The sequence below is a fragment of the Cervus canadensis genome, chromosome X (assembly GCF_019320065.1).
Source record: "Cervus canadensis isolate Bull #8, Minnesota chromosome X, ASM1932006v1, whole genome shotgun sequence".
In the NCBI taxonomy this organism is placed as follows: domain Eukaryota; kingdom Metazoa; phylum Chordata; class Mammalia; order Artiodactyla; family Cervidae; genus Cervus; species Cervus canadensis.
Genome location: NC_057419.1, coordinates 95,402,217 through 95,474,305, shown reverse-complemented (window position 1 = coordinate 95,474,305; position 72,089 = coordinate 95,402,217). Strand labels below are relative to the sequence as shown.

At 38.9% G+C, this 72,089-nt stretch overlaps 2 protein-coding genes and 1 pseudogene across 3 annotated transcripts in view; 2 read left to right on the top strand and 1 right to left on the bottom strand.

Moving 5' to 3' along the window:
* Positions 1-35,660: 35,660 nt before the first annotated feature.
* Positions 35,661-41,028, bottom strand: SERPINA7 (serpin family A member 7). Of its 2 annotated transcripts, none has more exons than XM_043458778.1 (5): positions 40,980-41,028; positions 38,647-39,282; positions 37,323-37,596; positions 36,468-36,615; positions 35,661-35,937 (listed from the first exon to the last, which is right to left on the bottom strand). In XM_043458778.1, the coding sequence occupies exons 1-5, from the start codon at positions 40,984-40,986 to the stop codon at positions 35,740-35,742; spliced, it is 1,263 nt and encodes a 420-aa protein (XP_043314713.1). In that variant the 5' UTR covers positions 40,987-41,028; the 3' UTR covers positions 35,661-35,739. The 2 variants fall into 2 exon arrangements, with proteins under 2 accessions (XP_043314713.1, XP_043314714.1); XM_043458779.1 differs by lacking the exon at positions 40,980-41,028 and adding an exon at positions 40,420-40,660.
* A 15,355-nt stretch (positions 41,029-56,383) lies between these two features.
* The window catches only part of LOC122434420 (acidic leucine-rich nuclear phosphoprotein 32 family member E-like), a 17,679-nt gene continuing 1,973 nt past the window's right edge, over positions 56,384-72,089 (top strand). Inside the window, exons 1-2 of the mRNA XM_043457768.1 lie at positions 56,384-56,436; positions 71,298-71,492. Coding sequence (XP_043313703.1) covers positions 56,434-56,436; positions 71,298-71,492 — 198 coding nt within the window. The 5' untranslated portion in view covers positions 56,384-56,433. The remainder of the gene's footprint in view (positions 56,437-71,297; positions 71,493-72,089) is intronic.
* On the top strand, positions 66,680-66,813 carry LOC122436241 (annotated as a pseudogene).

Below are 72,089 nucleotides of genomic sequence, written 5' to 3'. Positions count from 1 at the left end.
TTCTTAAGCATATATATGGAATTTAGAAAGGTGATAACGATAACCCTATATGCAAAACAGAAAAAGAGACACAGAAATACAGAACAGACTTTTGAACTTTGTGGGAGAATGTGAGGGTGGGATATTTCAAAAGAACAGCATGTATACTATCTATGGTGAAACAGATCACCAGCCCAGGTGGGATGCATGAGACAAGTGCTCCGGCCCGGTGCACTGGGAAGACCCAGAGGAATCGGGTGGAGAGGGAGGTGGGAGGGGGGATAGGGATTGGGAATACATGTAAATCCATGGCTGATTCATATCAATGTATGACAAAATCCACTGGAAAAAAAAATAATAATAAAAGAAAATTAAAAAAAAAATAATGCTGGAATGAAAAAAAAAAAGCAATTTATATATATTATTCATATTAAAATTTCAATAATCCCAGAATTGGTGTTTTGTCTGCTTCACATGTGGTAAATTGAGGTTCAAGGAGGTGAAATAACTTGTCAAAGTTCATACGACTTGTAAGTGGAAGAACTGGGGTTTAAATCTAAGGTCTGCTGTCTCAAGATCATGTTTGTTGTTCAGACGCTGAATTGTGTCCGACTCTTTGCAACCCCATGAACTCTTTGCAGTAAGACAGGCTTCCCTGTCCATCACCAACTCCCAGAGCTTGCTCAGATTCATGTCCATCAAGTCAGTGATGCTATCCAACCATTTCATCCTGTTGCTCCCTTCTCCTCCTGCCTTCAATTTTTCCCAACAGCAGGGCCTTTTCCAGTGGGCTGGCTTTTTGGATCAGATGGCCAAAGCATTGGAGCTTCAGCTTCAGCGTCAGTCCTTCCAATGAATATTCAGGGTTGACATCATTTGGGGTTTTCTTTAAGTTATTTTGATATATTTTTAGAGCAGTTTTAAGTTTACAGCCAAATTGAGTGGTATCAAGTCCACATTTTTAACCACTGTCTCATCTCACCACTTCTTCCATAAAGACTATTCCCACTGCACACATGAGCACCTGCATACACATGCATATACCTATTGATGCTAAATGCACTACATATATATGTAATTGAGAAGGGTGGTGGCAGAGACTGCCTCTAATATCCATTTTTCTCAAACCTGCTGCAGGACCTTAGATTCAATGAGCCGATTAATAGTAATTTCAGTTGGAAATGTAGCTCCCTAGATAAATAATACATTTCTAAGCCTCCCTACATGTGACATGTGATAAGTTCTAGTCAATGAGATGAAAGTAGAAGTGTCATATGAAATCTTCCTACAATCTTCCTTATAAAAGTACTGAAAGTTGCATGTTGCGCCTTTTTCTTCATCTTTTCCTCTGTCCTGCTACCTGTAATGTGAGTGATGCTTCAGACCTAAGAATAAGGGCCCCACTCAGCAAAGGTGAAGAATGAACTGGAGGAGCTTAAGTCCTCTAAGATTTCAATAGTTAGAGCTACCATGTCACCCCTGTCACATACAACTTCAGATTTCCATGAGAGAAGTACTTTTCTAAGCTATTTAAGTAATGGCAATTTTGAATGTTTCAGTCACTGGCCACAGATTTTAATCCTAACCATCATACTGATAAAGTGTTTTTCAAAATGAGAGCTAAAGGCCAGGAATGACATAAGTCCTTAGGCCCTATTGATCATATCACAGCAATGCTTTCCCAGTCAGGACCCCCCTGTCTTCAAATCTATAGTGTCTTTTTCCCAATAATATTGCCCCAGATACAGCTGAAAAACTACACAATCTTCCTGAGACAAAAGCATCTTGACTCCATGAATCTAAATCTGATTTCATTTTATCATATAAACACCCTTCTAAACACATCTGAGGGGCTTCCCAGGCGGCTCAGTGGTAAAGAATCCTCCTGCCAATGCAGGAGACATAGGTTCAGTCCATGGGTCAGAAAGATCCCCTGGAGAAGGAAATGGCAAACCACTCCAGTATTCTTGCATGGAAAATCCCATAGACAGAGAAGCCTGGCGGGCTACACTCCATGGGGTCACAGAAGAGTTGGACACGACTGAACAACTAAAAAACAAGAACAAACACATCTGACTGATATGTGGAGGAGGTTATGTCTGTGTTGACCAGACCATAGAAGTGCCATCTTTGATGAAGGCCCTCATTAGATTCAGTTCACCTCCTAGGAAAGAACTTGACTTTGTACACTGAAGTGCATGTTTATATGCTCCACATAGAAACACATCTGACAAACTATATTTGGAGGGTATGATAGAAGAAACTACAGGGCCCTGCAAGTGAGCCCAGTCTAGCAATATTAGTCAAACATGTAACAGGGACAGAAGTTAGAGAACAGTAAGCACTGGAAAGTATATGGCCTTCTGACAACATTAAGGCATACTTGGTCCAAGATGATTGAACCCACCTTGACCCCACTCTCAAGAAGCACCTTTGTGTCTTAGAAGAAATAGCCGTGAGCATAAAACTAAACGTGTTATAGCATAAGAGTTATTGCATATGTACTGTCAGACCTTTCTAAACTAGCACAAAGATGTGATAAAAAGGCTTTTCCTTATAGTTCTGAGAAGTTTAAGTCTAGGAGATTATTATAGCAAATGATTATATAAAAAACACATTGTAATGGTGAAGATAATGACTCAGGCACACTCTTAAGTTGTGGTTTGGAGTATTGCAGTTACATAAATGACCAGTGGCACTTGAACAGACAAGAGATCCATGAAGCTGGGCATTGGTCAAGTTTGCCCCAAATGGTGGTAGCAGTAACTAGCACTTATACATGTAGAGGTGGATTCCCAGGTGGTGCTAGTTATAAAGAACCTGTCTGCCAGTGCAGGAGACATAAGAGACACAGTTTTGATCCCTGGATCAGGAAGATGTCCTGGAGGAGGGCATGCCAATCCATTCCAGTATACTTGCCTGAGAAATCTCATAGACACAGGAGCCTGGCGGCCTTCAGCCCATAGGGTCGTAAATAGTTGGACATAACTGAAACAACTTAGCACACAGCACACATAGGTGTAGAGCGTTGATCAGTAATAGCAATCACCTGCATCTGTGCAATTGGCAGCAAAATAGCAATGGTGATTATAGATGAATTCAGGGTGTAACATATGTCCAGGTAAGAATAGCCTTGAAAGCAGTCCAGGTAGAACTTGATTCAAAATTCACCAACCTTTCTTGAGTATCTAGTATTTTTGAGTCTCTCTTCTAGATGCTGGTGATATAACAGTAAACAAGAGGCAAAACCCTTCATCTTCATGGAACTTATTTTCTAGAAGAGTGAAACACTAAATAAGCAACATGAGTAAGTATAGAGTATAATGGAAGGTGAAATATTATGGAAAAACAAAGCATGCTAAAGGGGAGGAGTGCTAGAGTAGTTGACTGCAGTTTGAAAGAGGGTGGTCAGGGTAAGTCTCGCTGAATTCATATGTGAGCAAAGATTTGACATTGGTGAGGGAGCAAGTCATGTGTCTATTTCAACAAAGAGCCTTATAGGAAGAGAAAACAGCAAGTACAAAGGCTCTGAGATGGAAACATGCCAAGTAGGTTAAAGGAGCAAGAATGTTAGAGTTGCTGTAGTCGATGGAGATGATGAATAAGTTGTGGTTTGGAGTATTGCAGTTACATAAATGACCAGTGGCACTTGAACAGACAAGAGATCCATGAAGCTGGGCATTGGTCACTTTATGAAGTGGAATTCATAAAGTAAAGGTTTAGACCATTTAAAGGACTTTGGATTTTATTCTGAGAGAATGTCTTTAGATGATTTTATGCATAAGAAACATATGAGCTGACTTAGGTATCAAAAGGATTACTCTGACTTTTTGAAAATATACTGTAGGAGGGCAAGAGCTAAAACAGGTAAAAAAAAAAAAAAAAACTATTAAAACAAACAAATTGGGAGATGCTGGTGACTTTGACCAGGGTAACAGCATTGGAGGGAATGAGAATTAGTTGGTTGACAATATTGTATGTTGCTAAGGCCAACAGAATCCCTAGATCAATTTTTTAAGGAGTACAAGAATGAGAGAAGTCAAGGATGATTCCAAGGTTTTTAATTCCATACAAGAAGGAACTGAAATGAATTGAGATGAAGAAAAACAAAAGTGTAGTAGAGTTTTTGATTGTCTGTTGTGTTCTGTATCCTTTTTTTTTTTTTTTAAATAGGAATAGAAAACAAGATCTGGGTATTAGGTATACTCATTGCTACTGATCCTGTGTGAGCATTTCTAGTTTGTGTTTTTCAAGGAGCTGGTATATGTCATATGTTATCAAGTTGTGGGCACAGAATTGTTCCTAGTATTCTTTTATTATATTTAAATGTTCACAGAATCAGTAGTAATGATCCCTTTAGTTTCTGACATTGGCTATTTGTGTATTTTCTTTTTTTAAGGTTAGTCTAGCTAGACAATTATTCATTTTTCCCCTCTTTTCTAGGAGCCAGTTTTTGGTTTCATTGATTTCTCTATTGCTTTTTTGTTTTCTCTTTTTTTTCATTTCTGTTCAAATACTTATAATTTATTTTCTTTTGATTGCTTTAGGCTTAACTTGCCCTTCTTTTTCAGGTTTCTAAGGATCAGAAGATCCTAGGTTCGACTCCTGGCTGCCTTGAAACTCTTTAGGCTTCCCTGGTGGCTCAGACGGTAAAGAATCTGCCTGCAATGCAGGAAACCCAGGTTCAATCCTTGGGTTGGGAAGATCCCCTGGAGAATGGAATGGTTATCCACTATAGTATTTTTGCCTGGAGAATTCCGTAGACAGAGGAGCCTGATGGGCTGTAGTCCATGGGATCCCAAAGAGATGGACACAACTGAGTGACTAATACTTTCACTTTCACAAGGTAAATGCTTAGGATATTGATATTAGATCTTTCTTCTTTTATAATATATACATTTAATGCTATAAGTTCTCCATTAGCACTGCTTCTGCAACATGCCAGAACTTTGATAATTTTTATTTTCAATAAATTTAGTTCAAAATATTTTAAAATTTATCTTGAGACTTCTTCGTTGACCTGTGTTATACATAGAAGTGTTGTTTAATTCCCAAATATTTGGGGATGTCATGATTTCTTTCTGATGTTGATTACTAATTCAATTCCATTGTATTCTGAAAACACACTTTGTATGATTTCTATTGTTTTAAATTTACGAAAGTGTGTTTTAGAAGGTGTTCCATAGTGGTGAATACTCCATGTGAGGTTGAGAAGACGTGTATTCTACAGTTGTTTGAAGTTCTCCACTAATGTCAATTCAGTCAAGTTGACTATGCTGTTCTGGCCTACTGTATTCTTACTGATTTTCTGCATGCTTGATTTATAAATGATTGACAGTTTTTTCAATTCTTTAAACGTAAGAGTGGATATATCTGTTTTTCTTTTAGTTCTATCAGCTTTTGCATCACATATCTTTGATGCTTTGTCATTAAATGCACACATACTAGGACTGCTATGATTTATTGGGCAACTGGCCCTCTTATCCTATCCACTCGAACTTTTTTTTGTCATTAATCCTCTCCCTTATTCTGAAGTCTGCTTTGTATGAAATCAGCTCAACTTTCTTTTATTATATATCATTCTCTGTCACTTAACATTTAATCTATCTGAGTCTTTAAAGTGGGTTTCTGATAGACATTATTTGGCAATATTAGGTCAGGTCAATTTTTTAACCTATAACTATTTGTGTATTTTAATAGGCATATTTGGATTCTCACATTCATAGTGATTATTAGTTTAGATTTTTATCAAGCTTGGTGGGCTACAGTCCACAGGGTCACAAAGAGTTGGACACAACTGAAGTGACTGAGCACACACCCACAGTCTCCTCTGTCCATGAGATTTCTCAGGCAAGGACACTGGAGTGGGTTGCCGTTTCCTTCTGCAAGAGATCTTCCCAATCCAGTGATTGAACCTGTATCTCCTGCATTGATTGGCAAGTGAATTCTTTACCACTGAGACACCTGTGTTAGTAAAAGTGTTAGTTGCTCAGTCGTGTCCAACTCTATGTGACTCTATGGACTGTAGCCCACCAAGCTCCTCTGTCCATGGAATTCTCGAGGCAAGAACACCAGAGTGGGTAGCTGTTCCCTTCTCTAGGGGATCTTCCTGATCCAGGGATTGAACATGGATCTCCTGCATTGCAGGTGGACTCTTTATCACCTGAGCCACCAGGGAAATCAGTAAAGAGCCACCAGGGAAGCCCTTATTTTTTGGATATTAAATCCTTATCAGACACACCATTTACAAATATCTTCTCTCATTCAGATATTTTCTTTTTGTTTTGTTGATGGTTTCTTGGCTACACAAAAACTTTAATTAGATCTCACTTGTTTATTTTTGCTCTTGTTTCCCTTGGTAGGGGAGATAGGTCCAGATAATATTGCTAAGATTTTATGTCAAAGAGTGTACTTTGTGTACTTTATGTTTTATTTCAAGGATTATATAGGGGGTTATTTAGGTCTTAAATCTATTTTGAGTTTATTTTTGCATGTGGTGTGAAAAATCTTCTAATTTCATTCTTTTACATGTAGCTGTACAGTTTTCTCAGCACTAATTATTGAAGAGACTGTCTTTTCTCCATTGTATGTTTTTGCCCCCTTGTCATAGATTAACTTACCATATTGTGTTGGTTTATTTCTGAGTTCTCTATTCTGTTCCATTGATCTATGTGTCTGTTTTTGCACCAGTACTGTACTGTTTTGATTACAATAGTTTTGTAGTATAGTCTTAAGTTGAGGTACATGATACTTCCAACTTCATTATGTTTCCTCAAGATTGCTTTGCCTATTTGGGGTATTTTTGGTTCCATAAAATTTTTAGGATTATTTTTTCTAGTTCTGTGAAAATTTTCATAGTGTTTTATAGGCATTGCATTGAATCTTTAGATTGCTTTAGATAGAGTATGGACATTTTCACTATATTAATCCTTGCAGTTTATGAACACAAGATCTATTTCTATTTATTTTATTATCTTCAATTTCTTTCATCAATATCTTACAGTTTTCAGAGTCTTTTACCTCCTTGATTAAATGTATTAATAGGTATTTTATTCTATTTGATGTTATTGTACATGTTATTGTTTTCTTGCTTTCTCTTTCTGATAGTTCATTTTTAGTGTATAGATGTTCAACAAATTTCTATATATTAATCTTTCATTTTGCAACTTCACTGAAATAATTTCTTAGTTCTAATAGATTTTTGGTGAAGATTTTATGATTTTCTATCTATAGTATCATGTCATATGCAAATAGTGACAGTTTTACCTCTTTCCTTCCAATTTGGATACTTTCTTTCTTTTTCTTGTCTACTTGCTGTGACTAGAACTTCCAACATTATGTTAAATATGATGAGAGTGGGCATCCTTGTCTTGTTCATCATCTTAGAGGAAAAGCTTTCAGCTTTTTATTATTGAGTATGATATTAACTGTCTGTCATTTATGGCTTTTATTATGTGGAGGTACATTTCCTCTATAACCACTTTGTTGAGAGTTTCTATCATAAATTGATGTTGGATTTTGTGAAATGCTTTTCCTCATCTTTTGAGATGATCATGTGATTTTTACCCTTCATTTTGTTATTGAGATGTGTCATGTTGATTGATTTGCAATTATTGATCATGCTTTCCTGTGTCCCTAGAATAAGTCCCACTTGATCACAGTGTATGATCCTTTTTACATATTCTTGAATTTAGTTTGTTTATATTTTGTTGAAGGTATTTGCAAATATATTCATCAAGTATATTGGCCTGCAATTTTTGTGTGTGTGTGTGCATGTAGTGTCTTTGTCTGGTTTTCATTTCAGGGTAATGGTACCCTTATAGAATGAATTTGAGTGTTCCCTCATGTTAGTTTTTTTTTTTTTTAATAGTTTGAGAAGAATAGGTATTAGCTCTTATTTATATGTTTGGTAGAATCTCCCTGTGAAGCTATGTCATCCTGGGCTTTTGTTTGTTGGAAATTTTTTGATTACTGATTCAATTTCAATATTACTCATCAACCTGTTCAGATTATCTATGTTAACTGATTAATTTTTGGAAAATTGTATAGTTCTATGAATTTATCTATTTCTTCTAGATTGTCCAGTTTGTCATTTATAACTGTTCAGTATTACCTTATGATTATTTGTAATTCTGTGATATCAATAGTAACTTCTCTTTCATTCCTTACTTTTTTTCTAGTGAGCCTGACTAAAGGTGTATCAATTTTCTTTATCTTTAAAAAGACAGCTCTTTGTTTCAATAATCTTTCAAATCGGGCTGGAGTCTCTATTTTATTTATCTCTTCTCTGATCTTTATTGTTTCCTTCCTTCTGATGACTTTGGGTTTTGTTTGTTCTTTTTCTGATTTCTTTAGATGGTAGGTTAGGTTGTTATTTGAGATTTTTTGTGTTGTTTTTCTTTTTTGGTTCCTTGAGGTATGCTTTTATGAACATAAACATCCCTCTTAGAACCATTTTGTTGAATCAAAAAGTTTGGAAAGTTGTGTTTTTATTTTTTGTCTCAAAGTATTTTCTGATTTCCTTTGATTTCTTCATTGATCTATTGGCTGTTTAATAACACATTGTTTAGTATTTACTTTTCTGTGTTTTTCCAATTTTTTCCTGTAATTAACTTCTAGTTTCATATCCTTGTGGTTGGAAAAGATACTTGGTATACTTTCTGTCCTTGTATTTGTTGAGACTTGTTTTTTGGCCTAGTATGTTATCTGTCCTAGAGGGCATTCCATGTGCACGTGAAAAGAATGTGTATTCTGCTGTTTTAGAATGGACTGTCCTGTAGATATCTATTAAGTACAACGAGTCTAATGTGTCATTTAAGGCCACTCTTTCCCTATTGATTTTCTGTCTGAATGAGTTATTCATTAACGTAAATGAGTGTTAAAGTCCCCTACTATTATTTTATTATTGTCAATTTCTCCTTTTATGTCTATTAATGTTTGCTTTATATAGGTGAGTTCTATATTAGGTGCATATATGTTTATTAAAGTTATATCCTCTTGTGCTGATCCTTTTATTATTGTATCATGCCCTCATTTGTGTTTTATTATAGACTTTGTTTTAAATTCTACTTAGTCTTATATGAGTATTGCTACCCCAGATTTCTTTCCAGTTACATTTGCATGGAATATCTGTTTCCATCCCTTAACTTTCAATCTGTATTGTTATTTTGTCCATTCAGCAACCTACGTCTTTTCATGGGAGCATATAGTCCATTGACATTTAAAGTGATTATTGACAAGTAAGTAATTTTTGCCATTTTTAAATTTGTTTCCTGGTTGCTTTTTGTAGTTCTTTCCTATTCTTTTCTTCTTTAAATCTCTTCCTTCATAGTTTGATGATTTTCTTTAGTATTATGTTTTTTTGTTTATTTCTCTCTAGTTTGTTTATCTATTGTTGGATTTTGATATGTGATTACCACGGAATTCATATGTGTTGACCTATATCTACTTGTTTTCAACTATAGATATTTAAGTTCAAACATATTCTAAAAGCTCTACATTTTTTACTCCCCTGTCATGTTTATCATTTATGTCATATTTTATATCTTCATGTTTATCTCTAAAATGTTTATTGTAGCTATATTTAATTTTATAATTTTGTCTTTCAATCTTTGTACTAGTTTATTTGAGTAGTTGATCTGCACAGCCTTTACTATATATTTGCCTTGAAAAGCAAAGGAGAAAAGGAAAAATATTCCCATCTGAATGCAGAGTTCCAAAGAATAGTAAGGAGAGATAAGAAAGCCATCCTCAGAGATCAATGCAAAGAAATAGAGGCAAACAACAGAATGGGAAAGACTAGAGATCTCTTCAAGAAAATTAGAGATACCAAGGGAACATTTCTTCCAAAGATGGGTTCGATAAAGGACAGAAATGGTATGGGCCTGAAAGAAGCAGAAGACATTAAGAAGAGGTGGCAAGAATACACAGAAGAACTGTACAAGAAAGATCTTCATGACCCAGATAATCACAAGGGTGTGATCACTCACTTAGAGCCAGACATACTGGAATGTGAAGTTAAGCGGACCTTAGAAAGCATCACTATGAACAAAGCTAGTGGAGGTGATGGAATTCCAGTTGAGCTATTTCAAATCCTGAAAGACAATGCTGTGAAAGTGCTGCACTCAATATGCCAGCAAATTTGGAAAACTCAGCAGTGGCCACAGGACTGGAAAAGGTCAGTTTTCATTCCAATCCCAAAGAATCCTCAAACTACCGCACAATTGCACTCATCTCACACGCTAGTAAACTAATGCTCAAAATTCTCCAAGCCAGGCTTCAGCAATATGTGAACCGTGAATTTCCAGATGTAGAAGCTGGTTTTAGAAAAGGCAGAGGAACCAGAGATCAAATTGCCAACATCTGCTGGATCATCGAAAAACCAAGAGAGTTCCAGAAATCATCTATTTCTACTTTATTGACTATGCCAAAGCCTTTGACTGTGTGGATCACAAAATACAAGACCACCTGATCTGCCTCTTGAGAAACCTGTATGCAGGTCAGGAAGCAACAGTTAGAACTGGACATGGAACAACAGACTGGTTCCAAATAGGAAAAGGAATACGTCAAGGCTGTATATGGTCACCCTGCTTATTTAACGTATATGCAGAGTACATCATGAGAATCGCTGGGCTGGAAGAAGCACAAATTGGAATCAAGATTGCCAGGAGAAATATCAATAATCTCAGAAATGCAGACGACACCACTCTTATGGCATAAAGTGAAGAGGAACTAAAAAGTCTCTTGATGAAGTGAAGAAGAGTGAAAAAGTTGGCTTAAAGCTGAACATTCAGAAAACTAAGATCATGGCATCTAGTCCCATCACTTCATGGAAAATAAGTGGGGAAACAGTGTCAGACTTTATTTTTGGGGGCTCCAAAATCACTGCAGATGGTGATTGCAGCCATGAAATTACAAGACGCTTACTCCTTGGAAGGAAAGTTATGACCAACCCAGATAGCATATTTAAAAGCAGAGACATCACTTTGTCAACAAGGGTCCATCTAGTCGAGGCTATGGTTTTTCCAGTAGTCATGTATGGATGTGAGAGTTGGATGGTGAAGAAAGCTGAGCACCAAAGAATTGATGCTTTTGAACTGTGGTTTTGGAGAAGACTCTTGAGAGTCCCTTGGACTGCAAGGAGATTCAACCAGTCCATCCTAAAGGAGTGTCCTGGGTGTTCACTGGAAGGACTGATGTTGAAGCTGAAACTCCAATACTTTGGCCACCTGATGAGAAGAGTTGACTCATTGGAAAAGACCCTAATGCTGGGAAGGATTGAGGGCAGGAGAAGAAGGGGATGACATAGGATGAGATGGTTGAATGGCATCACCAACTCGATGGACATGGGTTTGGGTAGACTCCGGGAGTTGGTGATGGACAGGGAGGCCTGGCGTGCTGCGATTCATGGGGTCGCAAAGAGTCAGACACGACTGAGCGACTGAACTGAACTGAACTGCCTTTATCAGTAGAATTTTTCCCTTCCTATAATGTGTTTTTTGTTCTTGTAGCCTTATCTTTTTCACTTAAATAAAACCTTGTAACACTTCCCATAAGTTTAGTATTGACAAACGCTTTTAGTTTTTTGCTTTCTGAGAAAGAAGCTCCTTGCATTGTCTTCAATTCTGAATGATAACCCTGCTAGGTAGAGTATCCAAGTTTGTAGGCTTTTCCCTCTCAGCACTTTAAATATATTATGCCACTCCCCTCCAGTTTGCAAAGTTTCTGCTGAAAACTCGGCTGATAGATTTATGGGGGTTCCTTTATATGTTTATCTTTTGCTGTCTTCAGAAGTATCTTTTCATCTTTAAATTTTACCATTTTAATCATGATATGATTGTTGTGGGTTTCTTTGTCTTAATCTTATTTGAAACTCTCTGAAAAAAAAAAAAAAAGAAAGAAAGAAACTCTCTGTATGTCCTGTACCTGGATATATGTTTCCCTCTTTGGGTTTGAAAATTTTCAGCCATAATTCCATCAAATAAATTTTCCACTCTTTTCTTTCTTCTCTCTCTTGGACTCCTATAATGTGAATGTTTATGCTTGATATTGTTCCAGTGGTCCCCTAAACTAGTCTCATTTTTAAAATTTACTTTATTTTTTACTGTTCTGATTGGGTGATTTCCATTAGCCTGTCTTCCAGATCACCTATGCACACTTCTGTATCACCTAATATACTGTACCCTCTAGAGTATCTTTCAATTATTGAATTCTTGAGCTCTGATTGGTCCTTTTTTATATGTTCTAGTTATTTGTTAAAATTCTCACTATGTTCATCTATTCCTTTCTTCACTTTAGTTAGGATTCTTACTAATACTGTTTTGAACTCTTTATCAGGTTTATCTGTTTCACTAGGGCTTTTTCCAGCATTTTTCTTCCTCTGTTCTTTAATTTGAAATATATCTGTTTGTCTTTTTATTTTGTTTAACTTCTTATCTCTTTGGAATTTGGTGAAACATTTACCTATTCCAGTCTTGAAGGTGTGTCCTTGTGTGAATTCCTGAGCTCTGATTGGTCCTTTTTCATATGTTCTAGTTATTTATTAAAATTCTTACTATGTTCATCTATTCTTTTCTTCACTTTAGTTAGGATTCTTACTAATATTGTTTTGAACTCTTTATCAGGTTTATCTGTTTCACTAGGGCTTTTTCCAGCATTTTCCTTCTTCTGTTCTTTAATTTGAAATATATCTGTTTGCCTTTTTATTTTGTTTAACTTCTTGTCTCTTTGGAATTTGGTGAAACATTTACCTATTCCAGTCTTGAAGGTGTGTCCCTGTGTGGGAGTGTCTCTATGCAGTCTGCTTGTGCCCAGTAACTTTGTTGACAGAGCTGGACCTGAAGTGAGCACAGGCTGCATCTTTTCCTGGGGTGTGCTGGCAGTCACTGCCTTGGTGGGAGGTAGGGCTGGAGTCAGAGGGTTTAGAACCAAAGCCAGGTGCAAGTCAGGACTTCTCTTGTACTCAGTGGCCATCACTGCTTTATCACGGATGGAGCTGGGGGCTAAGGGCTGGTTCAGGAGACCTGAGGCAACTGGGCTTCTCTTCCATATCCCAGACCAAGGCAGTTTCCATATTGGTCTGGTATATGCTGGGGCTTGAGGGCTTGAGGGCTTGGGGTTGCAACTCTTAGCTGGTTTCACTTTTCCCCTTGCATACATGCCTTGGTTAGAGGCTGGGTCCTGGTCAAATGGGTTGTGTACTACACCACTGAGCTGCTCCTCCCCTCTGTCAAATATGTACAAGGCTGTACGTTTTTGTAGTGGCTGCCTCTGCCCTGGGGTTAGTTTCACATTCTCTGGAGTGTGTATAGGAACATGCAAATTGGTAATGGCTGTGCTGCCCTGGTCAGAGGCAGAGGTGGGTCTGAGCCATGTTTATTCCCTTCAAGTATGTGCATTCTAACTGGCAATGGCACACTCCATGATAATGGGTAGCAGCAATGGAACAAGAGGGGCTGTAGCAGGAGCTTGGTATGGGCAGGGGTGTGGTACTGGAGCAGTCCTGGCAAATAGCTAGATTTCCAGGCAGTTTCCAGTCTGTTGCCTCTGAGCTGTGACTGTGAGTGTGAAAGTCTATGCACTCTTCAAGAAGAGTGTCTTGGCTTCTTATAGCTATACACTAAGTGCTACTGTTTTTAAAATAGCTAAGGGGTCTTGTGTTCCCATTGTTAGATACTAGAGGTGAGGTGCATCATATGTGGCTCAAACTTCATATTAATTGACCTATCAATAGCATTTAACACAATAGATTATACCTTTTCTTTTTAAAATAGATAGATTTATTAACATTTATTTATTTGACTATGACCAGTGTGTTCTCTTGTCAAAAGTCTGTAAGCCTTTGACCTGCTTCATTTTGTACTCCAAGGCCAAACTTGCCTGTAACTCCAAGTAATGCTTGGATACCTACTTCCTACTTTTGCATTCCAGTGCCCTGTGATGAAAATGACATATTTTGGGGGTGTTAGTTCTAGAAGGTCTTGTAGGTCTTCATAGAACCATTCAACTTCAGCTTCTTTGGAATTACTGGTTGGGGCATAGTCTTGGATTACTATGATATTGAATGGCTTACCTTGGAAATGAACAGAGATCATTCTGTCGTGTTTGACATTGCACCGAAGTACTGCATTTTGGACTTTTTTGTTGACTATGAGGTCTACTTCATCTTGTCCAAGGGACTCTTGCCCACAGTAGTAGATATGATGGTCATCTTAGTTAAATTTGCCCACTCCAGTCCATTTTAGTTCACTGATTCCTAAAATGTGGATTTCAATCTGGCCAACTCCTGTTTGACCACTTCTAATTTACCTTGATTCATGGACCTAACATTCCAGGTTCTTATGCAATATTGTTCTTTACAGCATCTGGACTTTACTTCCATTACCAGTCATATCCACAACTGGGTGTTGTTTTTGCTTTGCCTCTGTCTCCTCATTCTTTTTGGAGTTATTTCTCCACCCTTCTACAATAGCATATTGGGCACCTATCGACCTGGCAAGTTCATCTTTCAGTGTCATATCTTTTTGCTTTTTCATACTGTTCATGCGGCTCTCAAGACAAGAATACAGAAATGGTTTGCCATGGACAAGTCCTCTACACATAGACATCACCAGATGGTCAATACCAAAATCGGATTGATTGATTATATTCCTTGCAGCCAAAGATGGATAAGCTCTATACAGTCAGCAAAAGCAAGACCAGGAGCTGACTGTGGCTCAGATCATGAACTTCTTATTACAAAACTCAGACTTAAGTTAAAGAAAGTAGGGATAATTACTAGACCATTCAGGTATGACCTAAATGACCCTTATGATTATACAGTGGAAGTGACAAATAGATTCAAGGAATTAAATCTGATAGACAGAGTGCCTGAAGAACTATGGACAGAGGTTCTTTACATTGTACAGGAGGCAATGATCAACACAATCCCCAAGAAAAAGAAATGCAAAAAGGCAAAATGGTTGTCTGAGGAGGCCTTACAAATAGCTGAGTAAAGAAGAGAAGCTAAAGGTAAAGAAGAACAAGAAAGATATACCCATTTGAATGCAGAATTCCAAAGAATAGCAAGGAAAGACAAAAAAAAGCCTTCCTCAGCGATCAATGCAAAGAAACAGAGGAAAACAATAGAATGGGAAAGACTAGAGATCTATTCAAGAAAGTGAGAGATACCAAGGGAACATTTCATGCAAAGATGGGCACAATGAAGGACAGAAATGGTATAGACCTAACAGAAGCAGAAGATATTAAGATAAGGTGGCAAGAATACACAGAAGAACTATATAAAAAAGATCTTCATGACCCAGATAACCATGATGGTGTGATCACTCACCTAGAACCAGACATCTTGGAGTGCAAAATCAAGCGGGCCTTAGGAAGCATCACTTTGAACAAAGCTAGTGGAAGTGATGGCATTCCAGCTGAGCTATTTCAAATCCTAAAAGATGATGCTGTGAAAGTGCTTCACTCAATATGCCAGCAAATTGGGAAAACTCAGCAGTGGCCACAGGACTGGAAAAGGTCAGTTTTCATTCCAATCCCAAAGAATGGCAATGCCAAATAATGTTCAAACTACCACAAAATTGCATTCATCTGACATGCTAACAAAGTAATGCTCAAAACTCTCCAATCCAGGCTTCAACAGCAAGAGAATGGTAAACTTCCAGATGTTCAAACTGGGTTTAGAAAAGGCAGGGGAACCAGAGATCAAATTGCCAACATCCGTTGGATCATCAAAAAAGCAAGATAATACCAGAAAAACATCTACTTCTGCTTTATTGATTACACAAAACTTTTGACTCTGTAGATCACAACAAATTGTGGAAAATTCTTCAAGAGATGGGAATACCAGACCACCAGATCTGCCTCCTGAAATATCTGTATGGAGGCCAAAAAGCAACAGAACTGAACTTGGAACAACAGACTGGTTCCACATTGGGAAAGGAGTACGTCAAGGCAGTATATTGTCACCCTGCTTATTTAACTTCTATGCAGAATGCATCATGCAAAATGCCAGGCAGGATAAAGCCAAACTGGGATCAAGATTGCCAGGAGAAATATCAATAACCTCAGATATGCAGATGACACCACCCTTATGGCAGAAAGCAAAGAAGGACTAAAGAGCCTCTTGATAAAAGTGAAAGAGGAGAGTGAAAAAGTTGGCTTAAAACTCAAAATTCAGAAAACTAAGATCATGGCATCCGGTCCCATCACTTCATGGCAAATAGATGAGGAAACAATGGAAACAGAGAGACACCTTATTTTTCGGGGCTCCAAAATCACTGCAGATGGTGACTGCAGTCATGAAATGAAAAGACGCTTGCTCCTTGGAAGAAAAGCTATGGCCAACCTAGACAGCATATTAAAAAGCAGAGACATTACTTTGCTGACAAAGGTCCATCTAGTCAAAGTTATGGTTTTTCCAGTAGTCATGTATGGATGTGAGAGTTGGACTATAAAGAAAGCTGAGCACTAAAGAAATGATGCTTTTGAATTGCGGTGTTGGAGAAAACTCTTGAGAGTCCCTTGGACTGGAAGGAGATCCAACCAGTTTATCCTAAAGGAAATCAATCCTGAATACTCATTTGAAGGACTGATGCTGAAGCTGAAATTCCAATTCTTTGGCCACCTGATGCGAAAAGCTGTCTCAGTGGAAAAAACCCTGATGCTGGAAAAGATTAAAGACAAGAGGAGAAGGGGACAAAAGAGGATGACATGGTTTGATGGCATCACCGACTCGATGGACATGAGTTTGAGCAAGCTCCAGGAGTTGGTGATGGATAGGGAAGCCTGGCATGTTGCAGTTTATGGGGTAACAAAGAGTTGGACATGACTGAACTGGCATTTATTTGACTTCACCAAATACTCATTGTAGCACATGGGATCTTTATGTGTGGCATGTGAACTCTTAGTTGCTGCATGTTCAATCTAGTTCCCTGACCAGGGCATGGAACCCAGTACCCCTGCATTGGGAACTCAGAGTCTTAGCCACTGAGACCACCAGGGCGGTCTCTACACCTTCTCTTTGATAAACATTTTTCTTTGATCTCCAAAACAACATCCTCATGTTTTTTTCTCCAACTTCATTGACAGCTTCTTCTCACTGCCCTTTCTATTTTCCCCTATGGTAGATAACCTATTAACATTGGCACTCCCCAGAGTTCAGTCCTTATTTCTCTTCTCTGTCTATACTTACTCCCTTGCTTATATCAGTCTTGTGGCCTGGTTATACAAAGTAAACAAGATATTTTTACCCATAGTAGAAGTCTATAATTAATAGGCAGACAGACATCTACCCAAATCCCAGACTGCTACTATAAAATTATATAAATATTGTAGTGAAATATATTTTTTAAAAAAGAGTGTAAAAAGAGTACCTTTGAACAAACATGTAGTTTGTTTCAATAGTTTCACAGGATACCATGGAAGTAAAACCCCTTAGATTCAGGATCAGATTGGATGTAGCTAGACCCACCGATAAAGAGAGTAGCTAGGTGGGAAGCTTTTGTGGCTGGATGTGGAGCATGCATGGTAAAACAAGAACTCACAGCTAACCATCTGGGGTTGTGTGAGTCTCAAATATGTCAAGGCAGCACATGAAACTTCAGACTTTACAAAACGGAGCTGAAGAAACTAGACATAAAGCCTCTGTCTATGGAATATTAAGAACATTTACATTTAAGAACAGATTAAACTAGCCTATAGTTATAGAAATGGAAACAATAAATGTTTGACATGGAGACTAATTGCAAAGGGACATGAAGAAATTTTATGCAAATATTTTATATTCTCGATTTGAGGATGAATTTTGAGGGTGTATACATTTGTGGAAACTCATTGAATAATACAATTTCAATATAGTTTTTTCACTACATGTGAACTATATTAAAGATGAATGTACATGCACATGTGTGAAAGAGGGGGCAGAGAGAGAATAGAGAATTGGATGAGAGAAATTGTATATATCAAATATTAATAAAAAACATTTGTTATATTCTGCAAGTGATTAAAAGAATTTGTTGCCAGATAACAGTGAAGTGATATCAGGGAACATTTCTTTTATGATGGAAGAAGTGATAAAAAAAAGTTATGTTTATTGGAATGGTCCTCTAGAGAGCAAAATATAAAGATGCTTTTACAGGAGAACGAAGAAAGAATTGCTGGGGCTTAAGCAAATGTGGTTAAAAGAATATGCGATTTAGTGCCAAAAAGATTGGTTTTAGAGAAAAGGAAGGAAAAGATCATCTTTGTACAAGCAAGAAGTTAGAGCATATAGGTATAGATGCTGCTAAGTGGATAGAAGTAATGATAACATATGTGGAAATTTCCCTTTAAATGCTCCAGTTTATATCCAAAGTGGGAAGCAAAGAAATCTGCTGAATGAGAGGATGGAGGGGGATGGTATTAGAGATTTGAAGAGGGAAGAAGCTGTGAACTAGTCACCTTGTGGATAGGAGATTTAATGTATGTAAAACAAATAACATATCTGGAAGGGTTAAAAAGATACTGTAGGTATGTGGTCATTAATTTATTGTTATGCACGTTTTTCTCCAGTCATGATCAGCTTTTCAGGTGCAGGCATGAAAGAAAGTTGGATTTAATTAAGGTTCCAGTTTCCCAAGTAAGTGTGCCAGAATGAAACAAGAGCAAGAGAGTCAAGGACATATATGAGAAAATGATTATCATGATTGAGCACAAATTTGAGCTGGATAAAATACCTAGATACAGAGACTATTATTATTATAGATTTCCTAAGAAAATTATTTTATAAGGAAGGATCGATAGTTTAGAAAAATGTATAAAAGCATCATATAAAAGCATTTATTTAAAAAATGCTTTATATTTATATAAAAGCATTTATAAAAGCATCATATGCTCCTTGTCTTTTTTAAAAAAGTAAAATATATAAAATAAAGAAATTTAATTCCCAACATCCACACCTCCAACCGTCACCAGAGGACCAACTACTATTAAATGCTTTGTATGTGTGCCTGAAAATTAAAGTCTGGTTGATTTTCAAATCTTCTCCCTACAAATTCAGCATTTTGGAGGAGTAAAAGGGTTGCAGTCCCAGAAAGAGGAAGATTCATGAATGAATGAACAAATAAATAAATCCAAGCTCCCCCATAATTAGCAAATTTGGGGAACATAATTTAGGATAAACAATAGGAAAAGACAGTTCCTCTAATAGTTAAAGTCCCTTTTATTAAAAGCAGAAATTTTTCTTAAGTGGTCTATTCTTGCAACAGGGAAAGAAACATTTGAACCCTGTATTTAGCAAAACGTATTGCTGCCAGATGGGAAAGGTAAAGTACTTAATGGGGAGAGTTTAAAGGTCCTCAGTGTTTTCAAAGTAAATACTAGTTAAATAATATTGACAAAGTGCTTAAGGACTCTGAGGCAGGCCATTGCGAATATCATGAACCATAGGGACTATTCAGGTCAAAAATTTCACTATATGCATGTTGGTAATGAAGACTTAATTACAGAAAACAATAGAGAAATGAGCACAGATATAGGAAGTATCTATTGACATTGCCTATAAAAATTATGTGGCAGAGTAGGCAAGATAGAATGCATCAGCTGAAACTCTCAGAAACATATCAAGGGAAGAACTCAGCATTCCATAACATCACACACACACCTAACTTATTTTCTTTAATCCAAAGTAAAACTTAATGTCTTTGATCAATTACATCACAATACTATATTCCAAAGACTCCAGTTCCATAACCAAAAATAATTGAAAATCAATTTGAAATAGTCACCTCTTCCTAGGAATGTCTCCTGACCCTTTCCAAGGTAAATTGAGCTAATCCTTTTAGGGCCTTCAGTTCTGCAGCTTTATTCATTATTCCAATCATCACAATAAAATATCATGTCAGAGAGCTGCCCACACAACAGGGGACTCCTCCTTATAATATGGTAATGAAGGACAAAACAGTAGCAATACTTAATGTAAGAAAATTTAGTCAGCTATATGATAGTAAAAGCTAGCATTTATTGGACACTTATCACAAAATAACTCTATGCTGTAGGTGCCATTTTTATCATCTCCTTTCTACAAATAATAAAACTGAGGCCTAGAGAGTTTCAGTAATTTGTGGGACCAGAATTTAAACCCATGCTCTGATGCTAGTACCCGTGTACATCATTAGATTAGAGAGATGGAAATTCTTTGAAATTTTTAATGTTAGAAAAGTGAATTTGCTATAATGATATTAAAAGCTCAGAGAATGAACAGGAAACTGGACAGTTGGGCTAAGAATAACCAAAAGTGATGACATAACATGATTGGTCTGATAGGGATACTAACACATGGTTTTCTTAGACCTCAGACATTTTCAGTCTTGTTTCCCAATGATTATGATCCAAAATCTAACCACAAAGCACTAGATTATTCTAACTTAGCTCAAGATATGCTTGCCTCTTTTTTAGAGGAGAAATCTCATGATTTAAATAGATTTCATATAAAGGGCAAGAATACTTCTTTAAAAAGAAATTGGACATTTCTCCAAAGAAGACATACAGATGGCTAACAAACACATGAAAAGATATTCAACATCACTCATTATCAGAGAAATGCAAATCAAAACCACAATGAGGTATCATTTCATGCCAGTCAGAATGGCTGCTATCAAAAAGTCTACAAACAATAAATGCTGGAGAGGATGTGGAGAAAAGGGAACCTTCTTACTGTTGGTGGGAATGCAAACTAGTACAACCACTATGGAGAACAGTGTGAAGATTCCTTAAAAAACTGGAAATAGAACTGCCATATGACCCAGCAATCCCACTGCTGGGCATACACACTGAGGAAACCAGAATTGAAAGAGACACATATACCCCAATGTTATCGCAGCACTGTTTACAATAGCCAAGACATGGAAGCAACCTAGATGTCCATCAGCAGATGAATAGATAAGAAAGCTGTGGCACATATACACAATGGAATATTACTCAGCTATTAAAAAGAATGCATTTGAATCAGTTCTAATGAGGTGGATGAAACTGGAGCCTATTATACAGAGTGAAGTAAGTCAGAAAGAAAAACACCAATACAGTATACTAATGCATATATATGGAATTTAGAAAGATGGTATAACGATGACCCTATATGCGAGACAGCAAAAGAGACACAGAACAGACTTTCGGACTGGGAAGTGGGACAAGGCGAGAGTGGGATGATTTGACAGAATAGCACTGAAACATGTATATTACCACACGTTAAATAGATCACCAGTCCAAGGTCGATGCATGAAACAGGGTGTTCAGGGCTGGTGCACTGGGACAACACTGAGGGATGGGATGGAGAGGGAGGTGGGAGGGGAATTCAGAATGGGGGATACATGTACACCCATGGCTGATTCATGTCAATATATGGAAAAAACCACCACAGTACTGTAAAGTAATTAGGCTCCAATTAAAATAAATAAATATATTTTTTTAAAAAAACAAAATAAGCTATAACCAAATCTTTCAGCTTAAAGCTAAACATTCAGAAAACTAAGATCATGGCATCTGGTCCCATCACTTCATGGCAGATAGATGGGGAAACAGTGGAAACAGTGGCTGACTTTATTTTTCTGGACTCCAAAATCACGGCAGATGGTGATTGCAGCCATGAAATTAAAAGATACTTACTCCTTGGAAAGAAAGTTATGACCAACCTAGACAGCATATTAAAAAGCAGAGACATTACCTTGTCAACAACGGTCCATCTAGTCAAGGCTATGATTTTTCCAGTGTTCATGTATGGATGTGAGAGTTGGACTGTGAAGAAAGCTGAGCACCGAAAAATTGATGCTTTTGAACTGTGGTGTTGGAGAAGACTCTTGAGAGTCCCTTGGACTGCAAGAAGATCCAACTGGTCCATCCTAAAGGAGATCAGTCCTGGGTGTTCATTGGAAAGACTGATGCTGAAGCTGAAACTCCAGTACTTTGGCCACCTGATGCGAAGAGCTGAGTCATTGGAAAAGACCCTGATGCTGGGAAAGACTGAGGGCAGGAGGAGAAGGGGACGACAAAGGATGCGATGGTTGGATGGCATCACTGACTCGATGGACATGGGTTTGGGTGGACTCTGGGAGTTGGTGATGGACAAGGAGGCCTGGCGTGCTGTGATTTATGGGGTCTCAAAGAGTCAGACACGACTGAGCGACTGAACTGAACTGAAATCTTTCAGTGGGTTCAAGAGAGAAGCTGCACTTACATCTTCATCTTCCTGCCATGGTCCAGGATTAGAGCTCAGAGGCCTCCTTGTCTGAAACAGTTCTCATGGTGACCTTTAAGCAAAGTCGTCCAGTCCGTGCTTGAAACAAACTCTGCAGAGACCTTGCATCCTAGCCTGAGTATTCAAATATAAATTAATTTGGAAACCATAACTGATTAAACATGAGTAGCATTATCTTGACTGACTAGTAGATATTTGGTGATGAGATACACCTCTATTTCTGGAAATTAAAATCCTCTCAGAAATTAAAAAAATAAATAAATAAATTGGAGCAAAATAAGGACTGGAAAAGTTGATACTGGGTTGTCCAGAAGCAATATATATCTATTAGAATCCATGCTTAGAGCTGCCCAACATCTACATACCCTTCTTCCAATATACTTTCTTCCAAAATTGTTCTTATCTAAAAAGATAGCATTATCTTATGAAATGAGGCTTCCCAGATGGCACTAGTGGTAATGAATCCACCTGCAATGCAGGAGACTCAGGTTCGATCCCTGGGTCAGGAAGATCCCTTGAAGAAGGAAATGGCAACCTACTCCAATATTCTTGCCCGGGGAATCTCATGGACAGAAGAGCCTAGTGGGTTACATTCCAAACAGGGTAGCAAAGTGTCAGAAACAGTTGAAACAACTTAGCACATACACAGCACATATCTTATGAAATATAATCCAAAATAAATTCTGTCACTTTCCAGTATTTCTTCAGTCACTTCACTGAGCTTCAATTCCAGGATCATGGGTAATGCTCATACTTTCTCTAGATCTATTATGACTATGTTTCAACATTCCTCAACCTGTGGACTAATTTTAGCCATTTTAAACACCATTTACTTATAGTTTTGGAAGAAATTGATTATATTAATTAGAATATATAGATGTAAATCCATGACCAAGAAGAAAGAACCTATTTGTAAAGACCAGAGCCCTCAGTTCTGTAGCTGGCATTGAGGTCATATTTAGCATTTATGACTTCCTTATTCCACTCTCCATTTAATATATTCTTTTCTTTTACCAGCACCTTAGTAGCTGGGCTTCGTTGTTCAGTGGTATATGCAAACTTTAATTCTTGGCTGATCTGGGATGTACTTCCAGAGAAGAGATGCATTGATTTACATTCTGGTTCTAATTTTTCAATATAGATAACAAATTTACATTGTTTTTCTAGCATATATCCATATCATGCTATTCAGGCAACAAGTAATTGCAAAAGTCCCCTACCCAGTAAGTGATAGAACCAGGGTTTAATTTCAGGTTCCTCTGATTCCAAAATTCACACCTATAGTTCTAGTCTGGGTCCTTGAATGAATAAGAAGAGACTGAAATAAAAAGTAGAAAATAAGAAGAACAACATCAGCAGTAATAGACCCATAATCAGCAAAGAACAGAGGTTTGGATGGGCAGTAGAGATGGAAAATAGATAAGACAGCTGCCATAACAGGATATGGGAAGGGAGGTGCAGGCTGAGACAAACCCTTTCAAAATTGTACCTTGCAAAGTTAATAATTTGCAATGAAACAAAACAAATAGGTGATAGCAAGAGCAAAAATCAACTTAGACCTTGTGAGGGCATTTCATCTCAAGTTCTGGGAAGTGTGGTATATTAAATGGAAAGAGTAACCCTTGTTTCTCCAAGCTGAAGAAAGGCACCATTATATCCAATTTGTTTTACTTTTCCTTCCTCCTCACGTTATTGTTCTCCATAATACTCATAGCCAAGTAAGACCTAGTGTATTTTACTTATTTATCAATAGTTTACTGTTTTTCCACACTTGGAATGTAATCTTCATGAATATTTTATTTTATTTTATTGTTGAGGCACATCCTGGCACAATATAGGCCCTCTGCTTATGTCTGTTGACTGAAAGAATGAATGTATCATCAAAAGGGTTTGTGCCCCCTGCCACCTGCTTTCGAGGCTCTCAAAATTTGGAATGCAAATTCCAACATTCCAATTGACTTCTTACAAATGCATGGCTCCTTCTCAAAAACTGATGAAGCTTTCTGACTGCCTTTGTTCATTGCTTTCTATTTCCTACTGCAGCAGGAAGTGACTTTGGACAAATACCAGTACTGCTGGCAATGCCCCTATTTCTACTATTTCCCTGGAGACAGGTAATGTCCTAGCCAAGAGCTCCACAGTGAGATGGCAGTGAGAATCCTTGTCTCAACAAAAAAGCCATTTGATTTGGGGAACATTTCTTAAGACCCTGAGCCTTTATTTCCTCATTTGTTGCAGAGGTCCCCAACCATTTTTGCACCATGAAAGACAATTTTTCCACGGGTCCAAGGGAGTGGATTTCGGGATGATTCAAGTGCATTACATTTATTGTGCACTCTATTTCTATTATTATTGCATCGTCACCTCAGATCCATTAGATCCCAGGGGTTGGGGACTACTGATCTACAGTGTTTCCTTTATTTTATAAATATCTATCTATATCTATATATATCTGTATGCACCTTTCTTCTCACATCTAGAATATATTGACTCCATCTCCAAAGAAGATAAGCCAGTGTTCTGACCTTCAGCTCAAAATCCAGGATCTCTGGGTGGTCAGCAGTTCTATCAGGTCCACATGTAGATCCTTTTGAACTAAAAGTTATATCATCAATCTCTCCCACATCCCCAATAGACAATGGTGGCATAGGGACAGAATAAGGTGAATAAAAACTTCCATTATAAAAATGGAAGAACGAAAGATATACTGTGATCACTTATTCATTGCAATGATGGAATCCGATCACCATTCTGAAGACATTCTGTACTTTTAATGAAGGAAGTTCTCTGTTTAGATAGTAAATCTCTGTGTGAGAAACTCCCTTGCCCATTGCTAACCATAGACCTATCTCAAGTGGGTTTGGGGGATATTTCCTTCTTGGTGGATACACAATTATCCACACACCTCTCTCTGTAGGCCCAAGTTTGAGGACAAAGCCATATAGTCATAAACTCTTTTAAGACCAAGTTTGTGGTTTCTTTGTCGATGCAATTGCCTCAAAACTCAATAAGCTTTCAGTTTATTTGCAACCAACACTATATGACAGCAAACTTATCCAAATCTTTTTTCTAGACATAATTAAGTCTACCTTATTTCTTTCCTTCCTCACCCTCTGCCAACCTCTTTCCTTAATTGAGGCCATCTAAATCTGTTTGATTGGGTGAGGATGAAACAACCTTAATCTGATCTTGCTGAGGACATTTGTTTAAGTTCAGTTCAGTTCATTTCAGTCAGTCATGTTCAAATCTTTGTGACCCCATGGACTGGAGCACACCACACACAGTTCAAAAGCATTGTTTCTTTGGCACTCAGCTTTCTTTATAGTCCAACTCTCACATTCATACATGACTACTGGAAAAACCATAGCTTTGACTAGATTGACCTTTGTCGGCAAAGTAATGTCTCTGCTTTTTAATATGCTGCCTAGTTTGGTCATAGCTTTTCTTCCAAAGAGCAAATGTCTTTTAATTTCAAGGTGGCAGTCACCATGTGCAGTGATTTTGGAGCTCCCCAAAATAAAGTAAGCCAATGTTTCCATTGTTTCCCAATCTATTTGCCATGAAGTAATGGGACCTGGTGCCATGATCTTAGTTTTGTGAATGTTGAGTTTTAAGCCAACTTTTTCACTCTCCTCTTTCACATTCATCAAGAGGCTCTTTAGTTCTTCTTTGCTTTCTGCCATAAGTGTGGTGTCATCTGCATATCTGAGGTTATTGATATTTCTCCCAGCAATCTTGATTCCAGCTTGTGCTTCATCCAGCACAGCGTTTCACATGATATACTCTGCATAGAAGTTAAATAAGCAAGGTGGCAATATACAGCCTTAATGTACTCTTATTCTGATTTGAAACCAGTCTGATCTTCCATGTCCAGATCTAATTGTAGCTTCTTGACCTCCATACAGATTTGTCAGGAGGCAGGTCTGGTGGTCTGGTATTCCCATCTCTTGAAGAATTTTCCACAGTTTGTTGTGACCCACACAGTCACATAGTCAATAAAGCAGAAATAGGTGTTTTTCTGGAACTCTCTTGCTTTTTTGATGATCCAACAGCTGTTGGCAATTTGATCTCTGGTTCCTCTGCCTTTTTTGAATCCAACTTGAACATCTGGAAGTTTGCCATTCTTGTACTGTTGAAGCCTGGATTGGAGAGTTTTGAGCATTACTTTGCTAGCGTGTCAGATGAGTGCAATTTTGTGGTAGTTTGAACATTCTTTGCCATTTCCTTTCTTTGGGATTGGAATGAAAACTGACCTTTTCCAACCCTGTGGTCACTGCTGAATTTTCCCAATTTGCTGGCATATTGAGTGTAGCACTTTCACAGCACCACCTCTTAGGATTTGAAATAGCTCAACTGGAATTCCATCACCTCCACTAGCTTTGTTGGCAGTAATGCTTCCTAAGGCCCACTTGGCTTCCCATTCCAGGATGTCTGGCTCTCGGTGAGTGATCACACCATCATGGTTATCTGGGTCACGAAGATCTATTTTGTATAGTTCTTCTGTGTATCCTTGCCACCTCTTCTTAAGATCTTCTGCTGTTATTAGGTCCATACCATCTCTGGTCCTATATTGTGCCCATTTTTGCATGAAATATTCCCTTGGTATCTCTAATTTTCTTGAAGATATCTCTGGTGTGAAAAGACATCTGTTTAAGGGAAGTCTTTATAAGTTTGTTTTTCTTCAAAGACATTTTTCTCTTTTAGTTAATTAAAACTTCTATTTGGAGTTAATTTTTGCATATAGTGTGAGGTAAGGGTCCAACTTCTTTCTTTTGCATCCAAATATCCAGTTGTCACAGCATCATGTATCAAACAGGCTCTAATTTCTCATTGAATGGTCTTGGGACTCTTGCCAAAAATCAAGTCACCATAGATGTATGGGTTCATTTCTAGACTCAAATACTATTCCACTGATCCACATGTCTATCAACACCAGTACCACACTACTTTGATTACTGTAGCTTGGCATAGGTTTATGTGTAATTTTTAAATCTCTGTTCTTTTTCAAGATGTTTTGGCTACTCAGGATCCCTTGTACTTCTTTATGAATTTTAGGATCAGTTTTTCCATTTCTACAACTAAAGGTGGTTGAATTTTGATTAGAATTACATTTAATCTGTGGATGCATAATGGATGAGTAATGCCAGCTTAATATTAAGTCTTCTAAACCATGAACCCAGGGTGACTTTCTATTAATTTATGTATTCTTTACTTTCTTTCAACAACATTGTATAGTTTCAATGTACAAGTCTTGCATTTTCTTAGTTAAGTTTATTCGTACATATTTTAATTTTTATAATGCTATTGTAAATGTAATTATTTTCTTAATTTTCTTTCAGATTGTTTATTGCTAGTATATAGTGTATCTATACACCTGAATTTGTATGTTGCTTTATATCCTACTATATGGCTGACCTTCTTTATTAGTTCCAGTGTTATCCTGTGGATTCTTTAGGGTTTCATCTGCAAATAGAGATAGTTTATTTCTTCTTTTGAAATTTATTCATTTATTTCCTTTTCTCACCTAATCCCTTTGGCTGTAAATACCAGTAAAATACTGAATATAAGTGGTGAAATTAGGCATCCTTGTCTTTCTCCTGATTGGGGAGAAATGCTGCCAATTTCTCACTATTGACTATGGCATTAGCTCTGGGTTCTTAATAAATGTCCTTTGTTATGTTGAGGAAGTTTCCTTTTATCCCTACCTGGTTGGTTGCTTATATCATGAAAATGTATTTAATTTTTCAAACACTTTCAATTATTGAGATGATTTTGTGTTTTTATTCATTCTATTAATATACAGTATTATATTGATTGAATTTTATATGTTGAACCACCTTTGCTTTTTTGGGTTAAATCTCCCTTGGGTATAGTGTGTAATACTTTCTATATTTTCTGGATTCAGCTAACTAGAGTTTTGTTGAGAATATTTGCATCTACATAAATGATATTGGTATTTGTTTTCTTTTTTTGTGATGTCCTTTGGCCTTGGTATCAAGGTAATATTGGCCTAATAGGATAAGTTAGGAAGTGTTCTTTCTTCTATATTATTCCAAGAGTTCAAAAATAATTGATCTTAATTATTTTGTAGAAATTGGTAAAATTTTACAGTGAAGTCATCTGGGCCTGCACATTTTGGAATTTTCTGTATGTACCTATTATGACCATCTACTCTAGTGTTTCATTCAAGGTTGAAGTTTTTTTGTTGAATTTCTGTCTGGATGATCTATCCATTGATGTTAGTGAGGTGTAAAAGTCTGCTACTATCATTGTGTTATTGTCAATATCTCCCTTTAGTTCTACTAATAATTGTCTTATATATTTGATGCTCCAATGTTAGGTACGTATATATTTATAACTTTCCAGAGATTGGTAAAATTGATTTTGACAGGATTTGTCAGTTTGTTAGTTATTTTTATGGAAGAATGGGCTTTTAAGATTCTATTCTACCAGTTTCTATCTAAGGAGATTAAATGAGCCTTTTAAAAAATTTGTGTTGGAGTATAGCTGATTTAAAATGTTTAGCTCCTGCTGTATAGCAAAGTGAATCAGTTATACATATACATATATCCACTATTTTTTAGATCATTTTCCCATATAGGTCATTACAGAGTATTCAGACAGGTTCCCTGTGCTATACAGTAGGTCCTTATGAGTTATCTCTTTTATATATAATAGTATACATCTTTTTATATACTCCCCTTCCAATTTATCCTCCCCTTCCCCACTTCCCCCTAGTAACCATACATAAATTTGTTTTCTATATCTCTGACTCTATTTCTGTTTTTAAAATAAGTTCATTGATACCATTAGATAACACGTATAAGTGATGTATGGCATTTGTCTTTCTGACTTACTTTGCTTAGTATGAAAATCTCTAGATCCATCCGTGTTGCTGCAAATAACATTATTTCATTCTTTATTATGGATGAGTAATATTTCATTGTGTGTGTGTGTGTGTGTGTGTGTATAACACTTTCTTTATTCATTCCTCTGTTGATAGACATTTAGGTAACGTCCATGTTCTGGCTATTGTAGATAGTAATGAGCTTTTTTTCTTAAAGACTTTTTCATCCTGAAGTCTTCTTATTTAAAATCCAGAAGCAATTAACATTTTAAATGCCACAAGATCACTGCTATGGACTGAATGTATCCCTCCAAACTTTATATGCTGAAACCCTAATCCACCATGTGACTATATATGGAGATAGAGCTTTTAGATTGTAATTAAGCAAAAAATGAACTATAAGGTTGAGGTCCTAATCACACAGAATTTGAGGCTTTACAAGAAGAAGAAGGAGATCTCTCTCTCTCTCTCTTTCTACACAAACACACACACACACACACAGAGGCTGTGTCAGGACAGCGTGAGAAGGTGGCTATCTATAAGCCAGGAGGCTGATATTTACTAGTATTCATTCCTATTGTACTTTGATCTGGGATTTCTGGCCTCTAAAATTATGACAAAATTAATTTCTGCTGTGTAAGACACCCAATTGATGACATTTAGCATACTATGTTTTGTTAGTGAGAAATGGGGCTATAGCAAATACTTTAAAATGTGTTAGTGGCTTTGAAGCTGGGTAATGTGTAGAGGCTGGAAGAGTTGTATGATGAAATCTAGAAAGATGGACATTAAGCTGATTCTAGTGAGGCCTCAGCAGGAAATGAGCAACATATATAATGTATATGAGATTCACTGATTGATTTTATGGAAGTGGATCACATAATTGTGGAAGCTGGCAAGTTCAAAACTGGGGGACATGCTAGCAGAGTGGAGATCCAGGGAAGAGTTGATGTTGTAGTCTTGTGCCAAAGGCAGTCCAGAGGCAGAAATTTTTCTTCCTGTTCCTACAACTCTGGGCTCTCTAGGGTTGCTGACCATGATCTCCAAACAGAAAGCACTTCTCCCATGAAAACCAGCAAGAATCCCATTGCCTGGACACTTCAGGATTCTTTTGTTCAGTGTATAACAAGCAAGAAGAGGAATCACTATCTGTTGTGGCCATCCTGCAGACACAGAATGGACCCCTGCTCAAAATTTGTTTCAGATGTCAAGATTGGCAAACACACACACACAGTGTGAAAGTCTTGTTGCTTACATGGTAAGGATTTTTCAAGAGAGTCAGATTCTTTTGCTCACCCAAAATCACTTCAGAGATCAGAGAAATAAAACTGGCTTGAGGTTTTTATGGTAAAAGGGTATGGAGATTCTTTTGTGCATGCAGGGACCTATGTAATTTGAACCTCCCATCAGCACCAAAGGAATGAAGACCTAGGTTTCTTGTAAACTTGCCCAGATGTGGTACACAAGAGGAATAGCAAGAGATGAGACTTAAAAGATGCTAGCAGTCAAACATTAAAACATGGATTCAGGGGACTTCCTTGGTGGCCAAGTGGTTAAGGCTCTGCCTTCCAATGCAGGGGTCACAGGTTTGATCTCTGGTCAGGGAATTAAGATCCCACATGCTGTACAGGTGGCCAAAAAATAGATTCAGACTATCACACCATCTAGACAAGGGCAGTTGACCCTCTCTATCAGGAGGAGGAAGAAATGTTACACAGTAGAAGCAAGCTGAATATGCTTGGCCCTAAAGAAAAAATCCACATAGTGTCTTTTGATATTCCTTTGACCAATTTTGATGGGGAATGGACATATGCAATAACCTTGGCCAAAGAAGTGCTCAAGACTTGTCAGGGATGAGGGTCTCAATCATATTACCAAGTGAGGTACAGAGACCAGCTGAAGAGAGGAGAAATGTAGAATAGATAGTGGAGGACTCTGGAGGATCTCCTTCTTGGACTTAGTATGAAAAAGTAGATTTTGGCAGCATTAGAAGTAGATTGTGTTGGACATGGAAGTGTACCATACATATTCCTCTTCAAGAAAGGACTTCTTTTTTCAGATTCTAGTTGTCCAGTTAGTAGAAAGCCTTCTGCTTTCAGACATTTTAAAGATAGTCTTAGTTGTAGAGAGATGTCTGGCCCATATCCAATGACTGATTGAAGTGGTTGTGTGAAGGCCCATCCATTTCATTGCATCAGTTGCAAAGGCACTCCCTAATAAACATTGTGTATGTTGAAACTCAACATTCATAAAAAACTAAGATCATGGCATCTGGTCCCACCACTTCATGGCAAATAGATGGGGAAAAAAGGAAACAGTGACAGATTTTATTTTCTTGGGCTCCAAAAATCACTGCAGACAGTGACTGAAGCCATGAAATTAAAAGAAGCTTGCTCCTTGGAAGGAAAGCTATGGCAAAGCTAAACAATGTATTAAAAAGCAGAGACATCACTTTGCCGACCAAGGTCCATATAGTCAAAGCTACGGTTTTTCCAGTAGTCATGTACAGAACTGAGAATTGGACTATAAAGAAGGCTAAGCACTGAAGAACTGATGCTTTTGAATTGGGGTGCTGGAGAAGACTCTTGAGAGTCCCTTGGACTTCAAGGGGATCAAACCTGCTGATACTAAAGGAAATCAACCCTGAATATTCATTGGAATATTGCTGTTGCTGAAGCTGAAGGTCCAATACCTTGGCCACCTGATGCAAAAAGCTGACTCATTGGAAAAGACCCTGATGCTGGGAAAGACTGAAGGCAAAAAGAGAAGGGGCCGGCAGAGGATGAGCTGGTTAGATGACATCACCAACTCAATGGACATGAATTTGAGCAAACTGAGAGATAGTGAAGGACAGGAAAACCTGGTGTGCTCCAGTCCATGGGGTCTCAAAGAGTCAGACACAACTTAGTGACTGAACAACAGCAACAATGATGAACTCTGCCTCCTTCCTGGAGAATGTAACCTGCAGCATCCCAACTAGTGCTACCAATTTCTGTATGACTTGAAATAAGGCTAGTGTTATGAATAGGATATATGTATTCCTCCCATTCATATGATGAAGGCCTGTCTCGGCAGTGTGGCTATATATGGACTAAGGAAATAATTAAGGCTAAGTGAGGTGGCCGGAGTGGGGACCTTTTCTAATAAGATTAGTGTTCTTATAAGAAGAGATACCTAGGAGCTCAGTGGCTCTTCCCACACACAAGTATGCCTGAGAGAAAAAGGCATGAGAGCACATGGCACAAAGGCCTCAACTAAGAAGAAAGATTTCAACATAAATGTGATTTGCCAGCACCTTGATCACAGACCTCTAGCCTTCAAAACCATGAGAAAAAAAGTTTCTCTTGTTTAAGCCTATCAGTTTGTGGTGTTGTTATGGCAGTCTGATCAGACTAATACAGCCAGGCTGCTTAGTAAATATTCTCACAGTAAATCTAATTCTTAAAGAAGACAGAAATTTATTTCTAGTCTCTCAATCATCTGCAATAAGAATTTTAGGTCAGTGGCCACCTCTCTTCCATGTAGGTATTTAGATATTAAGGCCTTTTCCATTCTGTTTTATTGCAAAGGCAGAATTTTTAACCTGGAGTCCAGAAAAACTCCAAGGATGTTGAAGGATAAAATTCTGAGAACCTATACATTTGTTTATGAAAAAAATTATCTATAATTTTACCAGCCTCCAACCAAAATTTAGCATTTTGTTCATTTATAAATGTGGGTCACAAACCACAGTAGTGGCCACTGTACCTGTGATTTTTGTCACAAAGTTCACATAATTTCAAAGCACATTATTATTGTTGGAGATATCTTGAAATATCACATACTTCCTATTACTTCGGAAATAATGTTTTCATTATACCACGTTGAAGCATACATATTACCACATTAGTAATTTCAATTGTGCTATTTTTATAATTATATTTCAATATTACTGATGGCCTTTGTAATGCTAAATTTTTTGGCATTTAAATACTACCCTGAAAAGAGGCACATATATTGCACCATGCTAAAGAGCTCTTCATTTTCCTGGTAATCAAACTCTTAATACATCATAAGTAAGTCCACAATCCAGTTCAAATGAGATGGAAAAAGAATGAAAGAGGTACCTGACTTATTGTAATGCCCTGACTAGTAAACGTCACACCACACCTATACTCATATTCCATTGATGAGAACTTAGTCTCAGGGGCACCCTTAATTGTAAGAAAGGCTAAGAAATGTAATATATTAAGGAAGACTTGTGTCTATGATTCTATTACAATGGAGAAAGGAAAAAAGAGCTAATTAACTTCATACAATCTATGCCACTACTCTTTTGTACCTTGTCCCCCTGCAAGTTTTCTCCCTTTTGTTCTAAGAGTTTAATCATAGATTTTTATTGGGTTTTTCTGTGCAGAGAGATTTGTTTTCTCCTTTCTGCTCCATTTTTAATAATGTGTATTTATTTTTCTTATCTTGCCGTATTCACTGGGACCTCCAGGGTAACGTTTAATAGGAACAATGATAAAGTATTTGCCTTTTTTCCCAATTTAGTAAAAATTCTGCTGTGAACTTTTACTGATAAATGATATATTGGTATAGGTATTTTATGGCTAACATTTATGAAATTAAGGAATTTATATTTTAGTCCTGATTTGCTAGAATAAACTGAGAATTATAAGGTAAATAGTGACCATCCTTCATGATCCAGATACAGGAATAAGTGATTAAATGAAATTTATTCTCTAATAAGATACATGAACTGCTAGAAAGATAGTGTCTTCGTAATTCCCAACTTACAATTGGAGAAACTGATATTTCTCTCAGAACAATTTCTGATTGAACTCATTTGGGCAGGTTTAGAGAGGGAAATGTATGGCATTTACTCAGGTCTCTGGAGGTAGGGCCTGAGCTAGAAAGCATATCTGCAAATCAGGAGACCCTCACTATAACCTTGGCTCTGGCCCTAAGTTACTGGCTAATGTTGACCAACAGGAATAACAATTAATATTTATAAGGCTTTTTATCAAATATCTGGGCTTCCCAGGTGGCGCTAGTGGTAAAGAACCCACCTGCCAGTGCAGGAGATGTAAGAGACTCAGGTTCAATTTCTGGGTCAGGAAGAATCCCTGGAGGAGGGCATGGCAACCCACTCCAGTATTCTTGCCTGGAGAATTCCATGGACAGAGGAGCCTGGCAGGCTACAGTCCATGAAGTCACAAACAGTCGGACACGACTGAGCAGCTAACACTTTCCTTATCAGATGTCTGGCTCTGTGATGAGAACATTACATGCATTATAGCAGGAAGGTTCACAAAATCCTGATGACATGGATATCATTAGTGTTCCCATTTTAAAGATGAGGAAAACAAAGTGAAGGGTTTAAGTACCTTGTCCAAGATCACAAAGTACCTTGTCCAAGCAGCAAAGCCAGAATTGTAATGTAACCTCAGTGAAACCAAACTGCATGTTAGCAATGATTTTTCTGTCCTATAAATCACCTTTCCTGTCTGGACTTCCAACTTATTATCCATAAAACCAAAATGTAAGCTATACCAGGAGTAAGCAAACCTCCATCCAAATTGTCTAATAAAACACTAGAATGTTTATGGGCTATATACTTTTCTAAACATATATATTTACTTCAACCTGAAAGTACAATATTCACGAAAGCACTTATGCACTTGTTATTATTTCCCTGCCACTGAAGAATTGCACCTTAGAGATAGAATTTCAGATAGTACATCATTGACAGTCACAGTACTATTTGTTGTACTGAATTCTAATACTGGGGCTTTGAATACATATTGTCTGAGATGAAGTTTAGTTTAGTAGATGAGGGTAGAACATGAACAGACAAGGGAAAGTTGCTGAAGCACCTGAGAACAGGGGGTATAAAACTTCAATAAAACTAACCAGGATATTTATACTTTAGCAAGTGGGACAGGGGTACAACTTTTGGAAAGGGGTCTGATTAGAATACAGAAAAGGAAGGGCTGTGAGTTATAATATGAATGAATCACTTTCCTTCTTCTCTCCCAGCTTATAAATTAGCAATAAGAAAACATTTTTTTAAGGGCAAGATGGGCTTGTACAGTGAAGTTCATCTTTGTCTTTCTTGCTGTTTTGTACCATGCTTGTCAGGTCAAAAAAGCTACATCCCTAACAGTAGCTCTCAGTCGGTGGCTCAGCCCTGTAGTGAAAACATCTTTTTACAAGCCACCAGTGGCAGTTCTGGCAAGAACGCAGAGAACAGTTTTGATTAGGTGGGAAGAAGGAGGTTGAGAAGTTCACATATAATCCACTGCATTTATGCTGCTTAATATTCACTGTACTTTTTATTGGAATCATGGGGTATGAGGACCTGACCTTCATTTCAACTATTTGCCAAGAGGGCAGAAGACAGGGCATTTGTCAGCCCAGTAAAATTCCTTGGAGCTAACTAATTGGGATGGGAGTGGATGTTCTGACAAAGAAGAACACATTGACATGGGGCATTCCTGGGCTTTGGATACTGAGCCACTCATTGACTATCTGAACACAAGAGTGGCCTCTTTCACACCCAGTGTAGTTCGTCTAGGGTCCAGCCTCCACCCCTGCACAAAGGAAATCATGTCCAAGCCTATATCGATCGCATCAGGCTATACTATTTATTTATTTCTCATTGCAATAAGCACATGAAATTAGCCAATAGCCTCTTTCCCAACTACACTTCCGTTGGGTCCACAACCTTCCCTAGAAAGAGAATACTCCTAGTGTTTTTCTCCAATATCAACAACAGGAAAGATCTATCAAATTGGATGATAGGAAGAAGAAGAGTTGTCTCAGGCTGATTCAGGAATCTGACTTCAGGAACGGCTTCAGTTCCCTTTTCACCAATGTAAAACATAGCCTTGTGGGCAACCTGTTGGGGGAGAACAAACACTGCTGATCCCCTGAAGAAACAGGAAATGACTTTGAAACAGTTTAGAAGTAGGGAAGTAGAAGGAAGGATGGGGCTACCCCTTTACTATACCATGTTGATGGTGCTTGAATATGAAAGACACTAGTCTAAGTGTAGTTAATGAATCTATGCTGATTTTAGAACTTGCTGTCAAGGGACCACCTTTTATTCATGGCTTTTGACCAGAAGTTATTTATTAAGCTTTCTCCTGCCCCTACCACCTCCTCAAGAACTGTATCCCATCAGAGTCAATTCTGATGATTATGTTCTTCCATCAGAATCACTTTAGAACATGAAAGTTGAGGATGGAAGTAAATGTTACAATGACTTGTTTTGGGGGTAATGAGAATGATCCTGGAGTAAATGTGGCCTAGGAAGAATTATTCTGCCTCTATAGGCTTCAGAATCATCACTGGTAAAATGAAAGATCTGAATTAACTGCTTGTCAATGGCCCTTATATCTCATATATTAAAGGACTCTATCAACTTACATTGGAAATTTTAAGACCATTGTCTTTTGTGAGTCCAGAAAAGTCAGCATTGTCAGCAAAAGCATCCTGGATGCCCATCTTCAGAAGGATGTCTCCAAGGTCATATGTGGCAGAAATGGAAAACTTTGGAACAAATAAGTCAACCCACCTGTCGGGAAAGGAAGAGGGAACATATGGCTATTAGAACACCAAGCTCATGATTCCCTCCCTTTCTGTCTCCTTGGTATGGTCTTGGACTCTGTTGCTTCCCTAGGTATTGATAACCACTACTATGCAGGTCAACACATGATACCAAAGCCTCAGAAGTTATCCTAGAAGGAATGCTCTCTGGTTCAGCCCATTTGGGACTGCGGTAATGGAAGCTGGAAGATGTTACCCACTTATAATAAAAAACAAACATCTCTAGGGATATTCACAAAGGTTGTGATGTCAATGGCATGAATGTCAATTGGTAGTACCAGGAGAATTTCATGGATTTCCATCTAACACTTCTAGCCCAGTGTGGAACATCTATCGATATCTTACCCATCCCCCAAGCTCCAGGTGGACTCTGGGAAAGCATCATTTTTACTAGCTGGCTGACTTTGCATAGTTCATTTCATTTTTCTAGTCCCAACTTCTTCATTTGAAAAATTCTTATAATATTATCTCCTTTGCAGGTTTATTGATGAGTTTAGATGAAATAATGTATGTAAAGTACCCAGCAAAGGGATTGGCAAAGAGGATCTCCTCACTATACTTTAGGGGTCATCACACAGCTCTTAAGTGGTCCAGAGTGTCTCTCCTGCCTCTGGATTTCTTCTGAACTTAGTCTTATGCCCACCCTCCACTTTTCACATCATCTAAGATGTTTACCCCTTCCGCAGTAAGCGGTTCCACTTCTTCAGTGTTTTAGATGACATGGCCCCTTCCACCCACTCCATCTGACCCTCCTTGGGAAGGACAAAGAGTGCCAGAGCATTCTTGCTGTAGTCCATTTGCAGCACTGTGCAGTTCAGCTCTGTATCCACCAGGTGATAGTATTGTTCCATCTGGTGCATCATGGGCACTTGCACTGTTGTGGTCTTGTCCACTAAGAAGCTGGAACCCTCTTCTGTCTTGGATGGATCAAAGGGATTTGCCCACTGGGCTTAAAATACAAAGAGGAGAGAGTTTGTTTTAAACCTGTATTAGTGCCAATGTGAACCTCTCCATCAGTCATCTAATCTAGTAATGAATACCACCACAGAGGTAGGTAACTCCTGTCAACCAGTTTTAAAAATGAGTGACTGAGGATCAGGGAGAGATAGTGACTTTACATGGTCTCCCAGGTAGCTGGTGGCAGAGCCAGGAGTCACACCCAGGGCTATTGGACTCCATGTTCAACAGATGTTCCGTCTGTGTTCAAAATCACTATACTTACACTAAACCCATCAGAGCCACAGTTTCCTCTTCCGTAAAAAGGTATAAGCACATCCAACACACAGGATGAAATGAGACAACGGATCTGTTCTGCCGTTTTATCCGTCTACAAGTGTGTGATTTGTGGCCAAGAATCGTTCACTCTTCCACCAAACATGGCTGACATGTGCTGTAGAACCAGGAGAAATCATTTGGGCACAGCACCTTCAGAAAAGAGTCACATGATTCTTGTTGTTACAAGAACCAGTTTTAGAATCAGACAAACCTGGGTGGGAATACCAGCTCTGAAATTCATTAACTGTGAAGATTAGATGAGACAATGTGTGTCAACTACACATGTAGCATGGAACTTAGTATATAGTGGGTACATAGTACATGATAGAAGTCTTTATGTAACATGCCCAAGAATGAACAGCAAGTGAGGATCACAATAAGGTTTTAAACTAATTCTGTTTACTGCCAAGTGCAAGCTTGTCTCACCTCACCAAATCTTTTGGAAACCATGATCCTTTAGCTAGATGTGAGCAAGGTGTTCAAACCATTGTAACTCCCCATCTCTCTGAGTGTTCCGTCTCCCTAGAGATTTCCTGGTTTCATCCACAGAGCTATGTGTCCCTCTGGGAATATTCAAAATTACACACAACTATATCCAGTGGAACAGGTCTTTGTGGTACGAGAGACACCCACTAATGCCAGTGAGAAGACACCATGAGCTCCCTCCAGTGCCCCATCAAATTACTGGAACATTGAACTAGAAATTGACATCTTAGAACCTTACCTTTAAAGCAAAGATAGTTCACCAGGACCGTGACGGTGTTTGGTTTGAGGTCTTGGATGAGGTCCACAATTTTCCCTTTGGTTTGCCTCTCCACATGACTATTGATCTCCTGCTGGGCTGCAGAAACATTGGAGAAGTCGGTAGAAAAGACTTCAGTCTCATAGAGGTTCTTGACATCATCCAAGAACTTTGCCAGTGGTTTCAGCTGCTTCCCAATGAAAAGGGCATTTCCCATCTGTAATTCCAGCTCCTTCTTTGGAAAATTCAGTGAACAGATCAGGTGTTGGAAGCCCTGCTGGATCTCTGCCATTGGGGTATCTGTAAGGTTGAACCCCAAACTTTCCAGGATTTGAGTTTGGGTGCTGGAGCAGGCCCCGAGGGAGAGCATGGCCAATCCTGCAGAGATGCTCACAGGGGAAAAGAAGATGTTCTGATCTGGAGTCTCCACCGTGAACCTCCGGTACAGGTTGAATGCAAAGTCAGCATTGATAGATGACATCTTATAGAGAGTGGCATTTTGTTGGGGGGAAAGGCAGGACGTTATTTTGCCTTCACAGCTGTTAGGTGGTGCACAATGAAGCCCAAGTATCAAGAGAACCAGAGAGAAGAACAGTGGCATTTTGGAAGGAAGGTAATCTATAAGAGATGAGGTGAGAAAACCATTGGGGAATCTTAGCTGGATGAAAACTCTGAATCAGAAACATGTAATAATCATGCATCGTGATTAGTAAAACAGTAGAAAATATTCAATGGTGAGGCTTTTCTCCCCTGAAAAACTAATGACACATCTAATAGGAGCAGAAAATAGGTTCTTGGGGCCACAGAAACAGTGGCAAGGATTTCATTCAGATGTAATAGTGACGTATGAAAATTCTGGGAGTAAACTGAATTTATGGAAATTGAAGTACTTCTTATTTGAACTAGAGGCAACCTTTTGGAGTGAAAAGAATCTTTAGATAATATTAGCACTCTTCTGCTTACATTGTTTTTTTATATATAAGAATTTTAGATTTTTTTTTATTTTGACATTTTTCCTAAGATAAAATCTATGAGAGGTGAGATGAGAGAAAGCTTGTATTTTTCTTTGAATAAAAGACTAAAGGAGGGATTTCCATCGTGGTTCAGTGGTTAGAACTCCATCCTTCCACTGCAAGGGGCACAGATTCGATCGCTGACAAGGGAACTAATATCCTACATGCCATGCTGTGTGGCCAGAAAAAAAGGGGGGAAATAATTTTCACAAGAAAAGTATGTTTAGTTGGAATGGAAGGGTGGTAATTTATGGAGCCATGTACATGATCATGAGCTGAAATTAATACATTCATGCAACATATGGAAAGTATAGGAATATTTCTAAATAACAGGAAAATGAAAGTGTAACTTTTTGCATTTCAGATCTCTGTCACCATCAGTATAATACAAAGTAATTTCTAAGTTGCAAGGCATCTAAACACTATTATTCTTATATTCATTCATGCTATATTTTTAATTATCAGAGCAACAATCAGAAAATATGATGTAAGATTCTCTGAGCCTGAAAGAGTACAAGACAGCAGAGTAAGGGAGTCAGCTGTGGAATCCAATGACCATGGACAGGAGTGATATGAAGAAAGAAATAGTCCTCTATTTTCTTCCTGCGTGATCTTATATCCACTTCCAGGAACTAAACTGCCATAGCACAAAACTACATACTGTATTACAGTGTTCTTCTATATTCTCAGTAATTTGTCCAGCTGTCTACTGCATGTATTCACTAGAATGTTCCACACATACCTCAGTTTCAATTTGGAAATCTGTTTCCTAATGTAAACACATGGATCGTCTCCTTGACCCTCAAGGCTGCTCCTTCATCTTCATTCCATATCACTATCTACTGAGGTTCCTATGCCAGAAACCTGGGAGTCATCTTCGGGGTTTCTTCATTCTCATCCCCCACATATAATGAGTTATGATGCCCTATGAGTGGTACCTTCTAAATACCTCTCAAAACTGTTCCTTTCTCTCCCTTTCTACTGCCACTGCCTCAGTTTATGGACTAAACTACCACTATGCCACCTGGGAAGCTTAAACTATTTCACCATCTCCTAGCAAGTCACATAGCCTTCAATCTCTCCCAATCCAACACCCCTGCTTCTACCCCTCTGTCCAATCTCCATGTTGTCATCAAAGTCCTTTTTCTGAAAAAGTCACAGAGGCTAGTAGGGGGTCAATTATCAGGTGATCACACTTAGACCTTGGCCTCTAGAATTAACAATCTGAAGCTCATGATTATTTGGAATCCTGACTTGCTGACAGAAATGCTCAAAGTTCCAAAAGAGGAAAAAAGTACTTACAGCACATGCCCAAGAAGCCACTTGCATATCTCAGAAAGCAAAATCTTTCCATTTTTATAATGTGCCCTCCTCTATTGCAAAAGTAGAGTGTTCTTAGTTACTCATTAACACCAGGCATTAGCCCTGGGATGATAGTTTCAAAGCTGATGTACAAAACCAAGGCCAAAAAGAGCAAAGTGAAAAATGATAAGGATGGAACTTTGAATGATTGCTTTGCTGTCACATCTTTCAGCTATAAGAGAGGAAAAGGATGGTCAGAGCTGGTAGGGTCTGGGTTTGTGCCTTTTCAGCAGGCAGAATGAGTACCAGAGGCAAAATTGCCAAGAGGCAGCAGGACAGACTGTTTTCTTTATCACGGCTGGGATCGGCAGCCTTTTAAAGGAAAGGTACACACAGGCAGAGACTGGGTGAACCTCTTTAATGGGTGCTGTAGAAATTATTTACACATTGGCTTGGAGGAGATGGTATCAAAAGTAGCTTCCAATTCCAGATTTCCGATGCTGGACACATCTACGTCTACTCAGGGGGAAATCAGTCCTGTCCTCTGGTCACTAAAATCTCCTGTTCCATCCCTTGGGCCACAGGACCTTAAAAAGGATGCAGAAGGAGCCAAGGAGAGTGGAATCAAAGGTTTCATTGTCCAATATTCACTATGTTACTGAAATGTGTGCTGCAAAGAAGCAGAGGGAGCTAAGAGCACTGGACTCGCTCAGGAGACCTGAGTTCAACCTTACCTCTGCCAATTTCTAGATCTAGTGGTAGAAGTAGTATTAGCAGTGGTCATAGTAGCAGCAGCAGCAACTCCAGAGTATTTAGCATGTGCAGGGTGTGATGTGAAGCATCTAATTTCAGAAACTAGCTGCTTCAGGACTATATTAAGGATGTGTATATGTTAAGATTGGGGTGATTGTTGGGGGAATGGGAGTTAGTTTGAGATAAGCTTAGATCACAGTCTATGGTGGGACTTTAAAGCCAAGTTAAATAGTGCAAACTTTACCTATAGGGCATTAGAAAGCCACTGGGGGATTTTGACAAGGCAGTGACTAGACAGAGGGTGATAGTACGATGACATTGTTTCTTCTTAAGCAAACATCGATAGAGCTCCTACTGTGTGGAGATGACCACACTTAGCACTGGGATTTCAAAAAAGACTGCCAACTATCAGTTTTGAACCCAAGGGATCTTTCTAACTACCTGACACCCACTGCGCAAACTGAACAGAAGATGGTACACCTCACCCACGGATGCATTTGTCCTGCCACAAGGAATGGAAAGCTCAGAGCTCCCAACACTGAGGTCAGTCCATACCCACTCCTGGTATACAACATATAATCTACTCTCAGTTATAGGTATTTGCTTCCGACGAGACTGTCTAGAAAGAAAATTTCCAAAGTTGCACCCTCTAGCGTCCTAGTCAGGCAATAGCACGGCTTATTTTCTGTGATTCAGCTGAGCTTTGCTAGCAGGCAGGAACTTCAGGATCTGCTGACACGTGAGAAGGGCAACCCTCCCCCACCCCCACAGACTCCCCTATTCTGCCTTCTAGAGTCCTGTGTTCCTGTCATGGCTTTGCTATGTAAGCGTTGTGTAATTTGGGGAAAGTAACTTAACATCCCTGAACCTCAGTTTCCTCTCCTCTATAGTGAAATGATATGGGCTTCCCTGATAGCTCAGTTGGTAAAGAATCCGCCTGCAATGCCGGACACCCCGGTTCGATTCCTGGGTTGGGAAGACCAACTGGAGAAGGGATAGGCTACCCACTCCAGTATTCTGGCCTGGAGAATTCCATGGACTGAAGTTCATGGGTTCTGAAGAACCCACTGAAGAACATGGGTTAACAAAGAGTCGGATACAATTAAGCGACTTTCACTACTTTCACTACTACGTTTATAGTGGAATGATAACAATCCCCATATTATGTGGTTATCAGAAGTATTAAGTAAAATTTAGAGATGCTGTCTGGAAGCTCCTATATTGTACTTGGCACATAGGAGAGATCCAGAAACTGTTAATTCGCTTCCTCTTCATCTATTATCTTGATTCTCTTCCCCTACCCCAAGTCTCCACAGTTCTGTCCTCCACCTCCCTCTCATTCCTGACTATTGTTCAGTTCTGCATTCTGGAAATACATTCTCCCTAAGATGAAATTGCCTGACTGACTGTTAATGTGCAAGATCTTCTTTAAAACTTACATTTAAAACAATCGTTTCAGTCTTGTATAAAACTGCTGGAACTAGCACATTGAATACAGAATCTCTAGAAAGTGCAGCCATATCAATAAACTCAACTAAATCCAAAAATATGTCTCTCTTATAATTCAGAGAACCATTTAATTACTTTGTCATTTATTTTCATATTCTCTCTATAGAATACAAATTGGGTTTTCAGCTGCCTTTACCCCACTAGACCAGAAAATCAATTTCAAAGTGTCATACTTTCATTAAGATTTCAATATTGTTTTTCACAGAAATGGAACAAATAATCCTACATTTGTACAAACCACAAAAGACCCTGAGTAGTCGAAGCAATCTTGAGAAAGAAGAACAATGCTGGAGATATCACACTCCATGGTTTCAAACTATACTATGAAGTTATAATAATCAAAACTATATGGCACTGGCACAAAAACAGACATATAGGTATCAATGGAACAGAACAGACAGCCCAGAAATAAGCCTATTTTTATATGTCCAATTAGTTTATGACAGAGGAGCCAAGAATATACAGTGGGGAGAACACAGTGTCTCTAATAAATGGTGTTTTGAAAACTGAACAGCCACATGCCAATGAGTGAGCTCAAAGTTGTTTAAAAACATAAATGTAAAACCTGAAACCATAAAACTCCTAGAAAAAAACATAGGCAATATGTACTTTGACATCAGTCATAATGACAATTTTTTTTTTTTTGATTCGTTTCCTCAGGTAAAGGAAACAAAAGCAAAAGTAACCAAACAGTACTATATAAAAATAAAAAGATTTTACACAGTGAAGGAAACTGATAGATTATAGTGAACAATATCAGATTCATGATCTCTGAAGAAGATTTAACTTCGGGATCAGGGACCAGGCTTAATCACTCAGAGCTTTTTTGTGTGGCAGAGGTTTCTATTACAGTGAAAAAAGATAGAGAAAGCTTCTGACATAGACATTGGAAGGGGGACAGAGTGTGCCCCCCTCACAAGTCTTAGCAAGGCCTTATATACTTTTGCCAGGCTCACTCCCACAACATACATCTTAAATTAATAAGATCAGAACTAACAATCAGTTCAGTTCGGTTCAGTCGCTCAGTCGTGTTCGACTCTTTGCAACCCCATGAATCGCAGCACGCCAGTCCTCCCTGTCCATCACCAACTCCCAGAGTCGACTCAAACTCATGTCCATCGAGTCAGTGATGCCATCCAGCTATCTCATCCTCCATCGTCCCCTTCTCCTACTGCCCCCAATCCCCCTCAGCATCAGGGTCTTTTCCAATGACTCAGCTCTTCGCATCAGGTGGCCAAAGTATTGGAGTTTCCACTTCAGCATCAGTGCTTGCAATGAACACCCAGGACTGATCTCCTTTAAGATGGCCTGGTTGGATCTCCTTGCAGTCCAAGGGACTCTCAAGAGTCTTCTCCAACACCACAGTTCAAAAGCATCAATTTTTCGGTGCTCAGCTTTCTTAACAGTCCAACTGTCACATCCATACATGACCACTGGAAAAACCATAGCCTTGACAAGACAGACCTTTGTTAGCAAAGTAATGTCTCTGCTTTTTAATATGCTGTCTAGGTTAGTCATAACTTTCCTTCCAAGGAGTAAGTATCTTTTAATTTCATGACTGCAATCACCATCTGCAGTGATTTTGGAGCCCAAAAAAATAAAGTCTGACACTGTTTCCACTGTTTCCCCACTTATTTGCCGTGAAGTGATGGGACCAGATGCCATGATCTTAGTTTTCTGACTGTTGAGCTTTAAGCCAACGTTTTCACTCTCCTCTTTCACTTTCATCAAGAGGCTTTTTAGTTCCTCTTCACTTTCTGCCATAAGGGTGGTGTCATTTGCATATCTGATGTTATTGATATTTCTCCCGGCAATCTTGATTCCAGCTTGTGCTTCTTCCAGCACAGTGTTTCTCGTGATGTACTCTGCATATAAGTTAAATAATAAGCAGGATGACCATATACAGCCTTGATGTACTCCTTTTCCTATTGGAACCAGTCTGCTATTCTATGTCCAGTTCTAACTGTTGCTTCCTGACCTGCATATAGGTTTCTCAAGATGCAGGTCAGGTGGTCTGGTATTCCCATTTCTTTCAGAATTTTCCACAGTTTATTGTGATCCACACAGTCAAAGGCTTTGGCATAGTCAATAAAGCAGAAATAGATGTTTTTCTGGAACTCTCTTGCTTTTTTGATGATCCAGCAGATGTTGGCAATTTGATCTCTGGTTCCTCTGCTTTTTCTAAAACCAGCTTGAACATCTGGAAGTTCACGGTTCACGTATTGCTAAAGCCTGGCTTGGAGAATTTTGAGCATTACTTTACTAGTGTGTGAGATGAGTGCAATTGTGCGATAGTTTGAGCATTCTTTGGGATTGCCTTTCTTAGGGATTGGAATGAAAACTGACCTTTTCCAGTCCTGTGGCCACTGCTGAGTTTTCCAAATTTGCTGGCATATTGAGTGCAGCACTTTCACAGCATCATCTTTCAGGATTTGAAATAGCTCAACTGGAATTCCATCAGCTCCACTAGCTTTGTTCATAGTGATGCTTCCTAAGGCCCACTTGACTTCACATTCCAGGATGTCTGGCTCTAGGTGAGTGATCACACAATCGTGATTATCTGGGTCATGAAGATTTTTTTGTACAGCTCTTCTCTGTATTCTTTCCACCTCTTCTGCTTCTTTCCGGTCCATACCATTTCTGTCCTTTATCAAACCCATCTTTGCATGAAATGTTCTGTTGGTATCTCTACTTTTCTTGAAGAGATCTCTAGTCTTTCCCATTCTGTTGTTTTTCTCTATTTCTTTGCATTGATCTCTGAGGATGGCTTTCTTATCTCTCCTTGCTATTCTTTGGAACTCTGCAGTCAGATGGGAATATCTTTCCTTTTCTCCTTTGCTTTTTGCTTCTCGTCTTTTCACAGCTATTTGTAAGGCCTCCTCAGACAGCCATTTTGCTTTTTTGGATTTCTTTTCCATGGGGATGGTCTTGATCCCTGTCTCCTGTACAATGTCATAAACCTCCGTCCATAGTTCTTCAGGCACTCTGTCTATCAGATCTAGCCCCTTAAATCTATTTCTCACTTCCACTGTATAGTCATAAGGGATTTGATTTAGGTCATACCTGAATGGTCTAGTGGTTTTCCCTACTTTCTTCAATTTCAGTCTGAATTTGGCAATAAGGAGTTCATGATCTGAGTCCACAGTCAGCTCCCAGTCTTGTTTTTTGCTGACTGTATGACGCTTCTCCATCTTTGGCTGGAAGAATATAGTCATATATTAGTGTTGACCATTTGGTGATGTCCATGTGTAGAGTCTTCTCTTGTGTTGTTGGAAGAGAGTGTTTGTTATGACCAGTGCATTTTCTTGGCAAAACTCTATTAGCCTTTGCCCTGCTTCATTCCATACTCCAAGGCCAAATTTTCTGTTACTACAGGTGTTTCTTGACTTCCTACTTTTGCATTCCAGTCCCCTATAATGAAAAGGACATCTTTTTTGTGTGTTAGTTCTAAAAGGTCTTGTAGGTCTTCATAGAACCATTCAACTTCAGCTTCTTCAGCATTACTGGTTGGGGCATAGGCTTGGATTACTGTGATAGTGAATGGTTTGCCTTGGAAATGGTTTGCCTGTCGTTTTGAGATTGCATCCAGGTACTGCCTTTCAGACTCTTTTGTTGACCATGATGGCTACTCCATTTCTTCTAAGGGATTCCTGCCCACAGTAGTAGATATAATGGTCATCTGAGTTAAATTCACCCATTCCTGTCCATTTTAGTTTGCTGATTCCTAGAATGTTGATGTTCACTCTTGCCATCTCCTGTTTGACCACTTCCAATTTCCTTGATTCATGGACCTAACATTCCAGGTTCCTATGCAATACTGCTCTTTTACAGCATCGGACCTTGCTTCTATCACCAGTCACATCCACAACTGGGTTTTTTTTTTTTTTTTTTTTTGCTTTGGCTCCAACACTTCATTCTTTCTGAAGTTACTCTCCACTCTTCTCCAGTAGCATATTGGGTACCTACCGACCTGGGGAGTTCCTCTTTCAGTATCCTATCATTTTGCCTTCTTATACTGTTCATGGGGTTCTCAAGGCAAGAATACCAAAGTGGTTTGCCATTCCCTTCTCCAGTAGACCACATTCCATCAGACCTCTCCACCATGACCCATCCATCTTGGGTGGCCCCACATGCCATGGCTTAGTTTCATTGAGTTAGACAAGACTGTGGTCCATGTGATCAGATTGGCTAGTTTTCTGTGATTAGGATTTCAGTGTGTCTGCCCTCTGATGCCCTCTTGCAACACCTACCTTCTTTCTTGGGTTTCTCTTACCTGCAATAATACTATAAAATAGAGTAAAGGGAATAAAGCTATATGAAAATCATGTTTCTATATCTAACTGGAATTAAGTTACTAATAATATAAAAATCTGAAGTTGATATTGAAAAGTTAAGATGGAAGAGCTTTCCTAGAGGTCCAGTCGTTAAGACTTCACATTTCCACTACAGGGGGTACAGGTTCAATCCCTGATTGGGGAACTAAGATCCTGCATGCCTAGTGGCCAGGAAAAAAAGAAAGAAAGAAAAAAAGGAAGTAAGGAAGAAAAAGTTAAGATGTAGACCACTAGGCCAACCACTACAAAAATTATCAGTAAAAGTTTATAATGAAAAAGAGGCGTCTGACTCTTGGTTTAAAAACTTACATGTGATTTTCAGGCCATAGGCAATCACAAAGGGTTTAACCTGCACACTTTGAAGGTGAAAACTTCTCTCCCTACACCAGACGTGTTGTACATCCAACAGATTTGTTGAGGGAGTGTGTAATTTCCTCCGTTCTGTCTCGTTGCAACAAAAATTTGAAGCAATGGACCAGTGTTACAGCCCTCGAATGGACCAGTGTTACAGCTCTGTGTTACAGCTCAGTTTTATTTAGAAAGTAAAGGAAAGGTTGAAGGCAGGAGGAGAAGGGGATGACAGAGGATGAGATGGTTGGATGGCATCACTGACACAATGGACATGAGTTTGAGGAAGCTCCGGGAGTTAGTGATGGACAGGGAGGCCTGGTGTGCTGCGGTTCATGGGGTTGCAAAGAGTCGAACACGACTGAGCGACTGAACTGAACTGACAGGAAAATACATCCTCGAGGTTTGCAGGCATGCCAACCCAAAAGATGTGAAGAGAAGAGAGAGGCCCGCAGCCCAATTTTGGCTCTTCTTTTTATATGTTTTTTCTCCTCCCCCTGGGCCTGCCCTATGTAAATTGGACTAGCCAGGAGTGCTGTTTGTTTTACCTAATATACTCAGTCCGGTCCTCAGACCTTCCTTTGTTCTATTTTTAAGGGTTTTTCCCTTCCTTGTCTTTTAGCTGCCGCCGTTCTGAACTCCTTTTTCCTATTCTAACTCCCTAAGAGATTGAAGTCTCAGGAGGGTGTTGCTGTCAAGCAGTCAGCCTCCCCCTAGCTGGCCATGCTCTCACACGTAGCTGCATTCCTAGCCTAGGTGCCTCAGACCTTAAAACCTCAGGAGCATTTTGTTCAGCACTCTCTACAGTGAGACAACCTCCTTATCTATGTTCATCCATCTGATCTCATGCTGGTACTGGTCCATGGGCAAAACAGAAAAGAGTGGGGTCAGCACTTTCCCCCGTTTAGCCTTTTGCTTTTCTTATTGCAGTAAGTGATTTAAGTAAGGCTTGAGTGTTACTTTTACTTTGACATGTTGTCTTAAGCAGCTACTCTGACATCTGGCAGATCAGCTTTCTCTCCAGCTCAGCTGAGCTTCTGACAAACTTAGAGAGCCAAGAAGTCAATTAACCACAATGCTCTCCTGGAACTCAAAAAGCCTGAAGATCCCACAAAGTACTTTTGGGAGTTATTAACAGAGTCTGCAGGGCATATTAGAAGGTTTCTAGTGGATTATTTGCAAGAGTCTAAATGTCCCATGGGGCACTTTGCTAGTCATACATATGGATCTTTGGGAACGCCAGAGGAAGCCATGAGGCATTCTTATGAGGATGTTAGCATATTTTTATATAAACTTTTCCATTCTGAGGGCAATTTCTGGTCCTCTTTAGTGCCTGACCATCACCAGATCATCCCCCAGCAGATCTCACCTGGCTGGTCAGATAAGTGACCCAACAGGAGGGTCAAAGAAAGGTAGGGAAGCAATATCCTAACCGCTGTTTAGAGCTCTCCAGCAATGATACGGGAGTGGGAGTCATCACACAAGCTGAGTAACTTGAACAATATGTCCCTGGTGCCAATAAACACCCTGGTGTCAGCAAGTTGTTGAAACTTCAAGAGAGAAAAAAAAAGTGTAGTACCCTTCAAGATTGCTTTGTTCAACAGCCCCAAAGACACCTTAGAAACTTAATTAGATCTCACCAGAGGTAATCTGACTAAAGTTAATAAAGAGAGAGTGGCACAGTGTAGGGTGCTTTACTACAAACCCTGTCCTTCATAGTGTCTTTATGGCAGCCGTCGCCAGGGTAACAGAATGCAAACAGCAGCAGCAACAGCAGCTGTGACCTTCTGGTTGCACCCCCGCCACCCGCTGCTCCCAGAAAGACTGGGCTCTGCTTGAACAGGCCCACCCTGCACGCCCCTAAGAGTCCCAGCCAGGAAGCAGCTGTCCACCCCAGTCAGTAGCCTCACCCGCTCTCTGCTCCTTCTCCCTCTCCTGCTTCAGAGAACTTGTGGCCAAATCCAGGGAAGTAGCCTTGCTGGGATCTCTATATTGTCAGCCGCTGTGACTGATGCAGGTCCACCCCTCTCTGTGAGTCTGGGAATAGAGGGAAAGGTCCAGAAGCTTTTTGTCTAACCTATCAGTTATTTTTTTCTTTTTCTTCTTTAAAACAAATACTTTTTGACCGCATTTATCTATTTTTTTAGACTTATTCTTTTATATTGGAGTATCACTGATTAACAATGTGTCAGTTTCAGGTGCATAAAAAGTGACTCAACTATCCATATATATGTATCTATTCTTTTTTAAATTATGTTCCCATTTAGGCTGTTACATAAAATTAAGATGTGTTCCCGGTACTACATAGTAGGTCCTTGTTGGTTATCCATTTTAAATACAGTAGTGTGTACATGTCCATCCCAGGTTTCCCAGGTGGTTCAGTCATAAAGAATCCACCTGCCAATGCAGGAGACATGGATTCGATCCCTGGGTCAGGAAGATCCCCTGGGGAAGGAAATGACAACTCACTCCAGTATTCTTGCCTGGGAAATCCCATGGACAGAGCAGTCTGGCAAGCTGCAGGCCAAGGGGTCACAAAAGAGTTGGACATGACTTAGGAACTAAACAGCAGCAACAACATGTCAATCCCAAACACCCTAACTATCCCTCCTCCCTGCCTCCCACCCCGATAATCATAAATTTGTTATCAAAGTCTGTGAGTCTGTTTCCTTTTGTAAATAAGTTAGTTTATGTCATTTTTTAGATTTTTCTAATAAGTGTTATCATATTTTCTCTGTCAGACTTACTTCACTCATTATGTCAGTGGCTAGGTCCGTCCATGATCATTTAATTCTTTTCAGTGGCTGAGTAATATTCCCTTGTGTGTATATATATATATATATATATATATATATATATATATATATATATATATATACCACTTCTTCTTTATTCATTCTTCTGTTGATGGACATTTAGATTGCTTCCATGTCTTGACTCTTGTAAATAGTGCTGCTATGAACATCATAATGCATGTATCTTTTCAGATTGTGTTTTTCTCTGGATATATGCCTAGGAGTAGAATTGCAGGATCATGTGATAGCTCTAATTTTAGTTTCTTAAGGAACCTGCACACTCTTGTCCAGAGTGGCTTCACCAGTTTACATCCCTACCAATAGTGTAGGAGGGTTCCATTCTCTCCACACCCTTTCCAGCATTTAATGTTTGTGAATTTTTTGATAGCCATTCTGACTGGTGTGAGGTGATATCTCATTGCAAGTTTTGATTTGTATTTCTCTAATAGTTAGCAATGTTGAACATCTTTTTATGTGCCTCTTGGCCATCTGTATATCTTCTTTGGAAAAATGGCTATTTAGGTCTTCTGCACTTTTTTCCATTGGGTGGTTTATTCAACATAGTTTTGGAACTTCTAACTGGACATGGAACAACAGACTGGTTCCAAATAGGAAAAGGAGTACGTCAAGGCTGTATATTGTCATCCTGCTTATTTAACTTATATGCAGAGTACATCATGAGAAACGCTGGGCTGGAGGAAGCACAAGCTGGAATCAAGATTGCCAGGAGAAATAGCAATAACCTCAGATATGCAGATGACACCACCCTTATGGCAGAAAGTGAAGAACTAAAGAGCCTCTCGATGAAAATGAAAGAGGAGAGTGAAAAAGTTGGCTTAAAGCTCAACATTCAGAAAACTAAGATCATGGCATCTGGTCCCATCACTTCATGGCAAATAAGTGGAGAAACAGTGTCAGACTTTATTTTTGGGGGCTCCAAAATCACTGCAGATGGTGATTGCAGTCATGAAATTAAAAGATGCTTACTCCTTGGAAGGAAAGTTATGACCAACCTAGACAGCATATTAAAAAGCAGAGACATTACTTTGCCAACAAAGGTCCATCTGGTCAAGGCTATGGTTTTTCCAGTGGTCATGTATGGATGTGACAGTTGGACAGTGAAGAAAGCTGAGCACCGAAGAATTGATGCTTTTGAACTGTGGCGTTGGAGAAGACTCTTGAGAGTCCCTTGGACTGCAAGGAGATCCAACCAGTCCATCCTAAAGGAGATCAGTCCTGAGTGTTCATTGGAAGGACTGATGTTGATGATGAAACTCCAATACTTTGGCCACCTCATGAGAAGAGCTGACTCATTTGAAAAGACCCTGATGCTGGGAAAGATTGAGGGCAGGAGGAGAAGGGGACGACAGAAGATGAAATGGTTGGATGGCATCACCAACTCAATGGGTTTGGGTGGACTCCAGGAGTTGGTGATGGACAGGGAGGCCTGGCATGCTGCGGTTCATGGGGTCACAAAGAGTCAGACACGACTGAGCGAGTGAACTGAACTGAACTGAACTGAACAGTGGCAGTCAGAGAAGAAAAATAAAAGGAATCCAAACCAGAAAACTGTCACTGTTTGCAGATGATATGATACTATGAAAATCCTAAGGAGAATATCACTACAAAAATCCTAAGAAAATCACTACAGCTTGTCAATGAATTTGGTTTAGTTGTAGGTTACAAATTAATACACAGAAATCTATTGTATTTCTATACACTAACGATGAAAGATCAGAAAGAGAAATTCAGGAATCAATTCCATTTACCCTTTCATTGAAAATAATAACACACCTAGGAATAAGCCCACCTAAGGAAATAAAAGACCTGTACTCAAAAAACTATAAGATGCTGATGAAAGAAATCAAAACAAAACAAACAGATGGAAAGATATACCATGGTCTTGGATTCAAAGAATCAATATTGTGAAAATCACTCTACTATGCCAGGCAATCTGCAGATTTAATGCAATCGCCATCAAGTTACCAATGGCATTTTCCACAGAACTTAAACAAACAAAAAAAAAAATCATTTACAATTCGTATAGAAACACAGAAGACCCCAAATAGCCAAAACAACCTTGAGAAAGAAAAGCAGAGTTGGAGGAATCAGGCTCCCTGACTTCAAGCTGTAATACAAAGCTACAGTCTTATGATTATAACAGTATGGTACTAGCACAAAAATAAAAATATAGATCAATGGAACAGGATAGAAAGCCCAGAAATAAACCCAAATGCCTATGATCAATTAATCTAGGACAAAAGAGGCAAGGCTATACAATGGAGGAAAGACAGTCTCTTCAATAAATGGTGCTGGGAAAACTGGACAGCTACATGCAAAAAAAAAGTGAAATTAGAACTTTAACGTCATTCACAAAAATAACCTCAAATGGATTAAAGACCTAAATATGAGACCGGATACTATAAAACTCATAGAGGAAAACACAGGCAGAACATTCTCTGACATAAATCACAGCAATATCTTTTTCAATCTGTCTCCCAGGATAATGGAAATTAAAAGCAAAACTAAACAATAGGACCTGATTAAACTCAAAAGCTTTTACATAACAAAGGAAACCATAAACAAAACAAAAGGCAACCCATAGAAGAAAAGAAAATAATTGTAAATGATGTGGCCAACAAGGGATTAGTCTCCAAAGTTTACAAACAGCTCATGCAGCTTAATATCATCAAAAGAAATAGTTTTTCTTTTAATTGAGGTCTAAGTGGTATATAGCATTGTATTAGTTTCCCGTGTAAAATATAATGATTTGGTGTTTATATACCTTGTAAAATGATCACCACAATGTCTAGTTAACATCTATCACCTTAGATAGTTACAATTTTTTTTTCTTGTGATAGCATTTACTTTCTTATCAACTTTAAAATATGAAATAGAGTATTAACTATAGTCACCATGACTATATTTATGCTGTATGTCCCCATGACTTATTTATTTTAAAACTTAAATTTATATTTTTTATATTTTAAAACTTAAATTTATATTTTTTGATCCCTTTTACCCATTGTTGGTTTTCTATTTCATATATAGTAGTGTGTATATGTTAATCTCAAACTCCTAACTTATCTTTCCTCCCCACCTTTCCTCTTTGGTAACCATAAATTTGTTTTCTAAGTCTGTGATTCTGTTTCTGCTTTGTTTTTTTCTTATTCCACATACAGGTGATATCATATGATACTTTTTTTTCTCTAACTGACTTCACTTAGCATGATAATCTCTAGGTCCACCATGTTGCTGCAAATGGTATTATTTCATTCTTTTTATAACTGCATAATATTCCATTGTATACATGTACCACATGTTCTTTATCCACCCCTCTGTCGATGGACATTTAGGTTGCTTCCATGACTTGCTTACTGTAAACAGTGGTGCAATTAACATTAGGGTGCATGTATCTTTTCGAATTATGGTCTTCTTCAGATATATGCCCACGAGTGGGATTGCTGGGTCATGTGGTATTTTTAAAGGAAGCTCCATACTGCTATACATAGTGACTATACCAATTTACATTCCCACCAACAGTGTAGGCGGATACCCTTTTCTCCATACCCTCTCCAGGATTTATTGTTTATAGACTTTTTGATGATGGTCATTCTGTTTGTATTTTTCTATCTGACTTTTTTCACTTAGCTTAATACCCTCAAGGATCATCTGTTTTCATCAAATGCAAGATTTCATTCTTTCCTATGGCTGAGTTATACTACATATGCCATATTTTTTGTCCATTCATTCATTAATGAACATGTAGATTTTTCCATACTGGGGCTAATGTATATTGTGAATAGAGCTGCTGTGAACACGGCCACATGTATCTTTTTGAATTAGTGTTTTTGTTTTCTTCAAATAAATACCCAGAAGTGGAATTGCTAGATAACATTGTAGTTTCATTTTTAATTTTGAGGAAACTTTATACTATTTTACATAGTGGCTATAACAATTTTACTCCCAGCAACAAGTCACAAGCATTCCCTTTTCTCTATGTACTCACAAACATGTTGTTTTCTTTTTGATAATAGTCGTTCTACCAGTGTGTGTGAGGTGGCATCTTGTTATGATTTTGATTTGTATTTCTCTGATGATTAGTGATGCTGAGCACTTTTTCATGTACATGTTGACTACCTGTATGTCTTCTTTGGAAAAATATCTATTCAGACCTTCTGCCCATTTTTTAATCACAATGTTTTGTTCTTGAGTTGCAAGAGTTATTTATATATCAATATTTTAGATATTAACCCTTGAATATATGATTTGCAAATATTTTCTCTCATTCATTAGGTTGTCTTTTCACTTTGTGAATGGCTTCCTTTGCTGTGCAGAAGCTTTTTAATTTTACATAGTCTCACTTGGCTTTGTTTGTTTCCTTTTTTTTTGCATTTTCTTTTTATGTTGGATTCAAAACATTATTACCAAGATCTATATGAAGTAGTTTGCCATCTATGTTTCTTCAAGTTTATGGTCGCCCATCTTAAGTTTAAGACTTTAATATGATTTGAGTTAATATTTTTGTATGGTGTAAGATAATCACCTGGTTTCATTCTTTTGGCATGTAACCATACAGTTTTCCCAATACTATTTATTTAAATGATTGTCTTTTCCCTATTGTGTAGTCTTGGCTCCTTTGTTGTAGATTAATTGACCATTTATGTGTGGGTTTATTTCTGAGTGCTGTATACTATCCTAGTGATCTATGTGTCTGTTTTTGTGTCAGTACCATGCAGTTTTGATTTATACAGCCTTATAATATACTTTGAAATCTGGGAGCATGATGCCTTCACCTTGCTTCTTCTTTCTTAAGATTGCTTTGGCTGTTTGAAGTCTTTTACACTTCTTTACACATTTTAGGATTGTTTGTTCTATTTCTATGAAAAATGCCATTGGAATTTTGGTAGATTATTTTGGGTAGTATGGACATATTAACAATATTAATTTTTCTAATCCATGTGCATGGTATAGTTTTTCATTTATTTGTGTCTTCTACAGTTTATTTGATCAATATCTTGTAGTTTTCATTATACAGGTCTTTCATCTTTTTAGTTAAATTTATTCCTAGGTATTTTATTCTTTTTGGTGCAAGTGTAAATGGATTTTCTGTTAATTTCTCTTTCTGATAACTTGTCATTAGTAAATAGAAGCACAACATATTTTTGTATATTAATTCTGTATCCTGCAAATTTACTAAATTCTTGTATTAGTTCTAACAATTTCTTAATGGAGTCTTTTGTTTTTTATATATATATATATATATATATATATATAACATCTTGTCATGTGCAAATAGTGAGGGTTTTCATTCCTCCTTTCCAATTTGGATGTCTTTTATTTCTTTTTCTTGCTTAATTGCTCTACCTAGGACTTATAATACTATGTTGAATAAAAGTGGTGAAAGTGAGTATCCTTGTCTTATATTTGCTCTTGGAGGAAAAGTTTTCAGCTCTTTATCATTGAGTATGATATTAGCTGTGGGATTGTCATATGCCCTTTATTATGTTGAGGTACATTCCCTCTATACTCTATTTGTTGAGATTTTTTTTTGCCATAAATGGTGTTAATTTTGTCAAATGATTTCTGCATCTATTGAGATGATCATCTATTGAGGTAATTTTTATCATTCACTTTGTTAATGTGATATATTGCATTGATTGATTTTCAGATGTTGAACCACCCTTGCATCCCTGGAATAAATCCCACTTGATAATGGTATGTTATCTTTTTAATGTCTTTATTGTTGAATTTGGTTTGCTAATATTTTATTGAGGACTTTTACCTCTATGTTCATCAGAGATTTCAGCCTATAATTTTCTTTACTTTTAATGTCCTTGTGTAGTTATATCAGAGTAATGCTGACCTTCTGAAATGAGTTTGGAAGAATTCCCTCCTCTTCTATATTTTAGGAGTTTGGGAAAAATTATTATTAATTCTGTTTTTTTAATGTTTGGAAGAATTTATCAGTGCAACCTGGAGTTTTATTTGTTGAGAAGTGTTTTTATTATTATTATTATCATCATCATTATTATTATTATTACTAATTCAATCCCTTTACTAGCAATATGTCCAGATTTTCTATTTCAATCTTTGGTGGTTGTATGTTTCTAGGAATTTATCCATATCTTCTAGGCTTTTAGATTTGTTGATGTATAGTAAGACCATATGATCTTTTGTATTTCTGTAGTAGCAATTGTAATATCCCCTCTTTCCTTTCTGATTTTATTTACCTGAGCTTTTTTCTCTTCTTTTCTTGGTGAATCTAGCTAGGGGTTTGTCAATTTTGTTTATTTTTCCAAAGAACCAACTCTTATTTTCATTGATCTTCTCTATTTTCTTTTAGTCTCTATTTCATTTATTTTTGCTTGATTTTTGTAACTCTTCTCCTTCTACTAACTTTGGGTATATTTATTCTTTATTTGTAGTTCCTTTAAGTTTAATGTTAGGTTGTTAGCCAGAACATGGAAACAACCTAAATGTCCATCAACAGTATAACTTATCCACTTTGCTGTACAGCAGAAACTAACACAACATTGTAAAGCAACTATCCTCCAATTAAAAAATTAAGTTAGGTTGTTTATTTGACATTTTATTGTTTCTTGAAGTAGGCATTTATTTCTTCTCTCTTAGAACTGGTTTTGCTGCATCCCCTAAATTTCATTTCAATTCATTGCATTTCCAATTTTGTTTGTGTCAAGGTATTAGTAATTTTTTTCTTTGATTTCTTCTTCTATTTGGTAGTTCTTATATTTCCATTTCTTTGTTGAAGTTCACACTCTGTTCATCCATCCTCCTGACTTTGATGAACATCTTTACATTTTCTTTACCATTACTTTCAACTCTTTATCAGGTTTAAATTACTTATCTTTATTTCATTAAGATTTTTTCTGAGTCTTTATCTTTTTTTAAAAATTAGGAACACATTCTTCTGTTTCTTCATTTTGCTTGATCCTCTGTGTTGACTTCTATTCATTAGATGAACCAGGTACCTTTCTCAGCCTTGAGTAGTGGCCTTAGGTAGGGGATGAATCTTGTCATTCAACCCTTCCCTAGATCTTGGTTCTCTCTCAAACATTTGTGATTGTCCAAGCAAACTATTATAATTTTAATAGCTCCAAATAGTTGAGGCTGTACTGAGACCTGTCAGTGTCCCAATAGGTAGGATCTCTTTTGGGACCTAGATTCAGGCTGATTGGAATCTAGACCCTCAGGCAGCAAAATTTAAAGTATGCAAATAAATACAGTCTTCTGGCCACCAAAGCCAGGCAATTTTGAGGGGTCCCCTGGGCAGCAGTCTCAGAAATTGGGTCTCCAGATAAGTATAAGCTCTTTTCTGGGAGATACTGGCAAGCTTTAGCAAGGCAGAGGGAGAACACAAAGATGGCATCCACTGTCCTACATTCCCTGAGAGAAGCTCCATAAACTCCTAGGTATGAGTCAAAACTGAAGCTTACATCTCAGGCCAGTGCTCCAGAACAAGCAAGGAAGCTTCTTTCACAGAAAGACTGGAGGTGCATTTCAGTCCATTGTTTCTGCAGTTTTTTGGGGGACTAGCTTGTAAAGAAATGTCTCTCTGATTGCCACTCTCCCATGGGACCCAGGAACACAATTTTCCCAGGCCACAAAAACCAGGACCCCAGACATGCATAAGAGTGCCCCTCTGGGAGATAGTGTTGCTCCTGAGCATGGCAGAGGGAGAGTGTAAAGATAGCACCCATTCTTTGAGATCTGTGCAAAGGATTACAGTCATGCCTCAGATATGTACTTAGTTAGGAGCTTGCCCCTCAGTCTGCATCTGTGATAATTAGCTAACAGGCTTCTTTCACAGAGACTGAGCTCCTGGCTCTGCTGCTTCTTGTTGTGCCCTGGAGATGCTAACTATCTAAGGACTATTTTTCTGTTGGTTAAAATCCTGTGGGACCCAGAGCCCAGCTGTGTTCAGGTGTTCCCTCATGGCAGTTGCAAGAATCTGGGCACCAGGCAACAATATAAGATCCTTCCTGGGAGATATCAGTGAGCTGTAACGAGGCAGAGGGAGAGTGAAAAGATTGTTTCCACTGGCCTCTGTTCCCTGAAATTACTTCTTAGGGCACTAAATGTGTGTTAAACCAGAAGTTTTCCCCTGAGACCAAAGTTCCTGGATAAGCAAATAAGCCTGTTTCAAATACCAGGGTATGTTTCAGCTACTGTCTGTGCAAAGCCTTATGGGAGGTAGACTGCTAAAAACTAAAAACTGTCTCTCTGATTGATACAGTCCCATGGTACCCATGAACACAATTTCTCTTGGCCTCAAGAACCAGGAAATAAAGGGGCATACTCTAGCTGCAAAAATCAGGACAGCAAATCTGTGTAAAACTCCATTCCTGAGTTACTGGTGCTCTAGAACATGGCAGAGGGAGAGTGTGAAACTGTTGTCCACCAGTTGTAATGAGGCAGAGAGGAAGCATAACGATGGTTCCCACCAGAAATAGAAAAAAATTTAAAAAATGGTACCTGCTGTCTAAGGTAAGGCAGAAAGTGAAAGTATTAGTCACTCAGTCGTGTCCAGCTCTTTGTGACCCTGTGAACTGTAGCCCATCAGGCTCCTCTGTAAGGCAGAGGGAGAGTACAAAGATGGCTCCCTACAGTCCTTGTTTCCAGTGAGTATTCCAGCAGACTCTTAGATATGTGAGTTAAATAAGATACCTGACCCTCAGGCCAATACTTCAGTACACACAAACCTCTTTCACTTAGCCTCTGAATGCAACTGCCTACCTCTGAGCTAAGCCCTAGGGTAGTGAGTACAAGCACTTAAGCCCTTTTAGATCCATTTATCACATTGCTACAGTCTTGTAGGTCTCATGGATATGAGTCTCTAGCTCCATCATATCTCTGTTGGTTTTTAAAGCTGGATGTTTTGGGGTTCACCACTTAGGTGCACATCTTAAAAGTTTGGGTGCCCAATGTGGTGTTCAAATCATTTGCCACTCAGGGAGAAGCTCCAGGTTTTGAGTCCCATGCCAGTTATGGGTCACCATGTTTGCACATATGTGAGGGGTGACTTTTACGGCAAGATTGTATCCCAGTCTCTTCTACCCACTTTTATGTGGTTTCTTTCTTGCTTGCTTGATGTATAGTCATTACTTAGTCAGCCTTTAGGTTTTTTCCCAGAGGAAATTGTCCCATATGTAGCTACAGACTCATTGTGTCCATGTGAGAGGATAAGTTCAGAATCTTCCTGTATAGCTATCTTGAACCAGAATCTGACCTCTCAGCTTTCAAATACAAATAACACTCGGGTCAAGCCAATGGCCCTCTGTTACCAGGGGGATTAGAATTCCTACGCAAAAGTTAAAATTTAGTAGAGAGGTGAAAAATTAAACTCTTTGGCTTTCTAAGTATCATTTCAGAGATGACTGTTCTCCACACAATTACAGGCACCAAGGCGAGGGAAAAGTAGATAATACCCTCTGATTTGGAGCCTAAAGCCACCATCATTAAGACCCTTGCTTAAGTTTGACAATGACAGGATCCCTTAAAGCTTCTACAAATCTGTTTTTATGGTACCCATAAATGAATGTGTTATTGGTATTGACCTATTGTCTATGTGCATCTCTGCTAGCTTTTGCCCTCATGCCCTGATAGGAATTGCTACAGTTAGCGTCATTTTAGTGGGACATATGGAAAACCATAAATTTATGTGACTCAGGTTATAGATAATGGTGTAGAAATTTGATCAGGCCACTATCAAGCCTCAGACTGGTATATAAAATAAGGCTTCTTGTGGGGTAGAAACATTTAAATAAAAATTAGTTCTGCTTCTAATAAACTTTGTGTTACCCATACAGATGCTCACTAGAAAGGCCTCTAATAATGGTGAGGGAAAGCATAATCAACTAGCAGACTATACTTGTTAGCTAAATCCTGAGAATGAAGTGTCTTCTACCCTAAAGCAGGTAGATTTACGATAGCTTGCCTCCTGGATGCCACTGCCATTTGAAAATGCTGAAACAGCACAGAAAAGCTGTTGCACCTGCCAAAGCCTAGCCAACACTAAAAGCATTGCCTAAGGACAGATTCTCCAAGCCATGGGCCAGGACATCCTTAGCAGGTTAATCACATTGAGCCTCTGGTCACATCTGGAGAGGTTCACTGGATCCTCCTGACTGCTGCAGAGACTTTCTCTGGGGTTTGGCCTAGCCATTTATAGATATTTCACTGACTTGGCCACATTATCCTAGACCTACAAAACCACATTAGTTTCCTGTTCAGGTTTCCTGAACACTATCCATCTAATAATGGCTTCAGATTTGTGACCCAAGTACACATCAGTGGACCCAATCATGGGGTATGTAAAGCAATCTCATGCTTCATATCACCCACAAACCACCGACTTAATTAGAAAATTTAAAGGATAGGCTCAAGCAGCTGACAAGATGGAACAAATAATGCCAGCTTGGATTACACATCTCAAGTGAGTAGTCTAGGCCATCAACACACCAATTCTGCCCCTTCCCCAAAGGCCCTTATGCCATATGTCTGATCATGCTATCTACCATCTTCCTTCAGTTATGTATCCTTCTTTTATAGCATTGACACTTTGATCTATGTAGTAGACATTGCAAGGGCCTTCCATATCGTCTTACATTTTTCTGAAGAACCAAATAGGTGGGAAATCAAGATAGCATTTGAACATTTACTGGTTTACTATAAATGATGCAACTCAGGAATAGTGAAGTAGAAGAAATGCATAAGCTAACATATGGAGTAGTTTAATGGAGCTTCTATGCCCTTCCCAGTATTTTGATGCTGGGAAACCTAGAGGCTTCCCATATTCTGTCATTTAGGGATTTTTCATGGAGACATAAGAGAAGTGGATTTGATCCCTGAGTCGAGAAGATCACCTGGAAGAGGGCATGACAACCTACTCCAGTATTCTTGTCTGGAGAATCCCATGGACAGAGGAACCTGGCAGGTTACAGTCCATAGGATTGCAAAGAGTAGGACATGACTGAGGTGACTTGGCACGCATGCACACATGGAGATTTAATTATGTGGACACCATTGATAAAGTCATTGGCCATTGGTGATTAAAATCAATCTCCAACCCCTCTCCCCTCCCTAGAGATTAGTACATGAGCCTGAAAGTTCCAAACCTCTAATAATGGTTTGGTGTTTCTGGTGACCAGCCCCAATCCTGAAGCTATCTAGGGTCTAGCCAAGAGTCATCTCATTAGCATAAACTCAGGTGTGGTTTAAAGTGGCTTGCTATGAATAACAAAAGAAGTTTCTATCACCACTATGACTCAGAAAATTCCTAGGGCTTTAGGAGTTCTGTGTCAGAAACTGGGGATATGCTTCCCATTTTTACCATATTTGTGTAAATTGCTTGCCCCTTCAGGACTTGCTCAAGGCAAATCTTCCACTTCCCAGCTATACCACTATCATTTCTTGATAAAATGCTATTGTTCACCTCCAACTTTATGGTTTAATGGGTTAAGCAACACTCAATTCATCAGGGTTATTTCTGATTACATGAGTGTTTGGTGACCCATGGTCAAGCATCAGTTTGTTCTAGAGTTCAAGATCAGAAAAGAAGTTGCTGTTAAAAGGATAGTGAAGAAGGGAAATCTCAGGAGCCAAGACTTCAAGCACTGTACCCAATTGCTTACTTTCCCTGAAATGAAACATGAAAAGAAATATACATCTACCCTAATTAATGGACAATGGTTAATGTTTTGCCTGGGAACATGGTAAGGACATGAATGCAAAACAGGTAATAAGGAGGTCTGAGGAAGGGGTATGTATGTAACTCTCTGCAAAGGATCATGGAGCATGATGATATTTCTGTCCCATATGAATCCTTACCAAAGAGCAATATTAGCAGAATGTAAATTTAATAATTAGGAGGATAAGATGATGCAAACTGTGGATGTCAATCAGTCACTTTTCCCAGATATTCCTGTCCTTGCCAGATGAGATCATGAAGAAAGTGGCTATATCAAATAATATAAAGTTTATGCATGGGCTCAGAAACATGGACCTCTATTCAAGTTCAATGTGACCACAAGTACAGCAGATACCAACACTGAGATTCAAATAAGGCGTTGCACCTCAGGTTAACTAGCAAGTTATTTGGTTTTACCTTGTTTACATTGGACCACATACATTATAGAAAGGGTATTGTTTTGTCCTCACAGGAATAGACATTGACTTTATGTGGCTTTGTCTTCCTTGTCCACAGTGCTTTTGCCAAAACTATCATCTGTGGACATAGACTGCCATAGCTACCATCATGATATCCTACATAACATCGATTCAGTTCAGTTCAGTTCAGTCATGTCTGATTTTTTGTTTCTGACCAAAAAACTAATTTCAAACCAAACTAAATATGGTGATAGGCTGATACTCATGAAACTCAGTGGTCTTAACCATATTTCTCATCACTTTGAAATAGCTGGTCTAATAGCAAGTGAAAAGGCCTTTTGATGACTCAGTTTCAGAACCAGCTAGATGACAACACTTTGTAGAGTAGGACAGTGTCCTTTGTGATATGGTATATGCTCTGAATCAGCATCCAAAATGTGATGCAGTTTCTCCCATAGTCTGGATTCACAGGTTGGGGAATCAAGGAGTGAAAATGAGTGTGAATCCTCTCATTACTCCCCTACTAATTCACTGGCATAATTCTTGCATCTTGTCCCTATGAACTAGGCTCTCCTGGTTCAAATGAATGAACACTTCCACTGAGGGGATACAACAATGGTTCCACTGAACTTGTAGTTGAGATTGCCATCTGGCTACCTTGGTGCCACTGAATGAATAGGAGAAAAGAAGGGTTTGAGCACTGGTTGAGGTGGTAGATCCTGACCATCAAGAGGAAATGGCATTGCTACACAAAATGGGGATTTGTAATGCAGGAGTTTCCCGGGGATGCCTCTCAGTACTGCTATACCTGAGCAGGGCCTTATGGGGCCTTCCTAGGAAGACATCCCCAGGTCCTTTGCTAATCTCTTATCTGTAGAGAAGGCCTCCTATGCCTTCCCTGAGTTCCAGTCAAGCAAGACAAAATAATAGTACTTCAACCATTAAATGAAGTGAAGGACATTTAGTTCCTCTTCAAGGGCTATAGATAATATTCTGAGCCAAGTCCTTTGAGCTGTTTTACAGATACTGAAACCCCATCACAACCAGGTGGAAGAAGTTAACTGCCACTGCCCACAAGCACATAGACCTCAGAATGGTTGGAATCAGAAGATTGATGATGTGCACTCCCAATTATCTCAGTAGAGATCAATCAGAAGAATGCCCACAAGCTGATCACATACCCAACAACCCACCACCCCACTCCTTCACCCTGTCTTTAAAAACCTTTCCTTGAAAGCCATTGGGGATTTTGTACCTTTTGAGCACTAGCTACCTGGACTCCTTATTTGGTGCTCAGCAATAAATGCTGCACTGTCCTTCACCACAACCTGGTGTCAGTAAATTGGCTTTATTGCATACAGGCAAGCAGATCCAAGTGTGGTTCAGTAACATTCCTATGTCCTGTGAACAAAATCAATGGAAAACTATAACAGTCTATACAAACAGAACTGCTAATAGTCCAGACCCTCTAGAAAGGAAAAATTAGGTCATTCCACCAGGCAAGGAAATCAACCCAGCTAAGGGACTTGCTTACAGCAATGAGAATATGAAATGGGTAGTAGAAGAAGATTGGTGAAAACACCAGTTATGACCACCAGAGTTTTCCAGTTTCCCAGAAAACTCCAGGGCTGTAATAGTCATGAGTATTTTTGCTTATTTTGATACCAATATATCTGTCTTTTATTAGCTATTTTTCTTCCACCTTCCTTTTCCCTTATTCTTTCCTATTTATTAATATATATCATGTGCTAATAATGGTTAATTTTTATTTCAGTGTACAAGTTACCAGACTTCAAAGTGGTCTGAGAAGAAAAATGAGCATCTCACCCAAGATGGATGAAGGGAATTGTAGCTTCTTTTATGAAGGGAGTTAGCATGTTCTGATTTTTTACATGGGAGAGTTGCATCATGATAGGCTGAAGCATGGCTTTGCTCTTTTCTTTAGTTGAAGTGTGTACGGATGCCAAGTTGACAAGGGCTGGACTGTGAAAGCACTAAAATGTGTCAACTTGGCCAAGCCAAACTGCATTTCCCATAATTATTTACTTTGCATGTTGCAAGTTAGGGTTGATCACCATAAAACGAAAATCTGAGATGAAACAGTAGCCATGTTTTACTCTTGGAAGAATGATGTAGTCAGGCACCATGTTGTAGATCACACACTGCTGCTTCCCCTTGTTGACAATGGCAGTGGCCAGGCTCACAGCTCGAGCATTCAGGGTCATATTCCTCTAGCTTCTCTAATTTCTGGGCCAAGTTCAAGAGGGACTTTATAACAAGAGTTACATCTCTCCAGCAAATTTTTAGGGTTGATAATAGACAAATCCTGACATAGGGTCCAATGAAAGAAAGGAAGATGCAGGTTCCATTTTTTGTGTGTGTTTCAATTTTTCCCTATATTTCTTGAGTTCATATTCATTCTTCCTTCCTGGCCTTGTGTCCTGTGAGTTGAGAATCAGCACCAGATGTAACAATAATGGCTGAATCAAAATTGTTTTACCAGTTTTTACAATAGTGTGAGTCAAATTCCATTGTATTTCTCTTCTTCCTGAGAGAAAAAGTCAAGGACACTCTGAGAGGACAAGAGCATTTTGAAGGGGCAAAGTGAAAACTGTCCTTTCAAGTCAGGTGTCTGATGCCTTTCTTTTGGTGTATACCTTACGTCCTTCCTCTTCCTTTCTTGAGAAAAGCCCACCCAATGTGTCCTCTTCGGACGCTTTCAGCTACATAGTTTGTTCAGTTCCGTTCAGTTCAGTCGCTCAGTCATGTCTGACTCTTTGCAACCCCATGGACTGCAGCACCCCAGGCTTCACTGTCCATCACTGACTCCCTGAACTTACTCTAACTCAGGTCCATCGAGTCAGTGATGTCATCCAACCATCGCATCCTCTGTCATCCCCTTCTCCTCTCGCCTTCAATCTTTCCCAGCATCAGGGTCTTTTTGAATGAGTTAGTTCTTCACATCAGGTGGCCAAAGTATTGGAGTTTCAGCTTCAGCATCAGTCCTTCCAATGAATATTCAGGACTGATTTCCTTTAGGATGTACTGGTTGGATCTCCTTTCAGTCCAAGGGACTGTCAAGAGTCTTCTCCAACAGCAGAGTTCAAAAGCATCGTTTCCTCAGGGCTCAGCTTTTATTTATTTTTTTTTCATTTATTTTTATTAGTCAGCTTTCTTTATAGTCCAACTCTCACACCCATACATAACTACTGGAAAAACCATAGCTTTGACTAGATGGACCTTTGTCAGCAAAGTAATGTCTCTGCTTTTTAATATGCTGTCTAGGTTGGTCATAGCTTTTCTTCCAAGGATCAAGCATCTTAATTTCATGGCTTGAGTCACCATCTGCAGTGATTTTGGAGACCCCCAAAATAGTATCTCACTGTTTCCATTGTTTCCCCATCTATTTGCCATGAAGTGATGAGACCAGATGCCATGATCTTCGTTTTTGAAGGCTGAGTTTTAAGCCAGGTTTTCACTCTCCTCTTTCACTTTCATCATGAGGCTCTTTAGTTCTTCTTCACTTTCTGCCACAAGGGTGATGCCATCTGTGTTTCTGATGTTATTGATATCTCTCCCTGCAATCTTGAAGCTTGTGCTTCATCCAGCCTGGCATTTTGCATGATGTATTCTACATAGAAGTTAAATAAGCAGGGAGAGATGCTTATCATTACATGTATATGTAATGATAGATATATAATATATAATGTTATATATATATTGCATATATATAATATATGTATATATACAGCCTTGTCATACTCTTTTCCCAATTTGGAACCAGTCCTCTGTTCCATGTCTGGTTCTAACTGTTCCTTCCTGACCTGCATACATCGCTTCTCGGCCTTTTGGCTAAGATCAAGTGTAGTACCTGACCTGCATACATATTTGTCAGGGGGCAAATGGTATTCCCATCTCTTGAAGAATTTTTCCACAGTTTGCTGTGATCCACACAGTCAAAGGCTTTGGCATAGTCAATAAAGCAGAAGTAGGTGTTTTTCTGGACCCCTCTTGCTTTTTCGATGATACAACAGCTGTTGGCAATTTGATCTCTGGTTCCTCTGGCTTTTCTAAAACCAGCTTGAACATCTGGAAGTTCACAGTTCATGTACTGTTGAAACCTGGCTTGGAGAATTTTGAGCATTACGTTGCTAGCATGTGAGATGAGTACAATCGTGCGGTAGTTTGAACATTCTTTGGCATTGCCTTTCTTTGGAATTGGACTGAAAACTGGCCTTTTCCAGTCCTGTGGCCACTGCTGAGTTTTCCAAATTTGCTGGCATGTTGAGTACAGCAATTTCACAGCATCATCTTTCAGGATTTGAAATAGCTCAACTGGAATTCCATCACCTCCACTAGCTTTGTTCATAGTGATGCTTCCTAAGGCCCACTTGACTTCACATTCCAGGATGTCTGGCTGTAAGTGAGTGATCACACCATCGTGGTTATCTGGGTCATGAAGATCTTTTTTGTATAGTTCTTCTGTGTATTCTTGCCACCTATTCTTAATATTGTCTGTTTCTGTTAGGTCCATACCATTTCTGTCCTTCATTGTGCCCATCTTTGCATGAAATGTTCCCTTGGTATCTCTAATTTTCTTGAAGAGATCTCTAGTCTTTCCCACTCTATTGCTTTCCTCTATTTCTTCGCATTGATCACTGAGGAAGTCTTTCTTATCTCTCCTTGCTATTTTTTGGAGCTCAACATTCAAATGGGTATATCTTTCCTTTTGTTTAGCTTCTCTTCTTTTCTCAACTCTTTCTAAGGCCTCCTCAGACAACCAGTTTGCCTTTTTGCCTTTCTTTTTCTTGGGGATAGTGTTGATCACTGCCTGTGTACAATGTCATAAACCTCCATCCATAGTTCTTCAGGCACTCTATCAGATCTAATCCCTTGAATCTATTTGTCACTTCCATGGTTTAATCATTAGGGATTTGATTTAGGTCATACCTGAATGGCCTAGTGGTTTCCTCTACTTTCTTCAATTTAAGTCTGAATTTTACAATAAGGGGTTCATGATCTGAGCCACAATCAGCTCCTGGGTTTGTTTTTTTTTTTTTTTTTCTTCCCTGACTGTATAGAGCTTCTCGGTCTTTGGTTGCAAAGAATATAATCAGTCTAATTTCAGTATGGACCATCTGGTGATATCCATGTGTAGAGTCTTCTCTTGTGTTGTTTGAAGAGGGTGTTTGCTATGACCAGTGTGTTCTCTTGGCAAAACTCTGTTAGCCTTTGCCCTGCTTCATTTTGTACTCCAAGGGTAAATTTGCCTGTTACTCCAGGTATCTCTTGACTTTCTTCTTTTGCATTCCAGTTCCCTATGATGAAAAGGCCATCTTTTGGGGGCAAGTTACTACATAGATGGCAGTAAATGTGTTACATGTAATGATAGTTTAGTTATAGATCCACTTCACATTTGGCCTTTTCTCCCAGAAAAGACTTTGAGCTTCTCATTTTGGGGGATTGTGGCACTTATTTCTCAGTCCCTGTCAATGCTTCTGGTCAAAGGTGGAGGAATAGTGGTGGAGACAGCTTAGTCTGGTCTTCCGATTCCCTTACTTGGGGCCATTGACCTTCTCTGTGGCTAATTAACTTTCAGATGTCATGTTGCCCCCCAAGCTGGATAGAAAAGAAGTAATCTCTTCTTTTAATGCCAATTAGACATCAGGAAACCTTGGGTGGAGACTTGACTCTGCCACTAATTTTCATGACCTTTGGCAAGCCAATTAGGTGCTCTGGGACATTGATTTTCTCTGTGTCTGGTTAGTTACCTTGCTACATTCCCTTCAAATTTAAATCAACTTTTTTTGACAATGCCATGCTCCCTTCTTGAGGTGAGACCAGAGACAAAATTAACTACCATATGATCCAGTTATCCCTCTTCTGAGTATTCATACAAAAAAATATGAAAACACTAATTTGAAAAGATATATGTAGCCCTTTGTTCATGGCAACATTATTTACAATAGCAAAGATATGGAAACAACCTTAGTGGTGACAATCAATAGATGAATGGATAAAGATGCAGTGTGTGTGTGTGTGTGTGTGTATACTGTGTGTGTGTGTGTGTATATATATAAATATATATATATATATATATATATACACTAGCCATTAAAAAGAGAAAGACATGTGTCATACAGTTTCACTCATTACTGGATTTTAAAAACCAAACAAACAAACATAATAAATAAAGAAACAAACCAAAAGCAAACACCTAGATACAGAGAGCAGACTAGTGGTCACCAGAGGGTAACCACTGAGGGGGAGGAGAAAATGGGTAAAGAGGATCAACTACACTGTTACCAAAACTCAGGTTTGCTGCTCACTTCTCGAAAGCCAATACTCAAGAGGTAAGGTTGGTGGAAAGGAAGTTTGCTTTATTCCAGTCTGCAGCTGGGGGAGAAGGCAGACTCATGTCCAAAGGCCAACTCCCCCCTGACAATCTGTAGGCAGTAGCTTTTAAGAGGGAGTTTCAAGGTGTATAGTGAGAGGGAGGGGGACATGTAGAAATAGCCCAGTCGGCTCTGACAGTCATCTTGAAATTGATCATGCAGTGGTCTATCAATATAATCTTGGTTGTTCTAAGTACAGTTAATCTTCAGTTCCAGAGTTGGTTTGTCCCATTTTCTTGAGGCCAGTTCTCAGAATTGTGGCAGCTTATGTCATGGCTACAGTCTGGACATCATGCAGTTAACTCCTTTCACCTGGTGGGGGATTCAGTATCTACAAAACAGTTCAAAGGAGATGTCTCAGGATATTATCTATAGATTTTGAAGAGGAATAAAGGTCCTTGACTTTGTTTATTGACTATTATTACTCAGTCTGGCTTGACTGCTTTCCTTTACTTCCACGTTTTCTCACTTCTCTGATTAAATTTATTCTTTGACTAAAGGATTTCTATAGACAAAAAGCAGGCAGAGGACATGGGTGTGTGTGTGCGCACGTGTGTACGGTGAGGGGGCGGTGGGGAGTGTGGGGAGTTCTGGCCTGGGAAGGCCTGATTGGCTCCTGCTCTGTTTCAATATGGTGATAAATGGAAGGTAAATTTTTGGTGCTGAGCATGTTACTGTGTATTCAGAAGTGGAAATTCCATGTCATACACTTTAAACTTATATAATGTTATGAACTAATATTACTTCAACAAAAAAAATACATTAGTTTTTTTTTAATTCATTGAAATTTGGTTGAAATAATGAAAGGGATTTATCAGTATTATTTTTCTGGTATGTGATATTTCATATTCATTTCCTATGGCTCTCTATTTTTCAGTCACAAAATGCTTTAATTTTCAGAATAAATACAAAAAAGTGACCTATCTTTTTAAAAATTTGCTTTTTACACATGGTTTCTTGGTTTAGTGGGTCTGAATGCAGCAGAAAGCCTTAGTTTACTCAGATCATTTAAAGCTTGCCCTTTTAAAGTCTTTTATGGTTGCCTTAAATAAGCATTTTCTTTTCTGTATTCATTCTTTAGAGGCTTGGTGTGTTTTTGGCAGCATTTATTAAACTTCCAGCTCCTGTTTCTAACATTTCTGCAATCCTTTGTCCTGACTGATGCCATTTTAACTTTATATGTTCTTTATTATTAAGGAATTTTAATAATGTTAGGAAGTCTAAAATCTTTTCTCTCTCTCTCTTCTTGGAAGTTATTGCCACTGCTGAGATCTGAGCTATACAGTTTTTAATGACTCTGTCCCTACTGACATGAGCTGGCCTTTGATGAAATGGGGAGAGGGGATTACAGTTCTTGTGCTACAGAGTGCAGTCATATTGGAATACTACAGTTTTGCTGACAATTATGAAATTAACAGGACTTGTGGACTTGTGTGGGCCTAAAGGCCAAACAAGGGCTTTAACGTCTCAAAGACAAAGGAGATTCCGAGTAACCCAGAACCTAGGGATCTTGATCACTCACTGGACACCAGGTATGTCAATCCTCACTTCTCAGCAAATGAGCTTAGGGCTCGCTGATGACGAAAGCACTCCTTTGTTGACCCTTCAAGGTTCAGCTCCCATCACCCGCCCCTCTGATTCTTTCATAACTTGTCCGCCGCCACCTTGGCCCCAGTCTCTGTGAGCTCTACCTGTCGCGGAGCCCCCTCAGGCACCTTTTTATACTTCTGTTACCTGCTCAACCGACTTCTCTGTCACCTCACCACCTCCCTGTAGCCCCTGCTGCCAACGGCGTCCAGTCAGTGGCAGTCACGGTTGGTGGCCGCCATCTTCACCACAGTCCTTTCTGCACTTGATCACAATTTGGGTCCAAGCAGGGACAAGTGGGTTCTTCCCGCCATGTCAACCACGCAGGAGCAAGACCCAGCTCATAGTAGCCAGAATGTAGTTGATGGTGGAGAGGACCGTGATCCTGGACTCATTGGCATCCCTGTGATTCCCCTTGCCGAAGGGCCAGATGGGGTCGCAGAGACTGCTGCCTTTCTGGCTTCACAGGCAGTCGCCAGAGCTGTTCTGGAGGAGGGTGCTAGGCAGCAGGCCACTCAGCCCACAATCCAGGAGAACAGGCACATCCCCTCAGCAGAGCAAGAGGAGGACCTGGAGGAGGGTGAAGAGGAGGAGGAGGAAGAGGAGCTGGACTATGACGGCATGGAGAAAGATGAATACGAGGAGAAAGACCATGATGATGAGGTACAGGAGGAGGGCACAGAAAGCATCGTAGGGGCCCATGAGTTACCCGTGGCAGGGTTTTGATCCCTGTTCCAGGATCTGGTTCATTCCCTTCTATGCAGTATCATTATAATAACCACGTCTTGGTTCACTCTCATTCAGACCGCATAATGGTCAAGTGTGGCTCTCAAGAGCTTGAGGATCCGGGAGAGGGACCCATACCTCAGTAGGGCAAGGGTCCGGCAGAGGGAGCAGAGAACTAGGGTGGGAGGGGTAAGTAAGTACCTGATAGAGGGAACTGCCCCCTAAATGCCCGAGGAACTTGCAGATGGGACAGCATGCTAGAAGGTAGAGGAACCTGAGAAGCCCAAGGCCCAGGAGGGCAATTCCCTGACTTATGCAGATGTACTGTGTGCACTGGAGGGGCCTATGAACCGAGGAGACTGAAACCCGCAGGAGGCAGTCCATTCCTGAGGCCCTTGTGGCCCCTGTTGGGGCATCGGGCTCAAAGGCAGGCCACACTCAGCACTGGCCTCTAGCGGTTAAGCAGAGGGTCAAAGCTCTCAAAAACCTCCAGGCACAATTTGCACAAGTGGAATCCCAATTATATGAAGACCT

What these genes read in the sequence shown, in the direction of transcription:
- SERPINA7 (XM_043458778.1), bottom strand. An exon ending in GAACTATCTTTGCTTTAAAG is followed by an intron (nt 37,597 to 38,646) that starts GTAAGGTTCTAA and finishes TTGTATTTTAAG; the next exon opens with CCCAGTGGGCAAATCCCTTT. An exon ending in ATGGTCTTAAAATTTCCAAT is followed by an intron (nt 35,938 to 36,467) that starts GTAAGTTGATAG and finishes CTCCCCCAACAG; the next exon opens with GTTGCCCACAAGGCTATGTT.